General features: G+C 45.3%; 1 protein-coding gene across 1 annotated transcript; it reads left to right on the top strand.

Annotated features, from left to right (window-relative positions):
* The first annotated feature begins 42812 nt into the window (after positions 1 to 42812).
* Positions 42813 to 71739, top strand: LGALS12 (galectin 12). Its single transcript, XM_066582865.1, has 9 exons — positions 42813 to 42896; positions 49069 to 49157; positions 51777 to 51990; positions 53026 to 53145; positions 56299 to 56337; positions 58256 to 58282; positions 58490 to 58581; positions 59223 to 59385; positions 70468 to 71739. The coding sequence occupies exons 1-9, from the start codon at positions 42852 to 42854 to the stop codon at positions 70612 to 70614; spliced, it is 936 nt and encodes a 311-aa protein (XP_066438962.1). The 5' UTR covers positions 42813 to 42851; the 3' UTR covers positions 70615 to 71739.
* The last annotated feature ends 350 nt before the right edge of the window (positions 71740 to 72089 follow it).

Raw genomic sequence — 72089 nt, 5'->3', positions numbered from 1 at the left:
GGAGGCTGACTCCCACTGCGCCGCCCATGTTGGAGTTGGTATTCGACTATAGCTCTACGTTGTTCATAGAGCCTGGCCAACATGTGGAGCGTAGAGTTCCACCGTGTGGGCACGTCGCACAGCAGTCGGTGCACTGGCAGCTTAAAGTGATGTTGCAGGGTGCGCAGGGTGGCAGCGTCCGTGTGGGACTTGCGAAAATGTGCGCAGAGCCGGCGCGCCTTTACGAGCAGGTCTGACAAGCGTGGGTAGCTTTTCAGAAAGCGCTGAACCACCAAATTAAAGACGTGGGCCAGGCATGGCACGTGCGTGAGGCTGCCGAGCTGCAGAGCCGCCACCAGGTTACGGCCGTTGTCACACACGACCATGCCCAGTTGGAGGCTCAGCGGCGCAAGCCAGCGGTCGGTCTGCTGTGTCAGACCCTGCAGCAGTTCGTGGGCCGTGTGCCTCTTATCGCCTAAGCTGAGTAGTTTCAGCACGGCCTGCTGACGCTTGCCCACCGCTGTGCTGCCACACCGCGCAACACCGACTGCTGGCGACATGCTGCTGCTAACACATCTTGATTGCGAGACAGAGGAGGAGGAGGAGGAGGAGGAGGAGGAGGAGGAGGAGGAGGGTGCTTTAGTGGAGGAAGCATACACCTCCGCAGATACCACCACCGAGCTGGGGCCCGCAATTCTGGGGGTGGGTAGGACATGAGCGGTCCCAGGCTCTGACTCTGTCCCAGCCTCCACTAAATTCACCCAATGTGCCGTCAGGGAGATGTAGTGGCCCTGCCCGCCTGTGCTTGTCCACGTGTCCGTAGTTAAGTGGACCGTGGCAGTAACCGCGTTGGTGAGGGCGCGTACAATGTTGCGGGAGACGTGGTCGTGCAGGGCTGGGACGGCACATCGGGAAAAGTAGTGGCGACTGGGAACTGAGTAGCGCGGGGCCGCCGCCTCCATGATACTTTTGAAGGACTCCGTTTCCACAACCCTATACGGCAGCATCTCAAGGCTGATGAATTTTGCTATGCGGACGGTTGTTTGAGCGTGCGGGTGCGTGGCGGCGTACTTGCGCTTGCGCTCCAACAGTTGCGCAAGCGACGGCTGGACGGTGCGCTGAACTACACTGCTGGATGGGGCCGAGGACAGCGGAGGTGAGGGTGTGGGTGCAGGCCAGGAGACGGTAGTGCCTGTGTCCTGAGAGGGGGGTTGCATCTCAGTGGCAGGTTGGGGCACAGGGGGAGAGGCAGGGGTGCAAACCGGAGGCGCTGAACGGCCTTCGTCCCACCTTGCGGGGTGCTTGGCCATCATATGTCTGCGCATGGTGGTGGTGGTGAGGCTGTTGGTGTTGGCTCCCCGGCTGAGCTTTGCGCGACAAAGGTTGCACACCACTGTTCGTCGGTCGTCAGGCGTCTCTGTGAAAAACTGCCAGACCTTAGAGCACCTCGGCCTCTGCAGGGTGGCATGGCGCGAGGGGGCGCTTTGGGAAACACTTGGTGGATTATTCGGTCTGGCCCTGCCTCTACCCCTGGCCACCGCACTGCCTCTTGCAACCTGCCCTGCTGATGCCCTTGACTCCCCCTCTGAAGACCTGTCCTCCTGAGTAAGCGTTGCACACCAGGTGGGGTCAGTCACCTCATCGTCCTGCTGCTCTTCCTCCGAATCCTCTGTGCGCTGCTCCCTCGGACTTACTGCCCTTACTACTACCTCACTGCAAGACAACTGTGTCTGATCGTCATCGTCCTCCTCACCCACAGAAAGTTGTTGAGACAGTTGGCGGAAGTCCCCAGCCTCTTCCCCCGGACCCCGGGAACTTTCGAATGGTTGGGCATCAGTGACGATAAACTCCTCTGGTGGGAGAGGAACCGCTGCTGCCCAATCTAAGCAGGGGCCCGAGAACAGTTCCTGGGAGTGTTCCCGCTCCTGAGCAGGTGTCATTGTAGTGGAGTGAGGAGGCTGGGAGGAAGGAGGAGCAGCAGACAGAGGATTCGGATTTGCAGCAGTGGACGGCGCAGAACTGCGGGTAGACGATAGGTTGCTCGAAGCACTTTCTGCCATCCAGGACAGGACCTGCTCACACTGCTCATTTTCTAATAACCGTCTCCCGCGTGGACCCATTAATTGGGCGATGAATGTGGGGAAACCAGAAACGTGCCTCTCTCCTAATCGCGCAGCAGTCGGCTGCGACACACCTGGATCAGGAGCTCGGCCTGTGCCCACACCCTGACTTGGCCCTCCGCGTCCTCGGCCGCGTCCACGTCCTCTAGGCCTACCCCTACCCCTCAGCATGCTGTATTACCAGTGATTTGATTTCACAGGCAGCTAATAAATTGGCGCAAGACTGCAGGCCAAATATAATTTTTTCCCTTTTTTGAAAACGAAAGGCCCCACTGCCTCTAGTGAATGTATAATCTAAGTTTAATAACTGTGCTGTGTCCCTGCTAATGTGTCACAGAACGTGAGGGTAGCAGAGTTATTAACTGTGGCAGAGCAGGTATTTTTTTTCCCAATTAAGGAAAGCAAATGGCAAAGCCAGGAGTAAAACGTAGCTGGGTGCGTCTGATTTTTACAGGTTGCACACGCAGCCGACACGTGTCCACCGCCCTTAGGACGGACAGAGGCAGGACAAATAGAATTATTTTCCGTTTTTTTGCACCAAAAGGCAGCACTGCGTATATTCTATGAACATGAGAAGTTTAATAACTGTGCTGTTTTCCTGCTAATGTGTCACAGAACGTGAGGGTAGCAGAGTTATTAACTGTGGCAGAGCAGGTATTTTTTTTCCCAATTAAGGAAAGCAAATGGCAAAGCCAGGAGTAAAACGTAGCTGGGTGCGTCTGATTTTTACAGGTTGCACACGCAGCCGACACGTGTCCACCGCCCTTAGGACGAACAGAGGCAGGACAAATAGAATTATTTTCCGTTTTTTTGCACCAAAAGGCAGCACTGCGTATATTCTATGAACATGAGAAGTTTAATAATTGTGCTGTTTTCCTGCTAATGTGTCACAGAACGTGAGGGTAGCAGAGTTATTAACTGTGGCAGAGCAGGTATTTTTTTTCCCAATTAAGGAAAGCAAATGGCAAAGCCAGGAGTAAAACGTAGCTGGGTGCGTCTGATTTTTACAGGTTGCACACGCAGCCGACACGTGTCCACCGCCCTTAGGACGGACAGAGGCAGGACAAATAGAATTATTTTCCGGTTTTTTGCACCAAAAGGCAGCACTGCGTATATTCTATGAACATGAGAAGTTTAATAACTGTGCTGTTTTCCTGCTAATGTGTCACAGAACGTGAGGGTAGCAGAGTTATTAACTGTGGCAGAGCAGGTATTTTTTTTTCCCAATTAAGGAAAGCAAATGGCAAAGCCAGGAGTAAAACGTAGCTGGGTGCGTCTGATTTTTACAGGTTGCACACGCAGCCGACACGTGTCCACCGCCCTTAGGACGGACAGAGGCAGGACAAATAGAATTATTTTCCGTTTTTTTGCACCAAAAGGCAGCACTGCGTATATTCTATGAACATGAGAAGTTTAATAACTGTGCTGTTTTCCTGCTAATGTGTCACAGAACGTGAGGGTAGCAGAGTTATTAACTGTGGCAGAGCAGGTATTTTTTTTCCCAATTAAGGAAAGCAAATGGCAAAGCCAGGAGTAAAACGTAACTGGGTGCGTCTGATTTTTACAGGTTGCACACGCAGCCGACACGTGTCCACCGCCCTTAGGACGGACAGAGGCAGGACAAATAGAATTATTTTCCGTTTTTTTGCACCAAAAGGCAGCACTGCGTATATTCAATGAATAATAACTGTGTTGTGGCCCTGCCTATACAATTCTTTCCCTGCAGTATCAATGGAGGGTGCAATGCTCTGCAGAGGCGATTTTGAGAAGCAAAAAAAAATGCAGCACAGCTAACAGCAGCCTGGACAGTACTGCACACGGTTAAATATGGCCCTAGAAAGGACCGTTGAGGTTCTTGAAGGCTACACTCACTCCTAACACTCTCCCTGCCTATGCAGCACTTCTGTCCCTAATGCTGGGTGCAACGCTCTGCAGAGCCGATTTTGAGAAGAAAAAAAAATTGCCACTGCTAACAGCAGCCAACACACAGCTATCAGTGGCCCTAATAAGGACCTTTGGGGGGTCTTGAAGCCTACACTAACTACCAATTCTTTCCCTACAGCAGCTCCGGTAAAAAACAGCACTGTCCCTCATCTAACTCACACGGCATCTGAGGCGAACCGCGGGAGGGGCCGACTTTTATGTTCGGGTGACACCTGATCTTCCCAGCCACTCACAGCAGGGGGGTGGTATAGGGCTTGAACGTCACAGGGGGAAGTTGTAATGCCTTCCCTGTCTTTCAATTGGCCAGAAAAGCGCGCTAACGTCTCAGGGAAGGAAGTGAAAGTAACCAGAACACCGCATGGTGTTCGTTACGAATAACGAACATCCCGAACACCCTAATATTCGCACGAATATCAAGCTCGGAAGAACACGTTCGCTCATCTCTAAACAGGACACAATAATCAGTCAAAAGACTATTTGTATCCAGGCTTAAAGGTCTCTGCTACTCTGATACATTGTGGGTTGACAAGGCCTTCTATCTCTACAGAGGGAAATTGTTCTGGAAAGTTTATTGTTCTGAAGAGTTTAAAAAAGTTGTGAGCATGATGTCTGGCCTGATGTTGCTCCATGCTGAAAACCACTATCGGGCATATTACTCCAGTCATGGCCAGGACATTCTCCCATGCCCTGCGGCACTGGCTGCTCTAGTAGATCCCCCAGAAAACAACCTACCAGTAGCCCCTAACATCCTAGAGGGTCCCTACAGATGTGGAGGGTATTGTGATGTCCAACCCTGTCGAGTGTCAGTCTATGAAAGGCAGACAGCATATTATGGGATCTGGCAGAGTATAAATCCTGGTGGGGAAACGCTATGAGCAACAGTTAATCTACAGAGTTGAACACCAAAGAGGTCTGACTTAAGCTGAGCTGAGTGCCACCATATTGTAACCGCTGAAAGGTTGTGACACGGTTCAGGTTCGGAGACTCTTATTGCGACCAGTACGGGCAGGTAGAATAATCAATTGAAGCTAGAGGTTGGTACACAGGAATTGAGGCAGTAGATTTAGCAGAGGAGACAGGTGGTGGTGCTTGACTACAGGCAGAGAGCACAATAATCTCACAAGGAATGAGTGGAAGGGTCAGGCTTCATATAGGGAGTCGAATCATGGAATAGGATCAGGAGCAAGGAACAAGAAGCAAGGATTCAGAAAGGGAGCTTATCCAGAGAGCTGGATAGCTCAACAGGAAGAGCCGCCACCTGGAGCACAGGAGCCCCAGATTTCGAGACTTGAAAGTTTGTTATTGAATTTGGCACAGTTACAAAAATGAAAGCAGCTTTTGGAAAAAAATGGATTCTTGATTTTCCTATTTCCCATCCTTGATTGTCACACCTGAAGCTGGGCATATGCCTTCAGAGTCTCTGCTTCTCTCACACTGGAGCTGCTTCCTCTTACCCTCATCCCTCTCCATAGACTGCTATGGACAGCAGGTGTAATCTGATCCCTTAGTGCTCCCATAATTCCTTTCTTTTTAAAGGGGTTTTGCCAGTAAATTATGAGTGAGTGAATTATCAGTGCAGCAGATTGGGGAGGAAGCAGTGGCTCATAATTAGAGAAAGAGGCATTTTTCTCTAATAAAATACTGTATATAACAAAGTTTCTTATATCCGTTTCTACTATTGATTTATGCAAAGGTTGTTGAAAGTACAGGGCCTATTTAAGCTCAATACCCAGCAGAAGTCCAAGACTTCAACTGTGAAGCTATAATTTATTGACTAGCACGTAAATAAAATCAACTTCACCTTCTTTTGGCATCGATAAGATGCTTCCAGCTATGATAAAGTACAACCAACAAGCACAAAAGAAAAGGTGAGGGGGGTGTTCTAGTAATAAACTTCCGAGATCCTTTTCCACTTGCTGTAATCTTACATAATCTCCCAACTCCACCCTCTCTTCTGTCACCTCTACCTCTCAGCAGCAGCATCAATCAGTAATTATAATTACTGATCCTGTAGTGGCATTATCTTCCAGAGCACTAAACACAGACACATAAAAAGGTAAGGCCCTGCCCTATGTGGTAAAGGGGAAGAGGAGAGTTGCTAAAGTTAGAAGCTGCTTATACAGTTGTGTAGTAAAGACAGGATTTTTAAGGACAAACTTTTCTGAGGAGGTGGATTTTCAGCTTGCCTTTAAAAGTTTGAATGGTGGGAGAGAGTCTGGGTATTAGTGTATCTTGACGCCACCAGGAAGTCCTGGTGGAGTCTAGATTGACAGGGGGGTGATAGCCCCTGAACGTGATTGGCTGCTGATCTGTGTTGGCTGCAGGTCCTGGCAGGCCACCAACCAAATATTGCGACACCAATCCAGGCCAGCCTGCACTGGGGTAGGTTCGCGGACCCTGCTGCATGTGAAACCCCCTTTCCCGTCTGCCAGGCCAGAAGGCGGCACCATGCTGTGTGTAGAAGCGCACAGCGGGTTGGCCATGAGGGAGCGCACATTGCTGTTACTGCCCTATCCTCCAGGTGTGTATAAGATTGTGGTCAGCTGCAGGGAAGACACAGCGACGGCGTTCCACTCATGGCAAACGCCGACCTTTCACAGCAGCAGAAGAGCACCTTGACACAAGGGTCACCTGCACATAATGTTTGGACAGTAGGAAGGCACCATCGGCGGGGGAGTGAGAGTTACAGCCACCGGCCGCACAGAGCTGGGAGGCCAGGGGACAGGCGGAGCCCTGCTGTTACAGCGCTAGAGCACAGCGGCATCAGTGGGGGAACCGGGCGTAGACAGTATCACGAGGAGGACAGCTGGGAGGGCAGCGGAAAAGATGTTGACCTGCGGTAACAGAGCAACAGCAGAGCACCGGCTAACATACACGGACGGCTGGTCACTTACAACGCTGCTTCCCGCTGTACTCCAGTTTAGCTCCTTCCCGGACCTTGACGTCCTGACCCAATTGGGAGCTGAGGGTGTGAGAGGGGCGTTCCTCCTGTCAAACCCGTAGCTTCCGATGGCATCAAGATACACTAATACCGAGAGTCTGATACACCAGTGTACCACTAGCAGTCGCAAGGGTCGCAATTGTGACACAGCCCCTTATCGAATGGGGGCCCGCAGGCCCCCTGCATATACTGTCTCACTGCCGCAGCCTGCAGGCTGGCTGTAGGTGGCACTTAGGGAGGGGAAGGTTATTACCCTGCAGGCTGCAGACTCCCCCACTGCGCGATCCTCCCTTCCCCTGAGAGACTGCAGTTGTGATTGGTCACAACTGCAGTCTATCAGTGCACGGTCATCCGCATGATTGGTTTGGCTGACGGTGCACTGACAGTGTCCTGCAGCGGAGGAGGAGAGTGGAGTCAGCAGACCAGCTGTTTATACATAATTGTATACAGGGGATACTCAGGTTATATCAGCATGGTCCATATCACTATATACAGGAGATGTATATCCCCCTGTATACAGTGATATGAGCATGCTGGTGTAACTTAGATATCTTTAGTATGTAGTGACATATGTACAGCTGGAATAAGTTATACATCTCCTGTATAAAGTGATATCGACCATGCTGGTATAACCTGGCCTAGGTTATACCAGCAAGGTTGATATAACTATATACAGGATGTATAGATTATACTAGCTGTACATGTATCATTAGATACAGGAGCTGCCCAGGTTAGGGTGGTTTCACACCTGCATTGGGGATTCCACTCTCCTGCTCTGTTCGGGAAGCAGGAAAAGGGAATCCCCGCAGCCAAACAGCTCCTTCTTTGGATGAAACTGAACACCGTGGATGAACTCTGTTGACTATAATGGGATCTGTCCTCTTTCCGCCCAGCTGTGCGGCTTTTGGATGGAAGAGAAAGTGCTGCATGCAGCACTTTTTCTTCTGGTATTGTGAGCCAGATCTGTGACAGAATTTCCAACCAAGGGTATCAATGCAGATTTGAGAACAGACTTAGGTCTCATGTCCACGGGCAAAATATGATTTTAAATCCGCAGCGGATCCGCATCCCATAGGGATGCATTGACCACCCGCGGGTAGATAAATACCCGTGGATGGTTAATAAAAGTGAATTTTAAAAAAATGGAGCATGAAAAAAAATGGGACATGCTCGATTTTCGTGCGGGTCTCCCGCAGGCTTCTATTGAAGCCTATGGAAGCCGTCTGGATCCGCAGGAGACCTAAAATAAGAATAACTTACCGGGCAGGTCTTCTCTTCTTCACGGCCGGATCTTCTTGCTTCGGCCCGGCGGATGTGCCCGGCGCATGCACGCGGCACGCCACCGGCGTGCCGAGTACATCCGTCGGCCGAAGAAAGAAGATCCGGCCGTGAAGAAGAGAAGACCTGCCCGGTCCGCTGCAGGTAAGTTAATTCTTATTTATTCTTCTATTCAGCGCTCATGTCCGCGGGGCAGGAGGGACCCGCTACGGATTCTCAATGGAGAATCCATAGCAGGCCTGATTTTCCCCATGGACATGAGGCCTTATACCAGCATGGTCAATATCACTATATACAGGAGTTGTATATACATCTCCTATATATAGTGATATGGATCATGCTGGTGTAACCTGGATATCTCCTGTATATAATTATATATGTACCGCTGGTATAAGGTATACATCCGGTATATAGTGATATGGAACATGATGGTATAACCTGGGGATCTCCTGCATTTGATTACATATATACAGCTGGTATAAGTTATACATCCTTTATATAGTGAGATAGACCATGTTGATATAACCTGGGCATCTCCTGTATATGATTACACACTTTACACACAATTAAAAATTGCATGAAAAACCTACATGCAGTTTAGAAAAAAACACATGTATTATCTAAATTCACATGCTGTTTTTAATAATGTATGAAGTTTTTTTAATGTGATATTAATAGTATTTCAAAAATGCAACAAAAAATGAACACAGCCTAAGGGCTCTTTCCTACAAACGTATATTGCCCAGCCTTTTTTCACAGCCGGCCGATATATGCTGTAATCTGATGCATTGGATTCCAATGCGTTTGATCACATGGCCGTATTCCTGAGACATAAAAAAGCACCTGGCCAGCCAATATAGCGCTGGGCATTTTTACGTCGGGCCCAAAAGATAGTCCTGGAACCGGAATTTTGGGCCGAAATACGTCGGCCGCTGCATAGGCTCCTATGGAAGCCCATGGCAGCTGCTAGAGGTGGGAGGGAGTTTAGCAGCGTGGCTGCTAAACTCCCACCCTCTGCTCCCTTCCCCCCATGCAGGCTCACCTCTGCTCTCCTCCCAGCTCGTTCTTTGTAATAGGAGGAGGTGGGACGGGGGCAGAGCTAAGCACCGGCCTGGCCCGTTTCCTACCATTTCTGGCTGCGTCCTGCCCCCTCCTATTGCAAAAATGAGCGAGGAGGAGAGCAGAGGTGAGCCTGCGATGGGGAGGGAAGGAAAAGGGGGGATGGCATTGTGACCTCGGCGCATATGCGCCAGGGCTCATGCCGTGTTAATGGGCGCACAAATATTAGATTTGTGCACCCGTCCACGAGCTTCTATGCCCCAGATGATAGGGTATATCGGCCGGCCGTGAAAACGCCGGCTGATATACGCTCGTGGGAAGAGCCCTAAGGGGCTACAAACAAATCTTCACGTAGTCCAGGAAATGTTTAGAAAGCTTATACCAAAAGGCATGTAAATTAGTTTTGCAGCTGTATGCAGCACAGTTTAAGTATATTTATAGGAGTGGGTGGGGGTAGCTGAACTTCTGCACCCAGGCCCCTGAACCTTTAGTTACGCCCCTAGTCTGATATGTTGCCGTATTCAGCTCTAGAGTATGAGGAATGTACTGAAACTACTTTGGAAACAATGATGTGAATAGCAGATGTAAGGGGGGTTCCCTGTTGTTGTCCGGGGAACCTTTCTACTGGGGAATGAGGGTCTTACATCGAGGGGGAAGGGGTGCTTGTCGACTCCCAGGTTCTTTCTCTTTCTCCACAGCTGGCGGGCCCACTAGTTTACACAGAATCCCATACCCATGGGCCCAGACATACTGGCGGTTAAACACCTGGAGAAGGGCCGTCATAGGCTTCCGTCCATATGGATTAGACAGATAGGCCATAGTTCATTAAGTTATGTATGAAGTCCAATTTTATTTTGGACAGAACAAAACTTGAAAACAGTTCAATCAACTCTGAGAGATTAAAGGGGTTGTCTCGCGGCAGCAAGTGGGGTTATACACTTCTGTATGGCCATATTAATGCACTTTGTAATATACATCGTGCATTAAATATGAGCCATACAGAAGTTATTCACTTACCCACTCCGTTGCTGGCGTCCTCGTCTCCATGGTGCTGTCTAACGCTGTCTTCTCCTTCCATTAGACGCGCTTGCGCTGTGCGGTCTTCTGCTGTGTTCAATGGAGCCGCTCCCGCGTGCTCGCGCCGCACATGTCATCTGCGCATGCGCAGACCAGCTCTCTGGCGCGAGCACGCCGGAGCGGCTCCATTGAACACAGCAGAAGACCGCACAGCGCAAGCGCGTCTAAATGGAAGGAGAAGACAGTGTTAGACAGCACCATGGAGACGGGGACGCCAGCAACGGAGTGGGTAAGTGAATAACTTCTGTATGGCTCATATTTAATGCACGATGTATATTACAAAGTGCATTAATATGGCCATACAGAAGTGTATAACCCCACTTGCTGCCGCGAGACAACCCCTTTAATCAAGGAAAACGTCTCCGAATTTCAGTCTCTGTGTCCAAATAAGCGCAACAAGTTACCATGGAGATGCATTGTCCGCACAGGAGCTGTAGAAACAAAACTAAAGGAAATTGTTAAGTAAGACTTTCTGCAAACTCACTATATTTTAACATTAGAGGCATGCAGTGAATAAAAAAAATGTTTTTGTATAGGTGTACAAAGCCTTATACTCTCATGTGGAGAGAAATAGCAGACTATATCATGTATTGGATTGTATGGGTAAATGATTACTAGAGGTAAGGCCAAAAAGGTAGATGTCATCAAGGCAGGGAATAATAAGGGCACATGCAAGTATTTAGAGTCATTCTAGGTTCAGGAAAGAGCAGATATAGGCCGGGCTGCACATGAACGGATGTTTGCTGCAGAATCCGAGGTTGATGTCCGCACGGAGGATCCGAGCAAATACTGTCTAAAACATGCTATAGCAAATCGCTTTTTCCTTCACACTTATGGAAACTAATTGCAATTTCCGCGAGCGGAGGAAAAATTGCAGCATGTTCTATTTTGCTGCAGGCGCTGCGTGGACTGCTTTCTATTGCGGCATGGGAAAAACAAATAGTGAAAAAAAAATCTGACTGATGGCGAGTACCAGTGGTCATCCGCATTGCAGAAAAGACAAAGTCTGCAAGGTTGCCGGCTGGGTCAGAGCCGGATTCTGCTGTGGACTCCTGCATGCAGAATCCAGATCGCCCATGTGCAGCCGGCCTTAAGAAGGTGACAGGAAATACTAAAGACATAGATTTGTGGCCGGAAGTGCAGGGCTGAACTCCTTGCAAGAATGTAACCCTCTTAGTGATGGGGCCAATGACCAAGCAATTTTTCAGTTTTTTCATGCTCGCATTCCTAGAGCCATAAGTTTTAACATTTTCCATCAACATTGCCATATAATGGCTTGTTTTTTACAGGACAAGTTGCATTTTTAATGGCTTCATTTTGGGGCACAAATAATGTATTGTATAAGTTTTAGAATTTTTTTATTTTTTTTGGTGATGGGATTGGGGGGAAAAAAAATTCCGCCTTGTTTTTTGAATCTCGTTTTTAGCTCGCAGAATAAATAGCGTGATAACATTATTCTGTGTGCCAGCACGATTCTGGCGATACCAAGTTTGCACAGTAGTATGCTATACTATTTTTATACACCAAAAGACTTTTAAAAAGATTTGCTTTTGTGTTGCTGTATTCCAACAGCCATAAAGTTTTTACTTTTCCTTCGATGGAGCTCTATTTGGGACTGTATAAATTTTCATGACATTCACCATGAAGTATAAATAATATGCTAAGGTCGGTTTCACACAACAAAATTGTGCAATTTTTCTCGTGATGCGACAGTGCTACAAATCGCATGTATGTGAAGCCCATGCTTTCCAATGGGTTCTTTCACATGAGTGATGCTTTGTAGACTGCTACATTGCGAGAATACAAAATCGCGGCTTGCTCTATACAATTTGCCATATTTTGTAGCCCATGTTTCCCTATGGATTGCCTTTGTGTTGCATCGAATCACATGAAAGCACGGTTTTCGCGCGGTGTGATGCAGCTTTTACAGTAGGAATTCCTACAGTAAAAGCCCTAAAATAAGGCCTAGCTGCATAAAAATAAAACACAATACATCACCTATCAGGCGCTGTCAGGTCCGCCGCACGTCTCCTCTGCAGCTCCGGCAGACTTGCTTGTAGTTTTCAGCCAGTGCTTCCTGGTTTGGAGGTTCCAAATCCTCGTCTTTAGGAAGCGCTGGCTGTTATTGGCTGAGCCGTGGCGCTCGAAAACCAATCACTGCAGCGCTTGGTGAAAAGAGGCCTAAATATTTCTGTGCATGAGTATGATAAACTTGGTTCAAAATTTATATAGTTTTTCTTATATTTTGCTACTTTTTCACAATTTAAAAAAGATGTATTTTTTGTATTGCCACATTCAAAGACCCCTAACATATTTAGTTGTTCATCAATGGTGCTGTGTGAGGACGACCTATGCTTTTTAATGGTACCATTTGGTGATTCATATGACTTTTGCAGTGACCGAGGAGCGGGCCACAGCCTAGGAGACAGCGGGGTAGAGTTTGGGCCTTGTCACGGTGGCTCTACTGTCTCCCACCCAGAGGCTAACCAGTGACATGTCCCAGGGCAGGTTAATAAGGGGGAACCCGAGTGATGGATTACCGGTATTATTGTATCTTGCTGCTTGGTGTATACTCCTGCACAGAGTAGATAGAAAGTGGCAGACCTTTCTGATACATGTAGTGCACCATGCAAACAAGCAACCTATTAATGACGCCATAATAGTTTGGCGGGCTGCCCTGCACCTTAAAAAGTGAACCACATTGGTACTGTCACCCTGGGGTCCCCCGGCATTTAAAGCCCCACTGCATGTGAATAATACATAATAAATGACAGGTATTAGTTGGATTTTGGCCAGCAGCCCCCGGCCTCTATATAGGAGGCTGTGTGAGTGGCTGTCTCATTGGTGTCCTCCACAGGTGTAATTGGATCCTGCCTTCATGCTGAAGTTGGTGCATTTTTTATGTGGGTCATTGTAAATTTGTGATTATTTTTTACATCTTAAAGGTGGAAGGGCCGGTTTATGACTTTTAATTTAAATTTTCATTAGAGATGACAGGCAACTTAAGCAATTGTAATTTTAGCAATTCTATTTAACATTAATTGTCATTGAGGCAATTAACCTTTTAACCTTTTTCTACCAATACCCTCTAACTACTAGTATTCAGGGTACCATAGGTTTTGATCTCACTTCTTGAAGTAGTCTTTTACATCTGGGCTTACTACCCAAAAGGATACATATTCTGCTGGTTCAATCACCAAAACATTTCCAACTTAACGGTCTTACAGCGCGCCTTTTCCTCTTTCCCCATAGGCATTGCCAGTTCACATACACCAGCCTCTAAATCTCTTGGAATCTTAACTGTTCGCCAGCAGTAATTCACAGTTCTTCTTCACCTTTTTAATCGCCTCTTTTGCAATTAAAATATGCTGATCGGTGAAAAAAGTCAACGTAATAGCTTAGAATATCGATATTATGATAATATGACTAATAAGCCATATAATTACTGCATATCTTAATTGTCTTTTAATTGCCTTTTATGTTATTCTTATGTTTTATTCTGTCTTGCAATGAATGATATGTATAGTCTGCATAATGCAACAGGTGATTGAAATCACATTGTGCCATGATGCCACCTGCCACTTTACTCGCTGGTTTTAAATACTGGTCTGTCCAGTACTAATCTCCAACAAGATCAGATAAAATTTGCAATCTGAAACAGAAACGCATTGCCTACTGATGTTAATGATGAATTTCTACCCATCACGATGCTCTTCTGGTCTTGTGCACGCGCTGTGAATCCTTATATTCTTCATTACAAATACTTCTATGGAGGGAGTGAGGAGTGCTCCCTTTACTACAGAGTAGTAAGATCTTCCCATTCTTCACCAGGCAGCACTCAGGGATGGCAATTGGCATTTGGGTGAGGAGGCCGTTTTTATATATGCTTCCAGGTGTAAGTAGTGCCCGGTTATCATAGAAACTGTGCACTTAGGCCGATGGCATCATTGCTGCCCATCAGTTTTTATGGCAAGGTGGCGTACTCACTGATAGGACACAAAAGTGCAGTGCTGGAATGTCGGGTCATGCCTAACATAACCACTGTGTGGATAATTACCAGCTTCCCTAATGTAGTGTTTGTATTTTATTTAACCCCTTAATGACCACTAGTACGCCCTTTTTACCGCAATCACTAAAGGGCCTTATTGCGATGCATAGAATTTTTTCAGGCACATTGAAATAAGGTTAGCAAGAGTCTCCTGTGATGGTAGGAGCTGGGAAGGGGGGGAGGGGGACAGCTGTCTAACAGTTGGGAGTAGGGAAAGCTCAGATCCCCGCCATTTAACCCTTCACATGCAGTAGGCTTTGGCTTTACTCTGAGTTCTTCACTTCTCACCTCAGCTTGCATTATTGACTATTCTCCGGTCTACTGCCTGACCCGTCTGCTGGCCTGTTTGTACAGTGATACACCTCTGGAGTGTCTCTCGTGTTGAAATATACACTGCCTGTCTCAGACTTCTTTGACTATACCTCTGTTCACACACACAGGTACTGCACCTTAGTCTGTAGTTGTGTCAGCAGCCACAAAACTTGGGCCACTTCTAGTGCAATGGCCTAGGGACCCCACAGCAAGCCCCAAATCCAAACTGGTGGGGTAAAGATCGGTGTTCCTCAGGTGTCGCATCTATATGTTGTCCAAAGTCAAACTAGTTTGTCCATATCTGCTAATGGAAAGATGCAATAATGCCTCTACAGTGCCAACAAGGCTTGTCACAATTACTGGAAATTAGGAGCCACAGCCAGAGTCTTCTCCAGAAGGAAAAGATAACCACAAATAGTCATTGTTATAGGGCTTGTTAATAGGTCTGACATTGACTTGCAAGAATGCTGCCTTCCAACAGATGGCGCTGCAGAGGTATTGTTTCATCTTTCCATTTGCATATTTCCCAGAGGAGCATGGATGGCCTTATAAGTCTCCTCAAACCTTCCACACTTGCTGACACAGACCTTAAAAGTAACCCACCTCTACCTCTAGTCCTAGTCGAATTAACTCAATGCTGCTAGACTCATATATAGTAAGAATGTCATGTGATACAGGAACATGCATGTAATGGTCTACCCTTATGAATAGGGAAAAACTAACCTCCATCCTAACTGCAGTTCCATTTACTTTAGAAGGTATCTGAGACAGTACTGACTGCAAGTCATAGTCTGACTCTGGTATGTCTCCTACTTCAAAGGACTGCAAAATAAATAGAGAATTATATAGATCTATATAAGCAGATGTGGGTCCAGCTGTGGGGTTTGGTATTCCAAGTTCACCAGTCTCCCACAGTCCTGCCCTTTAGTCATCAAATATCACATTCCTAGTTGACAGTGGGAGCTGTCATTGCGAGACTGACCCATGATGCTGTCATATCGCGGAGTGGCTGAAATGAGGACAGGAGGGGGTAAGGTCTAGAAAAGAAAACTGAGGATGCGATGCGGCGTAAGACTGAACTAGTGGTTAAAGTGTTAAGTGTCATGTCAGCCGCAGCATGGCTGAGCTTTTTATTCATTAGAAGTATTCCATTTACGCAACAGATCTAACAAGGTAGCGCCCGACACATACAAAGTACATCCATCCCAGAGGCTATCTTCAGAATAATTACTTGGAGTATCACTCAGGGAAATGAATTATGTGTGACCTTTAAGAAACAAGAATATGGTCTTTGAGGAGCAAATCAATGAACTGCACCAGTGATTTTGCTAGGGATGATTATTAAGGGACGTTCGGAGATCACCGTTCATAGCATTGCTGACCCAATAGTTGTAAATACAATGATACACAGTGATATGAACAAGGAACCTCATATAACCCCACTTCCAGCTGGAAGTGTCAAGGGAGAGGAAATGGGATTATCTAGCCACTACCATGCAGCAGAACTGACTCTGTCAAACATAACAGAGTTTGGCACAACTCATCATGATATAATAATGTGCTATCTGTGGTTTTAGACCGAACTTCAAACAAACCTCAGCATGGCTATAACACAATGCATAAACAATGCAACCACCAAAGAGCTAAATGGCGAATATCCTATACATATTGTAAGACTGTTATCACAGTAGAAGTTCTCTTTACATTAGGTTGACATATATTTCACTGTATCTGGCCAACATAGAAACAGATCCTTCACCTATTTTACTAACCTGTAACACTCATCATCATTGGAATCCAAGATATGCAAGCTATAACTTGGGATACTTTGGAGAAGAATAGAATATAACAAAACTAAATGAAAATGTAATGCAAACCTATATATCATTTAGGCATCTGTTAATGCAGGGCTAGGTTAAGGGGATTTGATTCAGTTAAAAAACCACCTGAGGCCTTAGTCACACGGGCGTTTTTTCACGCGATTTGCGGATCGCATGACGGATGCGCATCCGCAAATCGCATGACCGGTGCGCGCAAGTCGCCCACAAATCGCCCGAAAATCTGCTCCTAGCCGCGTTTCATTAGAAACGGGCCGGAGCTGTCCAGCGCATTGCATTCAATGGAGACGGCAATAGAGCCAGCTCCATTTAAAGCAATGCGCTGCGGGCGAGCCCGGGATGAATTGTCGGGAAGGGCTAAAATATATAAGCCCTTCCCTGCAATTCATCCTAAAATGTGTAAAAATAAAAAATATATATATACTCACCTTCTCCCGGCAGCCGGAGCTCCGCGCGGCCGTCCTGCAGTGGGTGTGAAGGGGGTGTGAGTCAGACCTGCCCCCTGATTGGCTCAGCGCTGAGCCAATCAGAGGCATGTCTCACTCACACCCATTCATGAATTCATGAATGGATGTGAGTCAGACCTGCCCCTGATTGGCTCAGCGCTGAGAGGCAGCAGTCACTCACCCATTTATGAATTCATGAATGGGTGTGTGAGTGAAACCTGCCTCTGATTGGTCAGGGCTGTGACCAATCAGAGGCAGATCATTCAGCAGGCGGGGATTTTAAAGCCCCGCCGGCTGAATAGTGCCGAGAAGCAGTTCAGGAGAACTGACAGCGGCCGCGGCTGGACTCCGGCTGCAGCGGAAAGGTGAGTATACAATTTTTTTAAATTTTAACACATTTTAGGATGAATTGCAGGGAAGGGCTTATATATTTAAGCCCTTCCCGACAATTCACCCCGCGCACGCCGGCAGCCCATTGCTTTCAATGGAGCGGCTGTATTGCCGGCTCCATTGAATTCAATGGGCAAACATCGTTCTTCTCTGTCACAGCTGTTACAGCTGTGGCAGAGAAGAATGATTTGTCTTCTATATGTTCTAAATGGGGTCGGCGCTGCTGCCGCCGGCCCCATTGAGCGCATATAGAGAAGAGAACAGGAATCGCAGATAGGTGCGATCTGCGATTTCTGTTCTATAATTTATCGGACGAGCGCATAAAAAGCGCTCATGTGTCCGATACCATTGCAAAGCAATGGTTTTATAAAATCGCCGGACGCATGCGCATGCGCAAATCGCGGCAAAAAACGCCCGTCTGACTAAGGCCTTAGGCCACCTTCTCACGTGGTGGAATCACAACTAAATACCTGCAGCCATTCCATGGTGGTCAAATCCAGAAGGCTGCAGACTTTACTGCCAAAACACCTTTGGCTAGGAAAATAGCTATAGTGTGTGCAGAAGTAGCAGTCGCACCCGGCCCCAGGAGCCTGATGGTATCCAAAGGCCCCTTTGCCACAAAAAATGACACCAGTATTATAAATGACCCATGGTATATGGGAACCCTGTTACAGATTTTGCACTGGCACTCAGGTCAGACCCGAAAAAGAAATGTTATTGTGGTTAGCCGTTTACACATTCACGACCCTTGGCGACCCTAAAGGTGAGCTCCCTCCATACGTTTCACCAAAATGAATACAGCTCCTTATCTGACCCCATTATTAATACAGACCCCTTATTTAACCAACAAAAGAGTACACACTCTAGATAAAACCCCAAAACAAATACATACCCATTATCCATACAGACCACGGATCAGACATCATAATACAGATCCCTTATCCAATCGCATAATTAATAGAGGTCCCTTATTTGAAATCAGAATTAAGACAGACCCTTTATCCAACCCCAAAAATGATGCACACCTCAGATCAGACACTTAACTTAATACAAATCCCTTATCCGACCCCATAATATAGACCCCAATCAGATGCCATAATTAACACAGATCCTAGATTAGACCATGTAATTAATGTAGACGCCTTATTTAACTCCATAATTAATACAGAGCCTTTATCTGACCCCATAATTAGTAAATGACTCCAGATCAGACCCCATAATAAAGGCCCCAGATCAGACTCAGTAATTAATACAGGCCCCTTTTCTGACACCATAATTAATGGAGACCCTTTAATCTGTAATTAATACAGAACCTTTTTGCAACCCCATAATTAATACAGACTCCAAATTGATCCTGGACCCACACACACACACACTATGTGTTGGCATGGGTGACATTAGAGCTCAGCACACTACCAGCGTCCGAAGCAGAGGAGGACTAACCAAGAGGAAGGAGCGGTGAGCAATATAAAAGACGATCATTGCTCCCAAAAACTCCTGTAACAGTGAGTGCTTCCATCACTAACGGAAGCGCTCATTGTATAGAAAGTTAGGTTTTGCAATTAAAACAAAAATGGTATCAATAAAATCACACCCACCCATCTCCCCAATCATCTGTGGCTAGGTGGCACATTAGGCGGTCGCCTACACTCGCCTATGCCTTGTCCCAGCTCAGTATTTATGAAAGCTAATTTCCACATAAGGTCGAGGCTATGTAAAAGCGTTTCATTAAGCATGTCCTATGAGCAGTATTTGCTGCGGAATCCAGAGGCGTACGCTCACTCTGGATCCCGCAGTGCAAATACGCCCGTGTACACTGGGCCTAAAGCAGATACGAGGCAATAACATCCCCTGAAAAGGCTTGCATTATGTTTCAGCCATTGCTGTGCTATGTATATTGCAAATTGAAATTATGTGATACTAGAAGGCAACTAATCTAGAAACATCAACTAGATACTATGTATCAACTAAGGCAGATACACAAACAGACAGTAAAGGGCCCGTGTAACAGCAGTGGGAAGATTACTGTCTACAACTGGTGCCGCGGTGAAGCATTGTAAGATTACTATGGACAATTCTCTACTTTTCATTTACACTAGTTAATAAATCTCTCTCATAATGTTTGCTTTGCATCTGAGCTGCTCAGCCAAAAGCAACACAGTAATACAGAGCAACCCCTTCATGGCTCCCTAGTGGAGCAGTCACTTAGGATCTTCAAAATTTGCCAAAAAAACAGCTGTCATTTAACATTCAACCCATTCTGTATGATTGGGGACAGTTAATTTTTATCTAGTTACTGGCAGTAATACTCAATAAATATGAAGGTGCTTGTGGGCCCCCTACTTTCAACTGCACATGAAGCACGTTCACATTCAGGGGTCTTTCTACAATGTATGTTTTAAATGCATAACTAATGCAATAAGCCAATAGAAGATTTTGCCATGTACCTTAGATAGCTGTCATTCAAGTGTGCACATCTACCCAATAGGGAGAGGGGTGGCAGCTTATCTCTGGTGAGATAAGTATGTTGAAATCCAAGATGCCTGACCCTTCTTTTCCTCAACATCTGCCATTGGTGGAGTCAAAATACCCCCATTCCCCATTCTATCAACATTCGTCTAATGTCTAAGGCCACTTTTATTTTTGCCCTTTCATGCTTCTCAATGCCACTGAGTCCTATGATAGAAATATTTCCTACAAAATACAGTACTAACCTACTGCGCCACCTGCTGGCCCATTCAAGTAATGCAGCAACTCTGCAATATAGAATATGTACCGTAGCTCATCATCCTAAGAACTAGAGAGCAAGTAGAGAATCAGATCAGTGATTATTATTAATCAGACCTCTGAGTTTTCAGAAGTGTTTTGAGGCTGGATCATGAAGACTGTTGGGATTTAGATTCAAGGCTACATCTCATCACCTTGTTTTTGTATACACTTCTGTAGCTGTTATTGTGAGGTTTTCCCTTTTTGCCTACAGACACATTTTGGCAGCTATGTCCTTGCAATAAGGATTTGTTTTAACACTTGCAATATTCCTTAGGCTAAAAAACAGCCATTTAAATGTAGGTCTTTCTAAAAGCATTAAAGTGCTGCAGTCATTCCCACATATATTGCGCCTTCTTCATCCTTTGTAGACTACAAGAAGCATCTCTACTTCAGTCTGTATAGTTTGTGATGAATTTGTAACCATCCTTCTAAAGCAGAAGATTGCCGCTGGCATTATCCTGGGAAAAACAGTAGAATAATGAATATAGATTACGGTATGTGTGACATTTAATTCTATCAGAAATATCATGACTGGATATCTGATCATCTGTTTCTTCTCATAGGGTCATTTACAGTATGTAACAACCTACTTCACTTTCATTTCCCTACTTCTTGCATGAATGTTTCCTCTGCATATTGGATAATAAAATGTGTATATACACAACAGCAGCTAATTATCCAAGGCATAAAGACAGTTGAACAGCAAGTATGGTAGTTGTGATGCAAAATGTGATGACTTGATTAGGCTGCTTTCACATCAGTGCTGGGGATTCCGCTTTCCCACTCCACTCAAGGAGCAAGAAAGGGGAATCCCCTGGGCTGAATGGTTCCATCACTGGACTGAACCGAACATGTTTATTTGAGGGGACAGAAAGTGATAAAGAACTTAAGAAATCCTGCTAATGCATAGTGAAGTTATTCCTGCATGTGAAGTGGATGATGTGCGTATTAAACAGCTACTGACAGGTAGTAATGAGCATGCGTCCAGCAATAGTGTGAACTTACAAAAACATTTATAGGTTACCAAGAATGTGCGAACGGATACTATACACGCGTCTAAAAAAAACTGTACATTACTAATTAATGCAAACATGCAAGGTATGTTTATCATTAAGGTTAACTTCACACAAGCGAGCGTGATATCACGGCCCAATATCGCGCTCACAAACATGTGGATTCCCCGTGGATGAGAGGCTTTTTTATGTCAAAACCTCTGCACATCACTTCGAACAAAAAGCGATCCTCCGCTGTGGCTGGCAATATGCAAATCTCACACAATTTTCTTTTCTGTGTGAAGCTGACGTAAGTGTTCACAACTGGGAGAAATACGGTATCTTTCAAGTGTTGCACAAAAATGAGTGCCAAATTCTTTTCACTTTGCTGGCCCATAGAGAACAATGGGATACTTCAAGAATATGTTTATTTAACCAAATGATGGTAAAACCACGTTGTGTAAAGACCTGATTTAGTTCCATACGTATTTGCATAGTTTACATAGAGTCAAAATACAGCCACGTTGTAAGAGTAAACAGCGGAGTTAATAACCATATTATGACAAGTAATGACAGATGGAAATTCTGTCAGGTTCAGTTGACACAGCTGCAAAATGTATCCTATACACGGTACAAGGGAGTGATACACGTGCCGTACTTTTTGAGGCTACATGTATACTAGTTTTTTTCTATCTGATTTTCGGACAAGAATAGCCCATCTGATTGTATGGTTTCCCGTACATTTGACAGCACATGGACGGGATGTCCATGTGCTACTTGATACGAGTTGTGCCAAGAACCTCAGGTTCAACTTTTTAATGACCTTGTGTATGTACCTTAAGAGTGTATTTAGAAAAGGAACCTTTGTGTTCTTTTCCATTGATTTGTGCTTGTAAAACTTCAGCACTTTTACTGCATTTATGAAGATTTTAGCAAAAACCAACTCGATACGCCCTATCAACACAGATAACAGTATGGAATGTTTTGGGGTTTTTTTCAAAATAACTCATGTCAATATGAAGTATAAAGCTATGAATTTTTTAATAACATTTATTTTTTGAAGGGAAACATCAGGAGCAGACTTAGTGGCCTCATAGCAAGAATTCTCTTCTGCTTGTTAATCTTACCGACAGCATAAAACTAGAAGGGATAGCTAACACAAGGGAAGAGAGAAAGAGGAATCAAAAAGATCTAGAAAAGCTTGAACAGTGGGCAACGACTAATAGAATGGTATTTAATGAGGAGAAATGCAAGGTACTACATCTGGGCAAGAAAAATGAAAATAGCACATACAGAATGGGAGGGATCGAGCTAAGCAGCACCATATGTGAGAAAGACTTGGGTATACTAATAGATCACAGACTGAACATGAGTCAACAATGTGATGCAGCAGCCAAAAAGGCAAACACTATTCTGGGATGTATTAAGAGAAGCAGAGTCTAGATCACGTGAGGTAATTATCCCCCTCTACTCTTCCTTAGTCAGACCTCATCTGCAATTCTATGTCCAGTTCTGGGCACCCCGATTTAAAAAAATACATAGAGAAACTGGTGAAAATTCAGAGAAGAGCTACCAGAATGGTGAGTAGTCTGCAAAACATGTAGTATGAGGAACGGTTAAAGGATCTGGGAATGTCTAGCTTACAGAAGAGAAGGCTGAGAGGAGACTTAAAGGGGTTGTCCCGCGAAACAAAGTTGGGGTATACACTTCTGTATGGCCATATTAATGCACTTTGTAATGTACATTGTGCATTAATTATGAGCCATACAGAAGTTATTCACTTACCTGTTCCGTTGCTAGCGTCGTCGTCTCCATGGTGCCGTCTAATTTTCAGTGTCTAATCGCCCGATTAGACGCGCTTGCGCAGTCCGGTCTTCTCCCTTCTGAATGGGGCCGCTCGTGCCAGAGAGCTGCTCCTCGTAGCTCCGCCCCGTCACGTGTGCCGATTCCAGCCAATCAGGAGGCTGGAATCGGCAATGGACCGCACAGAAGACCTGCGGTCCACCGAGGGTGAAGATCCCGGCGGCCATCTTCGCAAGGTAAGTAAGAAGTCACCGGAGCGCGGGGATTCGGGTAAGTACTATCCGTTTGTTGTTTTTTTTTAAACCCCTGCATCGGGTTTGTCTCGCGCCGAACGGGGGAACTATTGAAAAAAAAAAAAAAAAAAACCCGTTTCGGCGCGGGACAACCCCTTTAATAGCAGTCTACAAATATCTGAAGGGTTGTCACAGTACAGAGGGATCAGCCCTATTCTCATTTGCACAAGGAAAGACTAGATGCAATAGGATGAAACTGAAAGGGAGGAGACACAGATTAAATATTATGAAAAACTCTTTGACAGTGAGGGTGATTAATGAGTGGAACAGATTACCATGGGAGGTGGTAGGTCCTTCTTCAATGGAAGAATTTGAACAGAGGCTGGACAGACATCCCTATGGAATGATTTAGTGAATCCCGCACTGAGCAGGGGGTTGGACTAGATGACCCTGGAGCTCCCTTCCAACGCAGGCAGCACAGATTGAGGAGCTATTTGCGCACATGGATGATCTAGAGAATCGGCATAGGAGGAATAACTTGCGTATAAGAGGCTTAAGCAAAAAAGTGGAAAATGCGCAACTGGAGGCATGAGCCCAGAAATTCTTTAATGACATTTTGCAGAGACCGGTGGATAAGTTTATCGAAATAGATAGGATCCACCGCACACAAGGTCCGAGATCCCCGGACCCGGCGAGATCACGCAACGTTCTATGTAGGATCCATTTCTACCAGGAAAAGGAACTGATCATGCATAAAGCCAAGGAGGCAGGGGAGCTGACCTTTCAAGGCACCCCTATCCTCCTCCTCCAGGACTTGTCGCGTCAGACATTGCAACTCAGAAGAGCATTGAAACCGCTGTTACTAGCCCTGAGGGAGAATGATATCCAATACCAGTGGGGGTACCCATTCCAATTGCTGGCGCGGAAAGTAAATAAAAGGGCCTGCTTCAGATCATTGGGGGACTTGCTGGGATTTTTAGGTGCCCTCGGACTTCCAATGATAGCGCTCCCGGACTGGCCTCGCCAGGAAGAGGGGCTCTAGCTCCTGCCTTACGCTCCCCATGGCAGAAAGTCGGAGATAAAGAAAAGCGCTGATTCTAAATGCTTTACTATAATCCAATGTAATGTTTTCCTGTCTGCTAGGGTTCTTGTCTGCTTTTTGTTACAGGTCCCACCTTGGCAAGAATCCCTTGTTAAAAGTTCCTTGTTCCATGCCGGTAATGCTTTAACTATATACAACTTCTTTGCCATTTGGCCAGAGCCCCTAGAGAGAGCGGCTCCACTGTTGGTTTCCCCGCGCCCTCATAGGGGCAATAGCCTGTGCGCTATATTGAAATGCTATTTTGCATCCTATGTTCGTTTAGTTTGAGAGGTACTAAGCCTCATGTTTTGTTGGTCTTCCCCCTTCCCGCCCCCCCTCTCCCCCCCCCCCCCTCTCTACCCCCCTGCGGTGTGGGTCCCGGGATATAACAAGCTCTTGAACGATCCCTCCACAGATGGCTAATGTGTCCATGTACACCTATAATGTAAAGGGGCTTAACACTCCAGAAAAGCGGAATCAAATACTCTATCATTTACACAAGAAGGGGATCATGGTCGCCATGTTGCAGGAACCCCATTTTAAGGTAGACGGTGTTCCGCGCCTCTCCTCTAGATATTATACCACATGGTTTCATAGCCCTCACCCCACAAAGAAGGCAGGCGGGGTCTCAGTGGCACTTCACAAGTCTCTCCAACACATTGTCTTAGACCACGAGACAGATTCGATGGGCAGTTATGTATTTGTAAAGCTGGAGGTTATGGGGGTAACGCTATCTTTTGCTAACGTCTATTTCCTCAACCAGGGACAAGTTTCTTTTAGGATAACCACCTTGAGAAAATTGGATGCCTTCGCCGCCGGATCCAGAGTGATACTGGGAGGCAACCTCAACATGGTGATGGACCCGGAGGTGGACACATCGGTGGGTAAGTCCCCCATCTAACACATGGCACGGAGGGCTCTAAAAAGGGAACTGGACAGGATGCACTTGGTAGACATGTGGAGGATTTTACATCCGGGTTTCAGGAATTACAGTTTCCACTCGGTGGCCCATAACAGCTGTAGTCGCATCGACCATTTTTTAATCTCACACAGTCTCCTCGATCATAAACCGGCGTGCTCAATGGGACATATCCTCTGGTCGGATCACGCCCCAATTTACGGGGAACTAACAGACATGGGTAGGCAACCGCGCTCGAGCCAGTGGAGACTCAATGAGAACCTCCTTAACGACTCCCTTTGCGTAGATGAAATTAAGAAAGCAATAGCAGATTTCAAGGCGACCCACAGAAATGACACCACAGGCCCCCCAGTTAAGTGGGAAGCCCTTAAGTGCGTCCATAGAGGGGTATTCATCTCGCACGGAGCTCGCCTCAAGAAAGCTAGATCGGCCAAGATGCAGAAACTCATGGGAGAGCTGGCCATAAAGGAAGCCCTCAACTAGGGACATCCTTCGGACGCAACAAAGGCGGAAATTTCCGTGATCCGCCACCAAATTTTGCAAATTCTAGATCAGAGATCCTTAGGAGCCAGAGATAGACTGCGCAGAAGTGTCTTCGAATATGGAGACAAGTGTGGGAGGTGGCTATCTAGGACATTGCACCCAAGAGCTCCCATGAACCACATTCCCAAAATACAGGCGTTAGGAGGAGTAGTCCACGCTACCTCCGAGATTTTGGAGGTATTCCTCACATACTATAACGACCTATACAATCTGAAACAGGACATTGAGATTGCAAACGACGCAGGGGAAGAGGATACACGAGACTACCTTAATAGCTTTGCCCCGAAACTAGCGGACTCAGCTGTGCTTGGGGACTTAGAGGAGGATTTCTCGCTTCCAGAACTATCTGGCCTAATAAAAGAGCTTAAAATGGGCAAGAGCCCAGGCCCTGATGGGTTCACCTCTAAATTCTACAAAATTTTTAAAGACAAAATCTCTCCGTTGATGTTGGGGTCTTTCAACTCGGTAAATAGGGGATGCTCCTTCCCATCCCAGGCCCTGCAGGCCCACATAGTGGTCCTACCCAAACCGGGAAAGGACTCGACAGTATGTAGCAATAATAGGCCCATCTCACTCATAAACATTGACATTTAGTTATACGCCAAACTAATTGCGACCCGCCTGCAACCCTTTATCCCGAAGTTAATTCACAGGGACCAGGTGGGGTTCGTCCCGGGGAGGGAGAGCAGGGACAACGTAATGAAATCTACGTCCCTAATATCGAGGGCCCGGGGTGCGGGGACCCCACTCTGTCTCATGGCCGTCGATGCCGAAAAGGCCTTTGACAGAGTAAGATGGAGCTTCCTAGAGGCACTCTGCGGAATGTGGGTCTGGGGCCCCGAATGAGGGAGAGGATAATGTCCTTGTATAAGGATCCTACGGCCAGGGTAAGGGTCAACGGGGTGCTGTCAGATACCTTCCCCATCCATAACGGAACCAGACAGGGGTGCCCGCTGTCTCCCTCCCTTTATATTCTAATGATGGAGTCGCTGGCTAACGCCATCAGAGGGAATGACTCCATTAGGGGAGTCAAGGTTGGACACGCGGAGTACAAGCTATCCCTGTTTGCTGATGACCTCCTGATTTATATTTCCTGCCCAAGTGTTGGTATCCCGGTCCTCTTACGGGAGTTTAACAGGTTCAGCAAAATAAGTAACTTTAAAATTAACCTCCAGAAGACAGAGTTATTGAATGTATCTGTTCCCCAGGCCGAGGAGCATAGGCTGAAAAGGCAGTTCTCATTTAAATGGCAAAGCAAAGCCATAAAATACCTGGGCATTCAACTCCCAGTTGACCCCTCGCACACATTCAATTTAAATTATAAACCATTCCTAGAGAACTTAGAAAAGGACCTGAATAATTGGAACCCCCTGTTCTTGCCTTGGAGTGGAAGAATTAATACGGTCAAGATGGTGTCGCTCCCAAGGTTTCTTTATCTGTGTCAGGCCCTCCCCACCTGGCTACATAGACAATTTCTAATGCACATATGCTCCCTAATCACCAAATTTGTCTGGCGAGGGCGTAGGCCCCAACTAAAACATAGCACGCTGGTTAGAGCCAAGGACAGGGGAGGTTTAAGTCTTCTGGATTTCGCCCTGTACTACAAGGCCAATATAGCCAAATGTGTCCTCGACCTCCTCAGGCACAGCGAGTCCAAACTTTGGGTCGAAATGGAACTAGATTCGGAGCCAGGCCTGACCCAGGGGATGTTTTGGATCCCGGGGGGCCTGCTCAGAGACTCTCCCAGAGTGTCCCCTCTGCTGAGGCTTCTGGGGGAGGCATAGTCGAGCTTTGCTAAAAAAGACGGGTTAGTCTCAATTCCGGGCCCCCTCACTCCAATCCTGGCTAACCCCCAATTCAAGGCTTTTGAGACGAACAGAACCTTGCTGCTAACACCTGCGATACGGGTACCATGCCTGAGAGACGTGACATGCCAATTGGGGATTAAACCTTTAGCGGAGTTCTTTGCGGAGACACGGGCTCTGCCGGGAGCGTGGATGGTATATCTTCAACTGAGGGGCTCGCTGGACTCTCTGACACTCGGTCTGAATCTATCCAAAGCCCTCACTCCCTTTGAGGAACTATGCATGTCTCCCGACTCACCTGGGCACCTTATCTCATTACTATACAGGTTAATGCCGGACCGTGAGATGGGGGACGAACCTCCGAGGTTCACGGGAGTATGAGAGGATGAGTTGGGGAAAAGCTTTCTTGCGGCTCACTGGCAGAGGGCCTTCATTCTAACGCACAAGGTTACAGTCCATTCCAAGTTGCATGAGCTAAACTATAAGATCCTGTCTCATTGGTATACCACCCCAGACAGATTACACAAAATGTTCCCCCAATCCTCCTCCCAGTGCTGGAGGTGCTCGAGTGGAAGGAGAAATATGGTACACATCTGGTGGGAATGCCCTTCGGTGGCGGCACTGAAGAGGGATGTGGAGGAGTTATACAATAACGTGTCAGGGGCGGGAGTGGTGTTCTCGCCAGAGATGGCCCTATTGTCCATGTTCCAGGGGTCTATTGCCCAGGTGAGAAAAGGCCTACTGAGATTCTTTATACTGGCGGTAAGGCTGATTATTCCAAGGTTCTGGCGAGCCACCTCAGGCCCCACCAGGGCACATTGGGTTGAGGCAGTGAACGCGCTGGCCAGATTCGAGGAGATGAGGGCAGAGGACGACGCTACGGTGGGGAAGTTCTTTGCAACTTGGCGGCCATGGCTGGACTTTAGATTGTTCCCCAGACTAGGGGAGTGGATTTCCGGCAGACAAACGCGACATAGGTATGCAGCACCCTGACATCGCCTCGCGAGCCAATCGGGAAGCATTGTTCCCCTTCTGGCGCTGAGGAGGGCAGATATGCTCATATCGGAACCCCACCCCTGGGGGACCCAAAATAGGCCGCAAGGCATACGCAATCAGGTTTTCAATGTGCTGGCACAACCTCCATCCCAAATTACCCACACACTATCCCCATCCCCACCCCCTTCTAACTTCCCTTCGAGCTCCTCGGAGCTCTAACCTTGGTTAATCCTTCTTTTGCTTCTTTCCTTGTTCTTCTTTCTACCATCTCATGGACTCCTACCTTGAGGTGGGATAGAACTTTGTTAGTAAAAAGAAAAGATTGGGCGGAGGCGGTCCAGCTACAGACTTCACGGTGACGAGGTAGTGGAGTGGGAAAGTGGGCGCAACATACAGTATGTATACGTTACAATTGTATTAATGTTTGAGATGCACCCTTTGTTTGATCTTTTTCATGCCTCCCAGCCTCAATAAAAACTTATTGAACTGAAAGTTATTACCAGCCGGGGTGGCACAGCTCACTGGCTGGTAATCAGCATGTGGTGCCGTGCCGGATGCACACACTGACAGCAGTGTGTGCATCTATAATCTTCCTCCCCTTACCTCTCCTTATTGGTCCTGCAGGAAGAGAGAAGAATGGTGGAGGTGCTGCTGCAGGTGCACACACTTCCGCCCGCATCAGCACTGAGAAAAGGAGCACTCTGAAGATGGGGAGAAGGTAAGCATATGGATTTCAGGTGGGCTCTATTACTACTGAGGCTACTGTTGGGGTTACTATTACTAGAGGGGCAAATATAGAGGACACTATTACTACTGAGGCCACTGTGGGAGTCACTATTACTAATCGGGCTGATATAGGGGACACTATTGCTACTGAGGCCACTCTGCATGTGGCAGCATACCTCAAGCTGATTTAGGGTATGTTTACACATGGCAGAAATGCTGTGGAATGTCCGAAGCAGAAATTTTACATCCACAAACCAGTCAATATCCGCACTATTGGTGCGAATTTTGACTGGAAATCAGCGGCGCATGTGCAGCTAATTTCATACTATGTGGCGCCCCCCCTCACCTCCTCCGTAGGCATCACAATGTCAGTGCCCTATGATTTACCTTCCTAGGGGCCTGGTCGGTGCAGCACCGCTGGTCAAGTGAGGCCACAACAGGCCGCTGGGAACCGGAAGCTGGGGAGTGCTGAAAGTGGGAAGTCTTCAGAGGATGAAATCAGCTACAGATACGCAGCTAATTTCCAGTCAAAATCGGCAGCAATGGTACGGATTTTGACTATTTTTTGGATGCAAAAAAGCTTCAGAATTTGCTCCCTGTCTATTTTGAAACGCCCCTGTAGTTTTATGGAGGTAAAATCATACATTGTGATAAGCCCCGCCCCTGACCACACATCCCTGTCCTGCTTTGACTTTGGAAAAATCTGATCACCTTAGATTAGCTGTAACAAAATGTGCAGTAAATTTCTAGTTTGTGTTTTCACAAGTTCCCTGCCTCTGCCTCGTTTGTCCTGCACTGAACGCCACAATCACCGTCATCAGCTAGTTCATCTTTCCCTTTGTAGATAGTGGATGGAAATCAAAATATTTGGCCACCATGAACCTAAGCTGAGATCCAAAATTCTACTGGCTACATAATCAGGTGAACAAACCATCCCTAGCTTGTGTTAAAAATAAAAATATATATATACTCACCTCTCCACCAATGTCAGGGTCCAGTGAGTCATGCCGCTTGGCTCCTCGACTACCCCGGTATCTGCACCAAAAAAATCAACCCTTCTGAACAAATGCATTGGAATAGTTGCGATTTTCAGCTGGAGTTTTATTGCGCCAAAAGATAAATGCTCATGTAAAGTCAGCCTTAGATTTCACATTTGCCATGTTTTATAGGCTGCTACATTGCGACCAAAAAAATTTGCGGTATGCTCTATACAGCCGCGATTTACTATATATACACATTACCTAACAGACGCAGTTCCAGTCCTCCTGCTCGTCTCCGGCGCTCTGGCACACATGCTGGTGGTCCTCTCTTGCCGACACTAGCTCGCCTACTGGTTACAGGTTTCATAAATCCTGCCTCCAGGAAGTGAGGGCTTTGATTGGATCTTGATCGTGGCTCAGCTAATTAGTGCAGTGCTCAATGAACCACTCACAGCTCTCTCAATGAGAAAATCGTGCAAGGAAATCATGGTGTCCCCCCAAAAACGCAGAGAAATCGCACAAAAATCATGGGAACACAGTTGCAATATCAGCACGATTTTCTCATGGCGGTATTGCTGTCGCCCATGTGAAGGAGGCCTTACCTCTCTGTTTCTGCTCTCCAGAGGACACTTTGCCTGTACGACAATTACTGCATTTCTGCAGTATTAAACAGATGAAACTCCCTTCTGTCTCTATCTGCAGTATAGCCACTCTGCAATTACACTTCCAGACAACTCTTGCTCAGAGTTCCATTTCACTGTAGTGGCCCAGACCTATAGGCCACTTCAGAATGTCTTTTATGTTTGTCTTGTGCATTGTATTGTTAGCAACTTCTGTGTGCATGAAGTATGTATGGTGCACCTTTTCAGCACTGAAAGAGTTAATGTCTGCATGAGCTGTCTCTGTCTGGAAATGTATCTTTTGTGTTGTAATCACGGGTGTTTGTAACGGGCTCTTTTCGCACGTCAAAAAATTCGCACTAGATAGAACCAATGCTTTTGAATAACAGCGGTCACATGTGTGAATTTTACATGCGAAAAACCGCCTGTGGCGAAAATTATAGGACACCGGTTCGTAGAACGCATGTAACTGCCTATTGTGGCAAACCGGTGTTCTGTGTATGTGAAACCCCTGGATGCTGTCTCATCAAGGGGTTTCACCTTGCGTTTAATGGGGCCGACGGCAGCAGCGCCGACCCCATTGAGAACATATACTGAAGATCAAGATCCTCTGCCACAGCTGTCACAGCTGTAGCAGAGGAGAGCAATGTTCTCCCATTGAATTCAATGGAGCCGGCAATATAGCTGGCTCCATTAAAAGCAATGGGTTGCCAGCAAGCGCTTCATTGATTTTCAGGGAAGGGCTTCAAATATAAGCCCTTCCCTGAAAATCAATCCAAAAATGTGTAAATAATAAAAAAAAATGTATACTCACCTCTCTGCATCTGCCGGGGCTCAGTCGCGCCCAGGCGGCTCTTCTCCTGCACTGCTCTGAGCATTTTTCAGCAGGCAAGGATTTAAAATCCCCACCTGCTGAAAGGGCTGCCTCTGATTGGCTGAGCACTTTGACCAATCAGAAGCAGCTCTCAGCTATTGAATGACAGCTGAGAGCTGTCTCTGATTGGTCCCTGCGCTCAGCCAATGAGAGGCAGCACTCACCCATTCATAAATACTACTCAGAGCAGTGCAGGACAAAAGCCGGCTGTACGCGGCTGAGCCCCAGCAGCTGCAGATAGGGGAGTATACATTTTTTTTATTTTTTACACATTTTTGGATTGATTTTCAGGGAAGGGTTTATATTTGAAGCCCTTCCCTGAAAATCACTGCAGCGCTTGCCGGCAGCCCATTGCTTTTAATGGAGCCAGCTGTATTGCCAGCTCCATTGAATTCAATGCTGTCACAATGTCCAGTGACAATGGGACTCCCTACGGAGATGAAGAAATCCTCTGCCACAGCTGTAGCAGAGGAGAGCAATGTTCTTTGTATGTCAATAGGGCCGCCGCAGCTGCCGCCAGCCCCATTGACCACAGATTAAACCCTTAGGTGTGACAGCATTCAGGGGTTTCACATCCAAGGAATCCCCTACTGTAAGCCCCTATGAGTAAGAGGATTTTACCATGCAGCATTGAGAAGCATCTGACAAGTGAGTGTTGACAGGTTGAGAGTCTGTAGAGGAAAGAGTGTGTGATTTTCTAGGAGCGGAGCTGCACAGATAACTAGGACTGTGGACCCCATATTCATCCTGTGTTCTGCCTCCCTGTCTAGCAACAAGTAAAGCAACATTGCCGACCGTTCCCAACTTTGTTTTCAACTACTCTGTGTGTGGCTCTTTCTATAACCCATCCTCTTCCAAGAAAAACAAAAAAAGCTGCGCTCGTATAATAGTCCTTGTATCCACAAAAACAGGGGAAAAGCCAAGGTTCAATCCCAAGTGGTTTTATTTTCCAAGTCAATAAAAAAAAAATTCTTTAAAGGGATCCAAATTCAATCCATCATATAATAGCAAGGAAAACAATTCCGCCACAAATATGAATGCAGTGCAACGCGTTTGGGCGTGTACAATACACCTTTATTAAGTATCATATAACCCAGCCTCACTGCAGAGGAAAAAACGGTGACATCACCCGTGACAATCCAGCAGAAGAAACCAGCCTGCCCGAGGCCCTGTTGGATGGGCCCCTGGCTACCCTCCGAGTGGAAGACAATAGAGCCACCGTGACAAGGCCTACAACTAATCCCGCGCTGTCTCATAGGCTAGGGCCCGCTCCTTGGACGCTGCATCTCCACTCTCACCCTTTCTAAAAGTAGCAGTGCATTCACACAGAGCAACATGGTTTTTAACAGTAAACAACACCATATCGAATGGATAACAATGGTAGTCTGTGCCTCCCTTACAATAGTACCCATGGAGAAAAAGGATAGGGAAACACAATTTGGGTCTCCTTCCTTAATGGGTCCCATAGCTGTCACCTTTGCTGTCTCTATGGTATAAACACCAAGACTTGGATATGCTACAAATATCACATCTGGGACCCTCTATCAGGAGAATGAGGACCACTGACACCTATTCACCAGTTCTCAGGTACTGCATTCGTCATACACTTTAGAGGAGACGAGACTACATACAAGTGCAACCACATTTTTATTTAAGTGCATAGAGACTGGGATTAGCAGTTAGGGTCAGTGGGCCCTCTGTTCTCTTCTAGGTTTGGGCTTCAGAGTTGAGACCGGCACCTATCGGGCATAAATAGTGTATCCTGTAAGCAGGTAATATTTATATGCAGCAGTACATTGAGCCCCCAGAATCAATATTACTGGTGGGGACCCATTCTGGCACTATGTACACCCTTTATCAAAATGTTGCAGAAGAAAAATGTTCAAGCAGAATAAAGCTGCAGCAATAATCTGGATGGAAATACTTTTGGTGGGAGTGGGCGACAATCTGTCCATGGTTTAATTACTCAAAGTTAGGCCCTGGGAGTAGTGGACTGAATTGCCAGGGCAGCCATCAGACACTGTTTTTGACACTTTTTTGGTATATACTGTAAATGTATAGAGGTGGTTTGGACTTTGGCTCCCAGTAGTAGGTCATGTCATGACATTATGAGGCCAGGGAAGCCATGAAAAGAAGTTGAAAATGTGCTGCAATTGGTGGTGTGGGACACATCCTTGTGGGTGATGTGATGTGGGATATGTGGCGCTGTCCTCCGCTCATCACATGTGACATCATCCCATCCACTATGCCTCAGCGTGGCATATAATGTTTAATTAGTGTGTATACATATTAAGCAGTTCACATCCACTCTTCCCCTTTTTGTGCTGCACAACTGCTGGCAAAGTCAACCCATTAATGGGGTTTTTCACTGAAATGCTATTGATCACCCATAATCAGGATAGGTCATCAATAGTTGATCGGCTGGGGTCTGCCACTTGGGACTCCAGACGATTAGCTCTGCGGGTGCATGCTGTCAGCGCCGCAATAACAGAGGTTGGAGTGGAGGCCTCCACGCCGAGCTCTGTGTACTGGCCGGCGCTTGTAACTGAAGACACGGCTCTCATTGAAATCAATGGGATACAAGCACTGGCCACTACATGGGAGGTTGGCGCAGAGACTTCTGCTCCAAATATACAGAAGTCGGGAAGGAAGCCTCTGCGCCGACCTCCCACGTAGTGGCCGGCACTTGTAACTTGGCCGTGCCTGCAGTTACAAGCGATGGCCACTACACTGATGTATGCGTGGAGGTATTCTACTCTGACCTCTGTGTTATTTCGGCGTCGACGGCATGTGCCAACACAGCTGATTGGCCGGGGTCCTGATCGGTGGACCCTGGCCGATCAACTATTGATGACCTATCCTGATGATAGGTCATCAATAGTATTTCAGTGGAAAACCTCTTTAAATAAATTCAGCAAGTCATTAAATTCTAATTTTATTAATAATTTTAAAGTAATTTTTAGAATAGTCCAAGAAATTAATTTATTAAAATGTATTATATTATATATACTATCGATTTATGCACTACAAACAGCTTTTATTATACACCATGTCTCCTTGAGGGTGGCTTCACATGAGCATGTTTATGTGCGTACAGTTGTGCGCACAAAAACACACGCCTATTAGAACCATTGGTTCCCTATGGTGTGTTCACATGTCCATGTTTTACAGGCATGCAAACACAAGTACCTGCAAAACATAGGACATGCATGCACCATAGGTCCGTGGTGCATTTCAATATATTTCCCAGTGGGGAGACACCTTGTCACTCAACACTGTGACAGCACTGTCACAGTGATCAGAGCCAAGAGGACTCCTTGTGGGGAATAAAAAAGCCCCTGCCACAGCTATCACAGCTGTGGCAGAGGATCGCGATGTTCTCCCATTGCTTTCAATGGGACCAGAATTTCTGCAGAGATTTTCAAGGAAGGGCTTTAAATATAAGCCCTTCCCTGAAAATAGCTCCTAAAATGTGTTTAAAAAAAAATTATACTCACTTCTCCTCAGCTGTCGGGGCTCAGGCGCGTGTAGCCTGTCTTCTCCCTGCACTGCTCTGAAGCTCTTTCAGCAGGTGGGGATTTAAAATCGCTGCCTGCTGAAAAGGCTGCATCTGATTGGCTGATCGCTCAGCCAATCACAGGCAGCTGTCAGCTGTTCATTGAAGGACAGCTGAGTGCTGCCTGTGATTAGTCACAGCACTCAGCCAATCACAGGCAGCACCTGACCATTCATAGAATTCAATGAATTGAAAATGTGAAATCGCTGGCGATATTCCATCATGGCCGTGGACAGGGGGCCTTAGGAGGATTAAGCCTTACTTTTTTACAAGCCTGCAAGTGGTCTTTGGAGGAGACATTAATAATGTCACAAGGCTCTGTGATAGAGGAGGTTTCAATGACTGGCTTGACTTTGATAGCGCTACATTAAATAGCATAGTTAGTTAGGCATGCCTTTTGAATATCTACGTTCGACACACCCCAGGGCACACAGGGTTCACTTACATTCAAAGTATTGGTGGAGGTAGAGTTCTCCGATCACTGATTCTTTTTTCTCTGAATGTTATAGAGGCCCCTCAGATGGGCAAAAGTTAAAATTGAATTCGTCATAACTGGAAGAGGCTGGAATAAGACAATCCTTTAAGGATTTTCTTCAGGGCCAGGAACCACTACAGGGCCTATTCAGCAGTAAGGTCTCATGTCCACGAGCAGGTCGGATTTCATGGGCAGGAGCCCGCAGTGGAATCCCACCCTGTCCGTGGCCAAAGACATTATTTTACCTATTCCGAGTCTGTGTCCCAGCTGGATCTTCTTTTTTCTGCACGACGGATGTGTTCTGGTGTGCAAGTGCACATGCACAGTAGGAGGTCTTTTTTTTCAAACTCCTGTTTTCCCGCGGTATCCGCGGCACTTCTGCAGTGTCAGCTGTGGGTGTGCCACAGATCGGACAGCTTCTATTGACCTCAATGGAAGCCGTCAGTGCGGGATCCGCAAAAAAATGGAGCATGCTGCGATTTGTTTTCCAAACCAAAAGGTCCACAAAACAAATCTGCATGCTTAAATTATTTTGTGGGCGCCCATGATTCCCTATGGGTGGTTTGATTTGCAGATCTCCTGTGCAGGTTCTGCAAATCAAACCAGCCCGTGGACCTGAGGCCTAAGTCCGAGTGGTGGGAGATGTTCAAACATTGGGTAAGAAGGTTCTTCCAACTGCTTTCCAACCTCAGAAGCCCAAACAGAAAGCATATATATCAGTGCCTGAAGAGAAAACTTCAGCATTTGGTCTTGACTAGAGATAGTAGTGAGGACATGTATCTTTGGATTTTGCGAAGTATTAATCCTTGGCTGAGGACCCTAAAGAAAAGGCAGAAGCAGTTTTCATTCGTAAGCAAAAAAAAATTACAGATTAAAAAAGAGAAATCTAATAACCTTTGCCTTTTTACGTCCTGGTTTACGAGGGCTTTAATCCTCAGGGACATAAAAACATGCATCCTCTGAGGATTAAAGCCCTATGGGCTGAGGACGTGACAGCTCCATGTTGCTGGCTGCTGGAGGTAACTGACAACCAGGAGTTGTCATGGGGGACTGCAGGAAGCCCCTCTCCTGGTCATACGACTGTCACTGTCCAATGGATAGCGCCGATTGCATTAAAGTAAACAAAAAGTTATACTTTCAGCTCTCCTAACAGATCGCATCCATGAGGGCTGCTGAAACTACTCACCGTGATCCTCCACTATGTCTCACGATGATCTAGTCCGAAAAGGACCTTTGCCGTCTTCTGCGCATGCGCGCCAAAAGACAAATAGCGATGCATATGCAGAAGACTGGATCGTTGCGGGACATTTGAAATCTCCTGCTTCCCGGCTGCTGAAGGTAGACGGGAGCAGGAGATGTCACCAGGGACTGCGGTGACCAGTCCCCGGGCCCGTGATCACCGCTATCCAATGGATAACAGCGATCGCGCAAAAGTTAAAAAAAGTAAAATAAAGTTCACCTCCCCTCATGGATCGGATCCATGAAAGGAGGTGAAAATACTCACCCCTATCCTCTGTGATGTCCTGTGGCGATATGGTCCTTCCAAGACCTTAAGTCACCTTCTGTGCATGTGCGCCCGACGTTTTCGTTGGGCACGTGCACAGAATGGCTCATGCCCCAGGAGATTTAAAATCCCTCTGCTCCCAGCCAGCATGTGTAGCCTGGAGTAGAGAGATATCACCGGGGACCGCTGTATGCGATTCCCGATAACATAATGTAAAGTAAAAAAAAGTGTAAAAAGAATGTTTAAAAAGTTTAAGTTTCATCTTCCCTCACAGATCCTCGAGATTTTTTCGTTCTGCTTTGCTTAGATTTATTCAAAAACTGTGGGGTCACAATACACAGTACATCCCTATATGAATTCATTAAGGGGTCTAGTTTTCAAAATGGGGTAATTTGTGGGGGTTCTTCATCATTTTGGCAGCTCAAGAGCTCTACAAGTGGGCAATGGGGCATAAAAGGCCTTCAAGCAAAATTTCTATTCTTAAAGCCACCGACTACTCCTTTCATTTTGGGCCCTGTTGTGCATCCAGACATATGATTAGGGCCACTAAGGGTATGTTTCTGAAAACAAAAGAAACAGGGGTATCCAGTTTGGGGTCCAAATCTTCATTCATATGTGTGCTGTACAGAAAAAACAGTTTTTAAAATGACAGAATTGCCAAAAAAACGAAAATCACAATTATTTCCTTTTTCTTTGCTGGAATTCATTCAAAAACTGTGGGATCAAAATACGCAGTACACCCCTAGATAAATTCGATAAGGGGTCTAGTTTTCAAAATGGGGTCATTGTGGGGGTTTTCTATGGTTTTGGTCGCGCAAGAACTCTACAAGTGGGCAATGGGGCCTAAAAGGACTTCAAGCAAAATCTATGTTCTGAAAGACACTGACTACTCCTTGTCATTTTGGGCCCTTTTGTGCATCCAGATATAAGATTAGGGCCAAAATGGGTATATTTATGAACACAGGACAAACAGGGGAATCCATTTTGGGGTGTCAATCCTCAATTTCATGTGCACTTTAGAAAAAAATATGTCTTTAAAATGACATATTTGCAAAAATATCAAATATTATTTTTCTCCTCTAAATTGCATTAATTCCTGAAAAAAAGCTGTGGGGTCAAAATACTCCTGACCCACCTCAGTGAATACACTAGGGGGGGTAGTTTTTAAAATGGGGTCATTTGTGGGGGTATCTATCATTCTGACACCTATGAGTCTTTGTAATCTTGGCTTGGTGTAGGTCACATGTGTCAAACACAAGGCCCGTGGGCCGAATCCGGCCTGCTGCCTCATGTTATGTGGCCCGCGGCATGCCGATGGCCGCTCACCACTTTAGTGATTACCAGTTGGGGTGCCGCAGCTCCCCACTGGTAATCACACTGACAGCGCTGATCCTGGCGCACACTCTGACATCAGTGTGCAGCCGGAATCCTTCTCCCCTGAGTCCCCTGCTCTTCAGTTCGGCAGGAGAGGACTCAGGGAGGAAGCGTTCCGTGCTAGTGTGCAGCCCGTGCGCATATGAACTTTTTCCACAAGACTTCTGCACTATTCAGCAATTCCAGCAACGTGATTGGTTGTCTGGGTTGGCTGATTCACAGTGATTGGTTGTTTGGGTTCGCTGATTCACCAAAGAACCAATCAGGTTGCTGGAATTGCTCAATAGTGCAGAAGACTTGTTGAAAAAGTTAATATGCCGCCCAGACTCAGGACGATCCGAGGAGGAGCGACGCTAACAGCAAGGAGGAGGTAAGCATATGGCTGGGGAAGGGGGAAGTTAATATTGCTGGTGTGTTGGGGGGGGGTGAGGGGGTTAATATTGCTGCTGGGAGGGGTTAATATTGTTGCTGGCAGGGGGTTAATATTGCTGCTGGGAGGGGGTTAATATTGCTGCGGGGGTGGGGTGCTAATATTACTGGTGGTGTTGGGGGTTCATATTGATGGTGGGTGGGGGTTAATACTGTTGCTGGGAGGGGATTATTATTGCTGCGGGGGTAGGGGTTAATATTGCTGGAGGGGGGTTAATATTGTTGCTGGGTGGGGGGGGTTAATATTGCTGCTGGGAGGGGGTTAATATTGTTGCTGGCAGGGGGTTAATATTGCTACCGGGTTGGGAAGGGGAGGGGGGGTTAATATTGCTGTGGGGGTGGGGTGGGGTGGGGTGGTAATATTGCTGGTGGGGGTAGGGGTTAATATTGCTGCTGGGTGGGTGGGGGTTAATGCTGTTGCTGGGAGGGGGTTACTATTGCTGATGGGGGTTAATATTGCTGCTCGGAGGGGGTAATATTGCTGCTGGGAGGGGGTTAATATTACTGTGGGGGTCGCTATTACTACTGGGGCTACTGTGTGGTATCCTGTTACTACTGGGGCCACTGTGGGGTACCCTGTTACTACTGGGGCCATTGTGGGGATCGCTATTACTAATTGGCCCACTGTGGGGGTCAATATTTTTACTGGGGCCACTATGAGAGTCAATTTTATTACTGCGACCACTACAGGAGTCACTATGACTACTGCGACCACTACAGGAGTCACTATGACTACTGCGATCACTACAGGAGTCACTATGACTACTGCGATCACTACAGGAGTCACTATGACTACTGCGACCACTATAGGGGTCACTATTATTACTGCAACCACTATAGGGGTCACTATTACTACTGTGACCACTATAGGGGTCACTATTGTTACTGGGGCCACTATCAGAGTCACTATGACTACTGCAACCATTATAGGGGTCACTATTATGGTTAGTTCACACGGGCATAATTGCATTTCGGTCGCACAAATACGCTACGTATTTGTGCAATCGAAAATCGCTTATGCCTGCATATTTGGGCACGCAGAAAAGAACGCAGATGGGCTCACTGAGATGGTGCGCAAATATGCATTGAATACACAGGTTTCCTGTGTATTCACCACGCATTTGCGTGGCCCATTCACTTCAATGGCCTATCGGGGTGCATAGTACGCAACAAAATAGGTCATGCTGTGTGAAAATATACATCATGTGAATGAACTCATTGACATCAATGGCTTCTATTCACTGCATATTATGTACGCAAATACACTTGTGCGAACTAGCCCTTACTATACTGTCTTACAATCGGCCCTTTGAAGTTCACCAAAAACCTGATGTGGCCCTTAGTGAAAATGAGTTTGACACCCCTGGTGTAGGTAAAAAAAAGTGTTCTTCAAAATGCTGAAAAGTAATGTTACATTTGCACGTCTCCTAAATGGTTAAAAAAGAACATGAAAGTGTTTCAAATGTGCATTCAGAATAAAGTGAACACATGGAAATATATATCTTAGCAACAATTTGTACAGTATGTTTGCACATATTTGAGATATTACAGTTGAAAATGTGAAAAAAAATGACAATTTTTTCAAGATGTTCCCAATATTAGTACTTTTAATAAATATACACAAATTCTATGGGTCTATTTTCACCACCTAAATGAAGTACAACATGTGGCGAAAAAACAAGGTCAGAATCACTGGGATATGCAAAACCTTTACGGAGTTATGATATGTTAAGTGACATGTCAGATTTCCAAAATTTGGCTCCATCACTAAGGCGCAAACAGGCTCCGTCACTAAGGGGTTAACACTACAGGATGTACATTTACATCCTGCAGGCTCAGGGTATGTATGGGGGAGACTAGTGGTTCGATCACGCTCCTTACAATGCAGGAGACACTGTTTCTTAGTGCGCATTCAGACAACCGTATATCGGCTGGCGTGAATACCCGGCAGTCGTCTGAATGTGCCCTTACAGCTGACACCCGTCTGCTCGTGGGTGCTGTTAACCCTTTAAATGCCGCTGTCAATTCCGACAGTGGCATTTCAATGCCCCGACCGATGTTCAATGGTTCTGCTCTGCCCCCCCCCCCCCTTGTTCCTGGTGATAAGATCATGGGTTGCCGTATGGTAGTCTCAAAAATAGTTTTAAAAAGTTCTATCAATTATTTAAAAAAAATAAAAAGTAATAAAAGTAAAAAAAAAATCCCTTTTGCCATATTTATAATAAAATAATGTAAATAATAAAAAAGAAAACATATTTTGTATTGCTGCTTCTGTAAAAGTCTGATCTATCAATGTAATGCATTATTTACCCTGCATGGTGAACGTCGTCAGAAAAAACAATGCCAGAATTGCGCTTTTTTTTGTCACTCTGTCCGCAAGAAAAAGTGTAATAAAAAGCGATCAAAAGGTTATACTTACTTTAAGATGGTACTAGTAGAAACTACAGGATGTCACGCAAAAAATAAGCTCTCGCACAACTATGTTGTCAGACAAATAAAAAAGCTAGGGCTGTCAGAAGTTGGGGACAGAAAATAACTTTAAAAAATTAAATATTTTTTGAAAAAAAAGTAGTACAGCAAAAAAAAACTATATAAATTTGGTATCGTAGTAATTGTACTGATCCATAGAATAAAGTTATCATCTCATTTTTTTTGCAGTCTGTACACCGTAGAAAAAAGACGCACCCAGAATTTCATTTTTTTCCCATTTCATTCCACTTAGGGCTCATGTCCACGGGGAAAATAGGATTTAGGATCCGCAGCGGATTTCCTGCATGCGGATCCGCACCCCATAGGGATGCATTGACCACCCGCGGGTACATAAATACCCGCGGATCGTCAATAAAAGTGATTTAAAAAAAAATGGAGCATGAAAAAATCTGGACCATGCTCCATTTTCATGCGGGTCTCCCGCGGGGACGGCTCCCGCAGGCTTCTATTGAAGCCTATGGAAGCCGTCCGGATCCGCGGGACACAAAAATAATATTTTACTCACCCGCTCCGGTTCTTCTCTTCTCCGCGGCGCCATCTTCTCTCAGCCGCGGCCGGATCATTTTGCTTCGGCCCGGCGCATGCGCGGGGCACGTCACCGACGTCATCGTGCACATCCGCCGGGCCGAAGAATGAAGATCCGGCCGCGACGAGAGAAGATGACGCCGCCGCGAAGAGCAGAAACGGAGCGGATCGGAGGTAAGTTTATTCTCATTTATTCTCCTTTTCGGCGCTCATGTCCGCGGGGCAGGAGGGACCCGCTGCAGATTCTCCATGGAGAATCCGTAGCGGGCCCGATTTTCCCCGTGGACATGAGGCCTTAGAGTTTTTCTTAAAAGTTTTTCTGTTCATTATATGGTACATTTTATAGTAGCACTGAAAAATGCAACTCGCCCCGCTACAAAAAAAGGCCTCATACATCTACTTCGATGGTTAAATAAAAGAGTTATGATTTTTTAAAAGGGGGAGGGAAAACCGAAAATGGAAAAAAAGGCCATGATGTCCTTAAGGGGTTAAGAAAGAAGTCTGACTTTTAAAAGTGGAGAATAACAACTGGATACATTTATCAGGAAGTGTGCTACTTTTAATAAATAAGTCTCAAACAACTTGTCTCTGCAACACTTCTTTAAATGTTTGTTACAATGAGAGTTCCTCAAGTGTCCAGGAGGGGAAGGGTTAAGTTAAAAACAAGGAGTGGTTTGAGAGTACTTCCCTGGTGTGTGACTCACTGCTGCTTGATACTTACAGATATGGATCCCCTGTCCCTGCTGTTGCAGCCGCCTGTCTTCTACCCGGTGTGTACAGGATCGTTCTGCTCCTTACCTGCACTGATATACAAAGTGGCATATACAGCTAGAGGAGTGCAGCCGGCAGCTGCTGGGAAAGGCTGATAGTCTCATGTCAGATACGGACAGCTGAGGGGGGTACAAAGGCCTGATTACATACAGGGCTTGTAGATACTATGTCTCTAGTGGGGTATGGCAAGAATTCCATCTCTTTCACATGACTAACATCCTATCATGAGTTCAGCTCTGTTAAGTAGAATTGTAGTTAATGCAGCCGTAATACAGACCCTGTATCCTGGTCGTCTGAAACAAGCCTTACATATGTGCATTGAGGAAACGCGGATAAGCTTTGTGGCTGCTATGTCTTATTTGTGCCAACATTCTGGGGAGGATGGGCACTTACACAATCTAGTGTGCCAGCTCAGATCCTAGAGTCCGGGCTCACTTACACATATTTGCTGCATATCTTAAATCCCCATAGCCTATACTATGCACCAAAATAGGACATGCTGTGTTTTTTTTGTGAGTGGCACAATAGAAATCAATGATCTTATAGCATCACGTATTACCTGGGCTGCATACGCCTGTGTGAGTAAACCCTAAAGCCCAATGTCTACGGGCGGATTTGATTTGCGGAACCTACACGGAAGAGGCGCAATTCAAAGTCCCCGTAGAGAAGCATTGCAATCCGCAACTGAATTTAAGCATGCGAACGTGATATCACCGCAAGAAAATTGTGACAGAATCGTGTCTTTGTTCCCACGATTTGTGAGCGTCAGCGCTGCTTTTTCTTGCAAAAACATCACTGTCGCTTGTGATTTTCTTACGCAAAAGTCAATAGGATTTTCTTGTGTTAAAAATGCAGCGCATAAAAATTGCAAGTTTGTGCGATACGATAAAAAGGAGGCTTTATAGGGAAATATGGGAGATAAATCGCAAAACGCAGAAAGATAGGACATGCGATAAATAAAAAATTGCAGCAACATTGCATGAGTGAAAACATCGCAAATGTGAAGGAAACCATTGGTTTTATAATTCTGCATTTTTACTCACGTATCGCGCAATTTTTATCGGCTGTGTGAAACCACCCTTGCATTTAAGACTTAGTAAACATACTTCAAAAAAAACCCTGTCTCCATTTTTTGCATTCTTCTCTGAGAGTACCATAAGGTAGTGGTCGGCAACTGGTTAGTGATATGTCGGTTGGGTTCCTCTGTGCAGTAGTTTGGGAGAAACTTTAGATTTATCAGTGAACGCACATGTGTAGAGGACTACTTAAAGTCCTGGATACTCATGAGCTGCCAGCTAGCTACACCCAGCTTGCCCTAGCCACTGATTGACTACTGGCTGCCTATTATTGTGCATAGAGAGCTGCCAATCATTGGCTGGAGAGCAGGGTAGGTGTGGCTTGCTGCAGCCTTTGGGTGCAAATAAAAGTTTCTCCAAAACTACTGCACAGATAAATACAGCAGACCTATTGCTGTAATCATTACCTTATGGTGCTGTCAGTGAGGGCTGCAAAGACATAGTGACCGTTTCCCTTTATGTCATTGCGCAACCAGTGATGTTGAACTTTCCATAGTGTATAGCCTGGAGTTTGGTTGGGATCCTCCCAGCATGCAGTAGCCGGCAACCTTTCACCCGCTTCACAGCTGCAAAAGTAATTGGAGTAATTAGGTTACATTCACATATTGTAGCATTTTTACGTTTTCCACTCAAGTGAACAAGATTTTTTTTCTGACTTTGAGGAAGTTCAAGTTGGGTAACTTCTAACAACCTTCGTCTTCCAGTTGTCATTGTTTCTCATCCGTTGACTTGAAAGGAAAAAAAACTAAATCATCAAAGAAATTATTGTTCCAGATTTTAGTGCAGATGACATAAGGAAATGCAGCGTGTAGAAAACTCGCGTCCGAATTTGCATATGAACCGCATGGATTTCATATGAATGACATATAGATTTAGATTGGTGTTTACAAAGCACACTTCCTTGCACTATTACCAGTCTTGTAGTTCTTCAGACAGGTAGGATTCACACCCTTGGGCCATTTGTGTGTCCAATGGACCTCACATGGATCCGTATTTAGGCTATCACATATGCGTTTTTCGTATGGACTGTTGGTGTATGTAAAAAATATCCCAGCATGCACCATTCTGATCTGGCTTCATGGGGAAGGGCATATTCAGACGGGCGTAGTCTTGTCCCCTTATACGATCATGATAATCACAGCCGTATAACGGGACAAAACGGAATCGCTGATCCCTGTGGGATTCCAGTGGTTTTGTTTTCACTACGTCTTCTCCTGGCTGTGATTTGTACCTCACGGCAGGTCCTATCTTTTCCTGATCTTCCCCACACATAGATAAACCACATGCAGGATAGATCGGGCGGCGCCTGTCTTCCCGTATCTTTTTTTTCAAACTTGTGTGCTCTGGTGCGGAGTTTGAACTACCGGCGAAGGGGAAGGGATTCCCCTCGTTCAGGCGCCACTATGCTCCGTGCTGCCAAGCATAGTTGCGCCTATGGCGGTGTGAATAAGTCCTAAGAGTAACCCATTCAATAGGAAGAGATTCAGAATACTAGTCAGTGCGCTTTCCAATGCTTTCTGCAGACAGGACATGGGCTACCCGTGTGAATAAGCCCTAAGGCCACTCTCGCACGAGTGTTTTTTTTACAGTGTGTGAAACTCCCGCTATAAATGCTGTAGAATGCCTCCATTGATTTCAATGGGACTTCTCAGACGAGCGTTTGAGCGTGGCATTTCTAACTATTTTAGTGGATCTCGACGGTTTTTAATGCACCTCATCACCCGTTGCAATACTTGGGCGTGTTAAAACGGCTGTGGAACACTCTTGAAAAAGCGGTAAAATGCAGCATTTATAACACCGCGTTTTACAAACTCCTGTGTGAGAGTGGCCTAAGGCCAATCCCGCGTTGTGAAAGCACATGAAGATACAGAATTATGAAACCCATTCTTTGCAAGGGCTTCTTTCACATTTGCAATGTTTTCACTCAAGCAATGTCGCGTGAAAAAAAAATCATGGCCTGTCCCTATCTATGGCGATCGTCTGTGTGAAACTACTCCAAGCATATCATCATATGTGGCAGGTTTGTTGCAGCTTTCTGCAACTGTCCCATTCATCTGACTTCGGATCCCACAATTTTTGGGCGTTGGAATTGCTTTTTTTTGTTTTTTTAGAATAATCCCACAGCGCATCGCTGCCGCCCAGGATAAAATCGCGCAATTTTTTTCCGTAAAAGTCAATGGGACTTTCTAATGCTAAAATCGCATTGCAAGGCAAGTTTGTTGTGATGCGATAAAAAGGAGGCTCCATAGGGAAACGTGGGAGATAAAAAATGGCACATCGCAGAAAGATAGAGCAGCCGCGATTTGTTTTGTTCTCTCAACATCACATCAGTGAAAACATCGCTAACGGGAAGGAAACCTTTGTAAATCATTGGTTTCATAATCAGCTATTTTACTGACTCTTGCATCAGGCGAAAATCGCGCAATTTTCTCTCCCGTATGAAACTGCCCAACAGTGACATTGAATTTATCACTACCATCCCTCTTGCATACCGAACAAGTCTCCCACAATGTCCAGGAGACTCCTGGAAGGAGGACATATCTCATAGAAGAGCAGGCAGATCTCCCAAGAACTGCATCTATTAAAATAATCCCCCATCGCTATTGACTACTAGGTGCTGCCACAGATTTTAGGAGGTTTGTCTCTAGTTTAGGGTCTGTTCGAGGTCCATGTAAGAGGGGTCTGGTCTGAGGCCTGGACTAACAGGAGTTTCTGCATTTCTTTAGAGTGAGGGTAGTGGCCTGGGATTAGTTTAAGGGGTCTGTACTCCTTTTGATGCTTGATGAAAGGGCCATATTTACTATTTGTAATTCAAATTCCATGGGTTGGGGGGGGGGGGGGGGCGGGTTGGGGGCCACAAGCAAAAAACTGCATACTGCTTTTTACACACCACTTTTTTAGAAGCTCTCTGATATTCTTTCTCAAAAGCTGGAACCTGTGTCCTACCAGGTCGCTGAAATTGACCTTGATGAGGGAAAAGCAGGCTATTTCACGGTGGGCTAGCCACATAGGGGGATCCCCTGGTTAGCTCGGCTTCTGACATAAAATATCCCTGCCACACTAGTGTCCATGGCGGCCCATGCAAATACAAATGCTATTTACATGTAGTGCGAGAAGAAAGCAGCTAGTAGACACCACTGACTTATCCCGCAAGCTGAAATGTAAAGACCTGATCCTTATCTCATGACCTGTCGCTGGAATGCTACCATATATTGGATGATTAGTCATGTTGATATATCTGTGTATGGCCGCCCTAACAGAAGGTCCTGCTTTCTCCGGCAGAATGATCAGTAGGTGCTGAGATTTATTACTACTAGGATAAGAGTTGTGTGCAAACAAGGCGGCTGCTTTTATTGCATTGCAATCAGTTTGATGCTGCCAGAACTGCACTTTGCCATTAGTTTTAATTGGCGTTTCTTGCCTACACAAGCCTTGTGGACATGAAGTGGAAAAGAAATATATGTTGTTTGCAGGTAGACACAAATGTCCTCCTTTATAGCTGGTGTATACATAAGACTAGGGCAGTAGCTGGTATAAAACTTGTTGTATTTAACAGAACTCTTTAAAATGGTGCAAGTGGTTCATAAATACAGTCCACATACAGTAACTTTTGATGCTCTAGCATTTTTCTGGTACATTTCCTATAATAAATGTAACCCTTTGGCTGTGACTTATTGGGCACATTCTTGTTTTCATCCAGAAATAAAGAATAACATTTCTGACAACTGACAGTTTATTATGCTTGTATAGTTTATGCAAATATGTGCGTGTGTGAGCTAGATGCATCGACTGTACAAAGTTATCTTCTTTCCTGATAGTTTGCTACAATGTATCAGCATCAGAGCAGTATGCATAGTAAGGGCTCCTGTCCATGGGCGATCTTGCATTGCGTTACTCGCAGCAATAATCCGTCCACGAGTAACGCAGTGCACACTTTCCATAGCATTGCTATGGAAAGCACAGCCCCCTGTTTACGAGCGGAAAATCATAGCGATTCTCCGCTTGCGGGACTCAATCGCAGCATGCTGCGATTTTCCGCGATTCTCAGACAAGCTCACCGCAGAGAACTGACAGTTCTCTCCCTTGCTCCTGAGCGGCGGAATATTGCTAGTGATATTCCACCTCGTCCGTGGACAGGGGGTCTTAGGGTGCCTGTCCACGGGCAATGATCCGCTGGTGATAAATCACCCATTGATCACACTCTGTAAAGCTTTCCACAGGGTTGTTATGGAAAGCCCAGCCCCGCTGTCCATGAGCGGAGAATCATAGCGATTCTCTGCTCACAGGATTTAAATTGCAGCATGTTGCGATTGCCGCGATGCTCCGTGGTGAACCTATCTATTAGATAAGCTCATCTCGGAGACCTGTCAGTGCTCCACCCCCCTCCTCCCCCATGGCAGAATATCGCGGGGTAGGAGGGTGGAGCACTGACAGGTCTCCGCTAATTGAGCTATGTACCCGGGAAAGGAGAAGGCAGAAGTGGTTAAAAACTGCTTCTCCCTCCTCCTTCGGGTTGTCAGCTGTGACTAACAGCTGACAACATGAACAGCTTCTGCTTGATTGCAGAGGCTTTAATGACCCGCCATATTTTTACTATCGGCTGGGATTAAAGCCCGGGACCAAGAGCTGTAAATTTACAGTGCTTGGTCCTTAATGAGTTAAATAGATATGTCACCTATAATAGTTATGGCATATTGCTGGAATATGCCAGAACATCATGAACAGCAGAGGTCCGACCATTGAAGATTGAAGGTAAGGCCTAGTTGGCACTTTCTCTGCATATTACCGCGCTCAGTCCAGTGCTGTGTAGTGGACTGTAATACAGTTCTGGTTATGTGAAGTATATAGGCCATGTGGAAGGAAAAATCCAAAGTAGCTGCTGTGTCTTACTAGAGCCGTAATGATCATGGCAGTCCTGATGTTTGGAACCTCATTCCGGATACTGTGGACCATTCTAGATATTCAGTACCAATTCTATTTGTAGAGTTCCTTTCAACATTTTATTATTTTAAATAAGTTTGTAGAGAAGTTCTGTTTTCTTGTAGATCAAACACTTTCTGTCCATTTGTGTAACTCGTGTTATCCATGCATCTAGGTTATTCCTTATGTTTGTACAATATTTGGCGGTCTACAGCATGGACGTATGATCCTTATACAAGGAAGCGTCGGCGTTGATGCTATGAGGTATGTGGCTTAGCATGTGATGCAGTTTCTTTTAGAGACCATATAGGAAATAGTAAGGCATTCCCTGTGAGGAATTGCCCAAAAATAGGGGACGCAGTGACTTTCAGTCTCTCAGAATCGCTGCAAGCAAAAAAATCACCCATGTGAATAAACACATTGAAATTAATGTTTTATTAACACGTGCCAGTTTAGTTCATATTGCTATCAGATGGAACTTATGCGTGAATCTCGCCCGTTTGAATACACTCTAAGGCCTAATGTCCACGGCCGAGACGGGTTCCGCAAGCGGAATACCACAGTGGAGTCCGTCACTGCATCCCCCCCACCCCTCCACCCAAAGACCCCATACTCCCCTCCGGATCCGCTGCGTAGCTCCCGTGTGACATTGCCGGCGTGCATGTGAGGATCACATAACATTGGAATTTCTGGTACTTGTGGGTTACTGGTCACCACTAATTAAATTAATTTCACAAATGTTTCACCAATACATAAGCGTTACAACAAAAAAACAAACACTTTATTTCTTAAACTCTTTTTATTTCTGCAAAACATAAATATTTATATTATTATTCAGGTAGTGTAATCACTGCAGTAACCTGCAAGATAATGTCAAATGGTACATATTAAAAAAGTGGTAACAGATAACCCACAAGTACCGAATTTCCCTTAGGGCTTATTCAGACGACCGTATATCGGCTGCGTATTCATGCCGGCCGATTTACAGCGTCTCTCTCTGCAGGAGGAGGAGGCTGAAAGAGCCGGGAGCAGTGCTCTGAGCTCCTGCCCCCTCACCGCCAACTCTCCACCCCTCTGCACTATTTGCAATGTGGGGAGGCGGGACGAGGGTGGCGTTAATTCCTAGAACTTAGCCCTGCCCCTGTCCCGCCTCCTCATTGCAAATAGTGCAGAGGGGCGGAGAGGGGGCGGAAGCTCAGTGCATTGCTTCTGGCTCTTCTAGCCTCCTCCCCCTGCAGAGAGGGACACCGTATATCGGCTGACGTGAATACCCAGCCGATATACAGTCGTCTGAATGCGCGCTTAACCTGTGATTCATTTCTGCAAATTTTAAATTAGTTTTGTGGTCAAGAAGTCAAAAAAAGACAAGAAATAGTTAATTAGAGCTTTCAAAGACATGACACCTGTGTTTTCCAAAATGGCTTGGTAGACCTACATCATCATTTTACATAAATCTGTGAAAACTTCAGATATGTCTTTTGGGACATACCGCCATGTAGGGTTAATTAGTGAAATGTATATTGTTAGTGCAGAAATCAAAAAATGGGGAGTATATGAATATTACTAAAGGCACCTGTCTTTTCACTTGCTTATTAAAATTATGTTATCTGAAAAAATACCATTCTTGCAGTTTGTCAGCTGTATTCTTATCTATGGCTGGGATTTTTACCAAAAATAGACCACGTGAGTCCAACAAAGCATCCAAGCAGGTGCTCATTAGCAACTTCTGGGAATTCCATTAACCATCAAGATCACTTGATTCTACAGCAGTAGTCTTAAAATACGATATTATCAGAATGACACACTGTTACAGAATACAAGTATTGACAGAATTAGAAGGAAAATATATGTCTAAAGCCACACTATTTTAACACCACTTTATTCCTATACTGGTAGTAGGAAGGAAACTCCCAATCAGTGACGGGGGAACTACAGTTGATGAATATAGCAGACTACTAAGCGTGAGCACAGCACTGAGTGGACTACCTGCTGAGTTCACGCTGCCACACAGAAACGGGAAAATGGGAAGTGACTGGACATTGCAATCATGGTCTCTGTCACTAGTCCAGATGGGACAGCATACTCCTGATGAGATTCCCTCTAATGCAATTAACAATATATGCTTATTTAAAGACCAGATACAAAGATGCCATAGAACCTCAAAAAAATTCAGTTTAGACCTTATGCATAAGGCCATTATAAATCCTGTGTTGCACTGATCAGTAATACAGCGGCCATAGGCTGCTATAGGCTCACACTGTAGCCGTGTACACCTCCCATTACATATTACTCTAGCTAATAAGGATCTGCTATAGCTGCATTTTCTACATTAGGAGTATATACTTAAAAAGACATTTCCAAAGCTGTAAATACATGTTTGTGATGTCCTCCACTAACATCTATTGGTAATGCCATCATTGCTATATAAGCCCATTGTGGTGGCAAGTACTAGAGTTTTAACCCTTTCCAATCCACTGTCTAACCTCTGAAGACATTATGATTTAAGGCTGTACAGCTCCGATGTTGGAAGACATCCGTCGGGGTTCTCTTACTGTATATTGCCAGCCTCTCTGCTGTCGGAGCCTATCCAACGTGTCACCTCATGCAGTACTGGCTTTAGCCAGCATATAGCGCCGTTGTATAATGATAGAAAAAGAGTGAGCCCCCTAGGAAAACCAGGATACAAATTGGATTGGAAAGGGTTAATGCCTGTACTAGTCTGTCAGGAGAATTTAATTATGATGATGATTTCCAATCCTTTGCAATCTCCTTAAGCCATTGATGGACCCTTTTGCTTAGTACTTACACCCTCACCATTTCTGATCAGTTTCATATACTTAGTATGGCTGTGACACTTCAGTAATATCTGCTCATGATTCACAGGTTCCAAATTGACTTTCAGTGCGGTTGCAGCACTCGTCCTCGCTCTGATGTAGCCTTTCATTTCAACCCACGCTTTTCTTCTTCGGATGCACAAGTAATCTGCAATACCATGCGCAAGGACCAGTGGCTAGATGAGCAGAAGTTCTCAAGTTTCCCACTTCGAAAAGGGGAGTCTTTTGTGCTCCTTTTCCTGTTTCTCTCTGATAAAGTAAAGGTAAGAGGCATATGGGACCTGATCCACTAAAGTTTTAGCATTCCAGAAAAGAAAAAATGTATTTCGTACTGGATGACCAAAAAAAAGTGGGAAAAAATATAGATTTATATGAATTTTCCACTTTTTTGTTCTACTTTCTTCAAATCTGTTTAAATTGGTGCTATTGTTTTCAGTGAACATGGCTTGGGTATATGTACAGTAGATCTGGGGGATGCTGAGGAAACAGTCCCAATATTAGTGGTGCCATAGTTGGGGAGAGATGTGGAGTGTCTTGGATAACTCCAAGTGACATTAATGTTAATTAAGGCTCACAAATGAAATATATTTATTTGCATATTATACTGTATATGGATCAGATACAATGTGGTGTATATCTCATCCTCTGTTTTTGGATAATCTGGAAACATCAAAGGTGGTTAGGTGGGGGAGGGACACAGGTAATCTTGCATCAAATGCATTGAGAGGATCAACAAAGGGTTGGGGTCTGGCGAGTATGATCACATCTACTTAGTAAATTTAGACTCTGAGGGCTAATCTGCTGCTGTTTGTCTACAAGTGACCATATGCACTGCTGGGCCCTCTCTATCCCTTGTACTGTATCTTGTTAGTAGAGATGTGTATATGGCCAAATGCACACGGGCGGAACTTCCGCCCGTGCACTCTGCCATAGGATTGCATTAGATAATACAATCCTATGCAGACGACTGCAATTTGACCGCGTGAAAACTCGCGCAGTAAACAAATCGTGGTATGTCCTATTTCTGTGCAAGCTTCGCAGAGGCCCGCACAGAAACATCACTGGTGATGCGTCTGCTCTGGTCTGCGCATGTGCGGCTGTGCGACAGCCAGTGCAGAGCAGAGCGAAACATCGGGAGGAGGTGAACGCTGAATTACTGCAGGGGCATGGCTCACATCCCGCTGCGAGAATTCTCACAGCGGGATCCGACCGGGCCGTATGCAGGAGGCATATATAGGTGGGTGTTGAGGGACAAATAATATAAAATAAACCAAGCCGCATTTTCTTCTTCCATATAGGTCAGCGTTGGTGGTCAGCATTTCCTGGACTTTTCTTATCGTCTTCCACTTCCTGATGTGGACACATTAGGGATTTATGGAGATGTCACTGTTAAAGAGATCTCCTTCCTGAGCAGTAATGCAAGTTGGAATTTTGAAGCATTTCCTCTTTATTTTTTCCCTTGCCTTTTTCATTTCTTTTACTTTATTTTGTGCTTTGTATTTCTACAATGCTTTCACCCGTATTGTTGTTGTCATATTCACTTATATTTAATACACTCCTTGTCAAAGAAAATCAACCCCAGCCCCACCCCACACGTAAAAGGAGTTGTCAGAATGGAATAAAACTTTTTCTGTGTGATTGTAACTAGAGATGAGCGAGCGTACTCGCTAAGGTAAACTACTCGAGCGAGTAGTGCCTTATGCGAGTACCTGCCTGCTCATCTCTAAAGATTCAGCTGCCAGCGGGGGAGAGCGGTGAGTTGAAGGAGTGAGCAGGGGAGAGCAGGGGGGGAGTGAGAGAGAGAGATCCCCGCCAGCACCCGAATCTTCAGAGACGAGCGGGCAGGTATTCGCATAAGGCACTACTTGCTCGAGTAGTTTGCCTTAGCAAGTACGCTCGCTCATATCTGATTGCAACATTGATATAAGCAAAAGGTGCATTTACACTGCAAAGGTGATCACTCAAAAGATGGCTTTTGAGCAATCATTTTGCATAAACTACTACTTGGTACTAATGCCTATTAGTACCAATTAGTAGTGTGTGAGCCGCCAGGAGCTGTAGTCAGGGTACAGACCACTGGCTGTTCCTTAATTACATTCCTTTTGATCTGCCAGCAGGGATGACAGCTGAGAACAGCTGATACAATGCAATCGGCTGTAATCAGCTCTCCACAGGCAGAACACAGCGTGCGGTCCTACTTATCAGCTGTTCTGCGGAATGATGGTCTTCAAGCAAAACTAAAAACCGTAGTTCGGCATAATACTCAAAGATGGGCACATTTACACCCAACGATTATTGCTCAAAAGATGTACATGTAATGGGCGCTGTAAGACCAAATGTTTTTCAGCCAAGTGCCTGGAAATGGTTCCGACTAGAGATGAGCGAGCACCAAAATGCTCGGGTGCTCGTTACTCGGGACGAAATTTTCGCAATGCTCGAGGGTTCGTTTCGAGTAACGAACTCCATTGAAGTCAATGGGCGACCCGAGCATTTTTGTATATCGCCGATGCTCGCTAAGGTTTTCGTTTGTGAAAATCTGGGCAATTCAAGAAAGTGATGGGAACGACACAGCAACGGATAGGGCAGGCGAGGGGCTACATGGTGGGCTGCATCTCAAGTTCCCAGGTCCCACTATTAAGCCACAATAGCGGCAAGAGTGCCCCCCCCCCCCCCGCACTGTCAGCGTAAAGATCGTTCTCCTCTGCCATAGCTGTAACAGCTGTGGCAGAGAAGAACGATGTTTGCCCATTGAATTCAATGGAGCCGGCAATACAGCAGGTTCCACTGAAAGCAATGGGCTGCCGGCGATCGCAGGATGAATTGTCGGGAAGGGGTTAAATATATAAGCCGTTCCCTGCAATTCATCCAGAAATGTGTTACAATAAAAATATATACCGGCGTATAAGGCGACGGGGCGTATAAGACGACCCCCCCAACTGTCACCTTATACGCCGGCAATACAGTGGAGCAAAGAATAAAAATCATTACTTACTTCTTCTGACGTTCTGCGGCGCTCCTGCAGGCTGTTGCTCCCTCCTGGTCCACGGCAGAGTATTGCTTTCTGGACGCAGGGCTTGAAATCCCCGCCTCCAGAAACACAGCCAATCACAGCCATTCAATGACATCATTGTCATTGGCTGTGATTGGCTGAAGGCACGTGTGTTTCTGGAGGCGGGGATTTAAAGCTCTTCGTAGAGAAATCAATGCTCTGCCGGGAACCAGGAGGGAGCGACAGCCTGCAGGAGCGCCGCAGAACGTCAGAAGAAGTGAGTAATGATTTTTATTCTTTGCTCCACTGTATTGCCGGCGTATAAGGTGACAGTTGGGGGGTTATCTTATACGCCCCGTTGCCTTATACGCCGGTATATATTTTTATTGTAACACATTTCTGGATGACTTGCAGGGAAAGGCTTACATATTTAACCCCTTCCCGACAATTCATCCCCGCGCACGCCGGCAGCCCATTGCTTTCAGTGGAACCTGCTGTATTGCTGGCTCCATTGAATTCAATGGGCAAACATCGTTCTTCTCTGCCACAGCTGTTACAGCTGTGGCAGAGAAGAAGGATTTGTCTTCTATATGTTCTCAATGGGGTCGGCGCTGCTGCCGCCGGCCCCATTAAGCGCATATAGAGAAGATTTATGGCCTTAAGAAGGACCGTTGGGGTTCTTGAAACCTAAAATACTCTCCCTATAGCAGCTCCAACACAATACCACTTTCCCTGAACTAATGTCAGAATGCATCTGTGGCGAGCCGCGGGAGGGGCAGATTTCAATACTCGGGTGACACCTAATCTCGCCAGCCACTCACTGCAGGGGGGTGGTATAGGACTTGAACATTGCAGGGGGAAGTTGTAATGCCTTCCCTGTCTTTCTATTGGCCAGAAAAGCGCGCAAATTTCTTAGGGAAGAAAGTGAAAGTAACTCGAACACCGCGTGGTACTCGTTACGAGTAACGAGCATCTCGAACACCCTAATACTCGAACGAGTATCAAGCTCGGACGAGTATGCTCGCTCATCTCTAGTTCCGACAGACACAGGGGTCTGTAACAATGGCACAGATTGTCTGTGGACTGCGGACAATGAAACAGTTGGAGCTACTATTAGACGTCCCTTTCTACTGGTGGACTGTTGACAGCGTCCTGAGCCCAGTCGCCTTGTGTGTCCTCATGCATCCACTGGTCTCAACACCTAACAGTCAGGCCAAAATGGCCCAGGTGGCGGCAATTCATCAATACGACCATCCAGCTTCTCGCATTCAAATCATGCGCCCCTCTCAAACTTTAACTGGGCAAAACCTATTTGATTCCATTGTAGAGGCGTCCGAGAGCCTTTTTATGGGCAACAGTGGAACCAGTTTTGGGGCCTCATGTGGAAAAACCGTTCAACTAATCACATCACAACTAATCCTTTGGATATCTGCCAGAGATGTAACTGAATGCTGATTTTTGCAGCAAAAGCGACAACTCCTTCTAGGTGTTGGATTCTTTTTTTTTTCTTACAAAGAGTGTATTAGGAAATGACATCTTTATATATGAAAAGCTATAACAACTCTTTTTTTCATTACAATAGCCTTATCACAATTCAATGACAGAATACCCGCTGTGCCAGGTAATGTATACAACTCTGCAACAAATACTGCATTTGTATTACAATGGCAGTTTTTGGTTTCTACACTAGGTGGAGCCTCAGTGTGATAATATGATGATCCCAGCTTTCATAGTTTGAAATCTAGTTCCAACTTTGTAGTCACTTTCTAAAAAGCTGAGGAAAATAGTTAAGATTTGCTTTCTGCTGCATTCTTGCTGCCATTCCATTGTAAGGTTTTCTTTTGTTTGTTTTTCGGGTGTTAGCTGCATAGCAATTGTGAAATGTATAATGCAATATAGTTTTTGGGGTGGTTTCCATTATTCTTGGGCTAGGCGCACGGTAGCGTGTTTCCAGGCCACATGTTATGTATGGAATTCCATAGACCGCACATGGACCCATTTTAACTTATGAGGCTATACACATGGACACAAAAAACTCATACCCTGTCCTATTTCTGTCCATTTCATGGATAAAATAATAGGACATGCCCATAGCCGTGAATGTTCTGTGCCTGTGTATATTGGGCAGCATGGGCACTAATGAACTTATGCTGACCAATACAAGTTGCACCAGAGTTTCTCACAGTTATGCTAGTGTCCACCTAGCCTGTGTGAATTGTTTGGGTCATCTGTATTTATCAAAACTTGCAGATGTAATAAATGTTGTCTTGACACTGGGACACTAACTTTTTAGACAATTTATGCTCATCTAATAGCTTGTACGTATCTCATCAATCTTGTAATATATTTTTCATTAAAAATGTTTTTGTTTTACCATTGTAAATTTGAAGTAGCTGCCAATAGAAGTCTCTTTTACAAGCTCCTCTGCAATCCACTGCCTGTTGCTAGGTATAGAGCTTCTGTAGTTGCTAGGATGTTTTCTTAGCTCTGTGGGAGGGCCATCTTTACAGTCTGAGCCCAGCTCTCACAGGCTAACACATGTTTACACAGTATCTGTAATCTTCATAATCTTTGGCTCTCCTGCTGTTACAGCACCTATAACATTGGCCAGAATGTCTCTGAATGCCCAACTCCTAGTTGTCTGGGAAAAGCAGAGGGACAGGCATTCAGACTCTGCCTCTCTGATGATTGGGCCAGAGAGAGAGAGAGCAATACAGCATTGGAAGTGAAGGAAAGGAAGTATAGGACAGTGAACTACTGGTAGAATGGTAGGCTTGTGACATGCACCCTACCTGCAAGTGGATTGCAAACAGCAGGGCAGCAGAAAAATGCAGCAGACTACCTGAAAATCAGAACTTTAAAAGCATGAAACAGGGTGAAAACAGCAGCAAATGAGTGAATAAGGAGAGCTTGTTATATTTTAGAAAACGTGTTGAAAACTCAGGTACACTTTACATAAAACTTGATTTACAGCATTGTGGTATACTGTACTTATCACAGTGCCTCAGTCATGTTAATGGTTGCTATTCCTGTAGGTGTGTCTGTCTTTTTTTGCTTATAATGTGTATTCCCGTAGACTTCTCTATAGGACTTAAAAAGTGAATGATAATGTCTTAGTAAAAAAGTCTATGAAAAATGCTTGAAAAAGAAGCTCAAAAAAGCCACAAAAAGTGTGTAAACACAGATGTCCTACGCTTGTTCCTAAAATATTTTTAGTACCCTTTGCTGTCTATGTTCATCCCTACACACTTACATAACTATAGAGGATGCAGGGGATGTGGTTGCACCCGGGCCCAGGAGCCTTAGGGGGTCTATAAGGCCTTTCTTCTCCATATAGGGAGCCCAGTACTATGAATAAAGCATAATAGTTGGGGGCCCTGTTACAGACTTTGCATTGGGGCCCAGGAGCTTCAAGTTACGTCTCTGTCCCTGCATATAATAAAAATGGGTCAATTGCTGTATCTTTTTGTGATCTTGGCAAAACATAATATCAACCATTTAAATTAATATATTTTATCTGTTCTTGCATTCTCTTCAAGCCTTTAAAACCTGGAAATGCTGATCTGGTGAGTACTTAAATATATACACTCACCCTATAAAGTGAAAGTACAGCCTGCCATTGTATGTATGTTTCTGCCCATACATGGAGTCATATGAAATTGGCTTTTGATCTGGACCTCTTCTCCACATATTCAAAGATTCTGGATCATATATAGATTTCATGTTCTAGGATATAATTCTTAGAAGTTCTCTTTTTTTTTTTTTTTTTACAGCAAACTACTCCGTGGTCTAAGCCCTTACCCATGGGCTTGCCAGAAGGTCAGATGATCTTGGTTCGCGGTTTGGTCACTGGTAATGCGGACGAGTCAGTTGACTATGATTTATTATTTTATCCATTATGTCCTATGGATTTCTATAATATAGAGTCATCTTTATTAATATTGCCTTAAATAAAGTTCCACTGAAGATGCATCAATGTTATCACTGAGGCGCATGCTGTCTGCTGCATGTTATTTTTTATGACACCTATGGCTTTAGAACAGTATTTTGTGCCAAAAACTGGCGAACGCCATTACAAATGTCGTTTTTTTGTTTTTTCCCCGACATTTCTTTGTAAAGTATCTACCAAAGTGCAAAGAAGTTTCTGAAAAAGATAAATGTGGCATGTGTTATGTTAAGTTTGGTACAATACTTTTTTGCATCCAAGTAGTGGGGGCATAGAGACCAGCATGATTAGTTTACTTTGTCAGAATACATACAGCTATTTCATACCATGTATCAGATTTAGTGTCTATTAACTTCATGTACAGCATAGGCACAAGCAAGCGTCTTCTGTGTATGGTTGGCCTTACTGGTCAATTAGGAGAGGATGACTCTTGAATGGATAGTATGGTACTAGGAAGGAATATTGGGATATAGGATAAACAAGGCTTTTTTTTTTACTATCTATGTATTGGAAGACCTGGAGTTTTCCACCAGTATCTGACATGTTGTATTTTGTTATAGGATATCTCTCTTGTTGAAATCTAAAAACCTCATCCCTTTTAAGCTGACTGCAAACTTCAAGGATGAATCTTTGTATTACAACTACTCCATGGGACAGTCATGGGGAGAGGCACAAAAAATCAAGACTCCTTTCTTTGTGTTTCATGCAGAGAGATATTTTGAGGTAAGATCTCTGTGATGCTTACAGTAGGCAGCATGATCTGATATATCAGTATTGGGACGGGTTCTGTTGCTATAAAACACTAAGTGGCATAATGCCTGGCACATTGTTTTATTGTTGCACAGCTTATAATAAGGAGCTCATATACTAAAGACTGTTGGAAAACAGACACGCTGCACAACACTTCTCACCTGTTGTACATGCAATGCTGTGCAAAAGTTTAGGCAAGTGTGGAAAAAATGCTGCAAAGTAAGAATGTTCGCTCATGACCTGAAGGTTGCAAGTTCAAACCCCGCAAGGTTCAGGTAGCCAGCTCAAGGTTGACTCAGCATTCCATCCTTCCGAGGTCGGTAAAATGAGTACCCAGCTTGGTGGGGGGTAATAAATAAAAATTACCTGAAAGCATTGCGGAATAAGTTGGTGCTATACAAATAACAAGATTTATTTTATTTATATTTAAAAATAGCATGTTTAGGGGGTTTTTTTTTGTTTGCCATTAACAGTATGCAAAGTGAATGAACTAAAAAGAAATCGAGGTCATATCAATATTTTGGTGTGACCCCCCCCCCCCCCCCCCCCCCCCTTTTGCCTTCATCTGCTGCCATTTTCTGCATCCCAGTTCCTATGTTTTCATGCATAGTTTAGCCACTTGGCATTGTTTTTGCATTAAAGATGTGGCTTTTTGGCCAAAATTCTTCCATGAAGACTACTTGTGGCCAAACTTCTCTAAACAGTAGGTGGGTGCGCATGGGTCCCACTAGTTTCTGCCAGTATTGAGCTGATGGCGCTGTTGGACATCTTTCCAATTTCATAGGGAAGTACGCGTGATGGGTCTTTCATCTGCTGCACTAAGTTATCTTGGCCGACCACTGTGTCTACAGTACTCAACGTTGCCCGTTTCTTTGTGCTTCTTTTAAATCAAGGAATTTTTATTGGCATTTGATTCATACAGCAAAACAAGAATTAAGTGTTAAATTCACCATCAACATTTTACAATGTAGCATAATACGGCTTTATTCCTGAGGGGGGAAGAGGGAGAGTTGCGGGGAAACAGCAGGGGAGGAGGAGGGGAAAATAGGGAGTAAACTTAATCTTAACTTTAAGGTACTTTAGATCTCTAGCACTGTGAGTATACTTGCTGTTCTTGTGAAATCCCTGTTCTCGCCGACTCAGCGGAAATGTAGGATCTCTAGGAGGGGATAAGACGGTTCCCAACACCCCCAACCCTTTGGTATGTTTGCTATGTAGAATGTCTTTGGTGGGGAGGGGGGGGGGGGGTGGGAAGGGAGGGTACCGGACTAGTCATAACCCACAGGCATTTTCACTGCTTGCGTCCATAAAAACCAATTTTTGCGAAACTGGGGTAGAGTATCTCTCTGATAGGCTATCATTCTCTCGTTTACACAGTTTAGTGACACCGTTTCTTGCATTTCTTCGATAGATGGGATATGTTTGGATCTCCAGTTTTTCGCTATAAGACCCCGCCATGAATGTAGTATGTGAGCAATTATTACTCTGTGGTTTCTATGCATGTTACCCATGCCTACTAAAAGCAAGGCAAGTTCAGGTTCTAGTTTGTTTGGTATGTGTAGGAGGTTGGAGATGAATTGTGACACTCCAACCCAGTATTGGCGTATACGGGGGCAGGACCAGAATATGTGGAGTAGCGACCCGTTTCCTCCACATCCTCTCCAGCAAAGAGGTGATATGTCCTTTCTCATCTGTGCCAATCTTAGTGGAGTGCAGTACCATCTGGTTATAAGCTTTTGATATTGTTCCCAGTGAGAGGCACAAGCGGAAGATTTGTGGGCCCATTTGAGGGCGTCGCACCACTCATTTTGAGAGAATTTCTTGTTTAAATCTTTTTCCCAGTTGAGGAAATTAACTGTTTTCTTAAAAAATTGGGTGCCTGTGAGACAAGTGTAGATAGTTTTAGTTAGTTTTTTATGTGTTGGTATTTTAGCGTTGAGCAGGTCGTTGAGAGGGTCAGGGAGAGTTATGGAGGTAGTTTTATGAGCTTTTAAATAGTTGCAGATACGGAGGTATGTGTACCGTTCTGAGGGAGGAACTGCAAATTTTTCCTGTATCTGTCGAAAGTCAAGTAAGTTATTACCCTGGAAGAGGTCTGAAATAGTCATGGAAGCTCTATGTGGCCAGTTGTGCAAGGAGAGATCAGGGACCAGGTGGCGTAAAGTGCAAAGTGGGAGAGAAATTTTTGTTGAGCCTAGTTCTGAGTTTCTAACATCGCTTATTGAATGCCATGCGTGTAAGGAGGCCTTCACTGGTGGCAGGAGTTGAGGGTCGCTTTGTGGTTGCATTGAGTTGGCCAGGAGAAAGGCCTTCCAGTTGGGAGCTCCTGTTGTGGTTGATTCAATCGTCGCCCATTTTTTGTCTGTCTCCAAATTACACCAATGTCTGGTCTGGTCGATCAAAAAGGTTTTATGGTAATCACGGAGGTTGGGAATACCCAGTCCTCCGAATTTCAGAGGCCTGTTTAGGATAGAGAATGCCACTCTGGGTCTTGCCCCCCTCCATATGAATTTGCACATTTGCTGGTGAAATAGGGCGAGTATGGAGTCCGGGATGGGCACCACAATAGTCCTAAAGTAGTATAGAATTCGAGGAAGTATTATCATTTTATACAGAATCACTCTGCCCATCCAGCTAGGCTCAAATGCGGAGAGGCGATCTAATTCTTTTTGGATTGAGGTCTTCAAAGAAGGGAAGTTTGCTGTTGGTAGGTCGTCAGTTAAAGGGGTTAGGGCGATTCCCAAGTAGGGGAGAGAGTTAGGGCACCACTGAAATGGGAAGGAAGATTTTAGGAAGTTTTCTTCTCGCTTGGTTAGGTTGATGCCCATCATCTGTGATTTGGTGGGGTTCACCTTGTAGAGGGAAACAGAGCCAAATAATTGCAGGGTGGACATGACCCGGGGGAGTGAGGTTTTTGGGTTTGTCACGGTTAGGCCTCATGTCCACGGGGAAAATCAGATCCGCTGCAGATTCTACATGGAGAATCTGCAGCGGGTCCCTCCTGCCCCGCGGACATGAGCGCTGAAAATAGAAATTTAAAAGCATTTACCTTTCCGTAGCGGGCGGCGAAGGTCAGCTGTTCCTCACGGCCGGATCTTCATTTTCGGCCGGCGGATGAATTCCTGACGTCGTCGACGTGCCGCGCGCATGCGCCGGGCACATCCGCCGAGCCGAAGCAAGGGAGATGCGGCCGTGAGGAAGAGCAGAGCTTCGCGGTCCGCTGCGGGTGAGTAAATGCTTTTAATTCCTATTTTAGGTCTCCCGCGGATCCGGACGGCTTCCATAGGCTTCAATGGAAGCCCGCGGGAGCCGTCCCCGCGGGAGACCCGCATGAAAATGGAGCATGGTCCAGATTTTTTCATGCTCCATTTTTTTTAAAATGCCTTTTATTGACGATCCGCGGGTATTTATCTACCCGCGGGTGGTCAATGCATCCCTATGGGGTGCGGATCCGCGCGCGGGAGATCCGCTGCGGATTTTAAATCACATTTTGCCCGTGGACATGAGCCCTTAGGATCACATCGTCGGCAAAAAGGTTAATTTTATGAGAACTTGTTCCTATGGGGATGCCTTCTATTTGTGGGTTTATCCGAATTGCCTCCGCCAAAGGTTCCATCAGCATTGAGAAAACCAGGGGGGAAAGAGGGCACCCTTGACGTGTGCCATTTGTTATCTGAAATGGCTCAGATAGGACCCCATTCGATAGTACGGAGGCTGAGGGAGCGGAATAGAGAGCCAACACGGCCGACAAAATCGGCCCTGAGAGGCCAAATTTCTCTAGCGTGCGGCGCATAAAACCCCAGTGCACCCTGTCGAATGCCTTCTCCGCATCCAGAGCAAGGAGCAGAGAAGGCATTCGCGTTTGGCCAATTCTGGCGATCAGGTCAATCAGTCGTCTTGTTCCATCTGGAGCCTGGCGTCCCCTCGTAAATCCTACTTGGTCATTTTTGATAAGTTGGGGTAGAATGGGAAGAAGCCTATTAGCGAGGATTTTTGCATATAGTTTAATATCTGTGTTGAGGAGAGAGATGGGGCGGAAGTTGCTCGGGTTCTCAGGGGGTTTCCCTTCCTTGGGAATAGTAACTATTGTTGCCCTTAAATTCTCTGGGGGGATTAAACCTGATATCATTATGTTGTTAAAGAAATTGCGTATATATGGGAGTAGGGTCGGTTTAAATATTTTAAGATATTCATTGGAATAGCCGTCCGGCCCTGGAGATTTGCCCTTTTTAAGGGAGCAAATAGTTTGGTCAATTTCCTGTGTTGTAATAGGGAGATTTAGTTGTTGAGTTTGGTTTTGTGAGAGGGATGGAAGAGAGAGTGTAGAAAGAAATGAGTTGATTGTCTCCTCATTGGGCTGGGGGACGTCGTTGTCTTTGTTTAGGTTGTATAGCGTTTTGTAATAGTTGCTAAACTCGTCGGCAATTTCCTGTGGGCTATAGACTTTGCTTTTAGTTGTCTGGGAAATTAGGAAGGGGATTCTTGCGTTTGCATTCATTGCTTTGACCTTATTGGCCATTAATTTGCTTGCCTTGTTGTGCATGTAGTAATGTTGCATTTTGAGTCTCTTTATGTGCTTCTCGTAGTTTATTGCAAGATGGGCTTGTAATTCTGATCTTGTTTTTTTTAGTGAGAGTAAATTTGTTAAGGAAGGGTCCGATTTGTGGATTTCGGCTAGACTCGATACCTTATCTAGTAGGTCGTTTGTCGTAGCGTTACGCTGTTTATTATAATGGGCCGTTTGCTGAATGAGAAGGCCTCTTATATATGCCTTGTGTGTATTCCATAGAGTGGCTGGGTTGGTGTCTGGCTGGGCGTTTAAGGCAAAAAATTCAGAAAGCATTTTTTCAGTTGTTGAGATGTTGTCTTTTAGAGACATTACGTGAATGTTATTTCTCCAAATGAAAGTATTTTTGGTTGGGGGGGACAAACGAAGAGTCATGGTAATTGGGGCATGGTCAGACCAGGAAATAACTCCTATCTCGCACCTTTCACCCAAAGGCAAAAGCCATTTGGTTGTTAAGAACATGTCGATGCGGGAGTAGGTGTTATGTCTGTGAGAGAAGAACGTGAAGTCCCTCTCAGACGCATGTTTGCATCGCCATACATCATACAGGTCCTCCTTGCGGAGCCACTGTGAGAGATAAGCGGGAGACCTGTCGCTTTTTGACGTGGAATCTAAGTCTGGGGTATGGATGATGTTGAAATCACCACACAACACAAGTTTGCCTTTCGCTATTCGAGAGATCCGTTTAAGGACAGAATTCAAGAAAGCCACCTGTGCGGTGTTGGGCGCGTACACGCTCACTATAGTAAATGTCGCGTTGTTAATCTTGCACACCAAGGCGACAAATCTACCTCTCTCATCTGGAATCTCCTGGACAAGCTGAAATGCAACGGTTTTTTTTAATTGCCACGAGGACTCCTGCTTTTTTTGGGGGTCCGTTAGCATAGAAAATGTGGGGAAAGTCCCTGTTGTTTAATCTATTGGGGTCAGATTTTTGAAAATGGGTTTCCTGGATGCAGACCACCTCTGCTTTTGATTTTTTTAATTTCCTTCCACAAGAGGGATCTTTTGAAGGGGCTGTTCAAACCCCTTGCGTTAAGAGACAAAATTTTTAACGCCATTTAAATTATCAGGGGTCTGCATCGAGGGAGCCATAACCCAGCATCGCGTATCTCGAGAACAGCGGGGTGTATTCATTTTTGTCAGTGGACTACAATACACAAGACAGTAAAATTTAAGTACCTTATAGGGAATAAGAAACATTAAAACATTTGTAAATAAAAACAAAAGCATAAACGTGCAGTAGGTTGAAACTGCGCAGACTCGGGGAATATCTGCAGTAAATGTGGCAAAACCTGTACTCGGGGTCTAGTATTCAGCAGGTTGAGGCTTCTAGGTTGCATCTCTCCACTCCTGCACAATCCTGGGAGAGCAGTTGTTGTTCTTGGAATGGCCTTGGTTCGGCCGTGGTGAGCAAGGAATGTTCCACTCTTTCAGAAGATCCATGCCTTTATCCAGGGTAGAAATAACATGGGTTTTCCCATTTTTTACAATAATGATCTTGGTTGGAAAGCCCCATTTATATCTTATATTGTGATTTCTTAAGGCTGAGGTTATGGGGTTGAGTTTCTTCCTTGCTAGTAGTGTAGTTTGAGAGAGGTCTGCATACAGTGAAATGTCCTGGAAAGGAGCTGGAAGCTTGGTTAGTTGCCTTGAAGCTTTCATGAGTTGTTCTTTAATATGAAAAAAGTGTATCCGAGCAATCGTGTCTCGGGGAAGAGAGGACGGGATAGATTGGGCTCTAGAAAGTCTATGGGCCCTGTCAATAGTGAGGTCAACTGGGGAGCACTGTGGGATGACCGCTCGGATTAAGCTTTGAAGAAAGGAAATGAGCTCGGAGGGGGGAGTCGATTCTGGAATACCTCTGAATTTGATATTATTCCGGCGATTTCTATCTTCAATATCTGCTAGTTTGTTGCGTAAGGATTCCACCTCTTCTTCCAGAGTGTTATGTGAGTCCACCAGAGTGTTATGGGCCGAGGCGAAGTCGCCCATTTTACGCTCTGTATGATCCACACGAGATCCCAGCTCCTCAACCAACGCATTTATGCCTGCAAGGCTTATAGCAATGTCTCTTTTCATAGAGGACTGCAGAGCTAGCATTGCTTCTTTCATGAATCTTTCTGAAGCTGCATAGTTGTGAGCCGGAATGTCTTCTAGTGACACCGCAGAGACAGGCTCTGAATCGTTAGAGTAGCGTAAGCGTTGCTTTTGCGGACTGGCGTCGTTTGATTTATTGTTATGTAACACTTCTGCAATTGGTGAGAGCTTCTGTAGGGCTCTTTTGTTGTTTATAGGCCCCGCGGCCGCCAGAGAGGGGTCAGGGGAGTCTGTATGGGACCAGCTCAGGAGGCCCAGGACCGCCCCATTGGTGTTACATAGCGTAGAGCTTTGTGTAGGGGGGGAGGGGGGGAAGAGCTTGTATCCGGGGGGCTAGCTGTCCCATCTCCACAGCTCCCCTGGAGTGACTGCAGGTTGGTGGCATTCCCAGCATTATGGTGAGGGACAGAGTTTGTACTGTGTAGGGGCTCTTCCTCCCCTCTATTTGGGTTGGTTGGTGAGGAATCCTGGAGGTCTCCCAGGAGAGCAGTCTGCAGTAGCTTGCAGCTTGGAGCTCCGTTGGGAGAGTGGGCTGTGTGGGGCGAGGGGGCCTGTCCCTTTAAGATTGTGGCTGCTGCCGCTCTACGAAGATTGCTCTCATTTGGAGCTAGCCCCGGGGGACCCCGTTCACCCACCTGCATGCTCTGGAAGCGGTCCTGATTCCCACCGGCAGGACCGGGAAGCCGTGTAGGAGATGAGCGTGTTGGCGCCTCAGACAGGTAGGGAGAAGCGCAGCGAGCACCGCTGTCACTCACAGCCCCCGCTCCGTCCCGACGAGCCTTCAGCGTCTCCGCGGCCACTTCTGAAGCAGCGGCAGACGCTCCGAGTCGCGCTCCCAGGCGGATCGCGCCGTCAGCGGCAGGGGAATCCTCCGGCAAGCGATGGGACACGCCGGGAAGCAGGTGCCGCGGTTCGCTGGTTGAGCGGTCCGGCGGGGACCCTTCTTTGTTAAATCCCGGAGGGACCGTGTTTGGTACAGCAGCGGAAGGCTTCCTTCTGACAGCTGGGATAGCGGGCGAGATTTCGCCTCCGCTGTTCTCCTCTAGCAGCGCCGGCCTGGGGGAAGAGCAGTTCTTGTGTGTTGCCGAGCGCGGGAGTCTGACGACGCCATCTTGGGGGTCTTCTTCCCGGCCTCTCGTGGCGTAGAAGTCAGTCAGCTTCTTTGGTGACAGCTTTTTTGATCTCTTCGGCATGTTTTCCGATGCCCGACGTCCTCAGGAGAGATTTTGAAAGTTTTGGGCTGAAAAAGTGTCCGGGTTTGCAGTCGCTAGACAGGTTTGGACGGGAGCTAAGTTAGGGTGCGACCAGCCAGCTCTCCATCCAGGCCACGCCCCCCCTTTGTGCTTCTTTAAAAGAACTCGAACAGAACATTTCCTGGGAGAGACCTTACTGATGCAGAATTACTACCTTGTGTCTTGTTCTTGTGCTCAGTCTTGCCCTGGTGTGTGACCTGGGACATGAAACTGTCTTTCACAACATCACCTTTGTAGCAGAGCTTGCCTGTTCCTCACCCAGTTTTAAGACTCCTACATGGCTGTTTCAGTTAAAGGGGTTGTGTGAGAAAAAGGAAAAGAATTAACAGCTCGGCAGGTCCTTCAGCACCTTGAGACTCAGCTAACTGGCTCCCACTGCCCGGTACCCACTCTTCACTGCAGACAGCTGCCGAAAGTCAGGTGACTCCTGCGACCAATCAGAGGCTGCAGCGTCACCATCCTGGCATCAGTGCTCACATCCTAGGTGCCGTTATACCAGGAGCTCGTGACAGTGACCGTGTGGCCTCAGGCTGTAGCAATCGCCAGACTTCTGGCAGTGGGAATCGGTCAGCAGCGTATGCAGTCTTTTATTTTATTTTCTGCCTAGCCATTAATTTTAATTTTTTAATTTTTCTCACGGAACCCCTTTAATGACTGTTTCAATCTACATATGAAACTGATCATTATCACCTGTTTGGTATAATTAATCATACACCTGCCTATAATCTTACAAAATCCCTAACTTCATACAAGTGTGCCTAGAAGATTTGATGCTGTTTTGAAGGCAAAGTGTGGTCACACTGAATATTGATTTGATTTACATTTCTCTTTAGTTCATTAACTTTGCATTTTGTTAATTGACAAAAAATAACTATTAACACTTCGTTTTTGAAGCCATTCTTACGTTGCAGCACTTTTTCCACGGTTGCCAAAAAAGTTTTGCACAGTGCTGCGTGTACAACAGGTGAGAAGTGGGGTACAGCATGTGTCTGTTTTCCAACAGTCTTTAGTATATGAGCTCTTTGTTTATTGTTGCACAGCTCTTAATAATGTATTCTTTAGGCCTCCTTCATACGAGTGATGCGTTTTCAAACTAGCTGCATTGCAGCTGGAAAACGTGTGAAAAGAGAAAAGTTGCGATCAAGTCCCATTCAAAATTAACATATTCTTGTCCATTACCACGGGCGGCTGCGAAGTATTAGTGAAAATATATATGCCACAGACCGCAAATTCCTCCATTGGCATAACTCCTCGAAATGACTTGTAAGGGTTAATTAGAGCCAGCTGTAATCTTTTCACAGTGTTGGATGCTGCTAAACTCCCTCCCCCTCTTTTTTTTTTTTACTTCAGCTCACATAGAAGCCTATGGAAGCCTCCAGTGTATCTAGGCCAAAAGATAGGGCAAGACCTATCTTTTCTGTCTGCGTATAAAATAGGTAGCTGAAGTCCTATTATTCCCAGCACAATGTTTTTATGTGGCCTAAAATCGGTCATCTGAATGAATACATTGGAATACAATGCTTCAGATGATCACGATTTTTTAGCGTGCCTCAGTTGGCTGCATAAAACCGCTTATGTGAATAAGGCCTTAGACAATATATTGGGTCATGGGAACTACAAGTCACTCCCTGCCAGTACCTATTGCCCCTCATCTTTTAAGATTTATAAAAAAATATATACATTACTGTTAAAGGGGTATTCAGGGCTCTTTTTAACTGATAACCTATCCTATAGAACCCACCACTTGGGACCCCTGTCCATCAGCAGATCATTCAGCCTGCTGTCGTCAGCAGACAGGGGAGAAGTTGGAAAAGTGGCTTTGTTCACAATTTAATTGATGGGAGCCCAGCACTGCTATTTCACTTCCTGTTACTGACTTCCTGTCCTGGGCTGGATGTAGAATAGCAAAGTGACACTCCCACTCCTTCCCTGTCCACTGATGATGATGTCCAGCCTGCTGCACTGGACAGCAGGCCAGACGATCAGCTGATGGAGCCCTGTCCATCAACTGATGGCCTATCCCAGAATGCCCCTTTTAGTCTTTTAAGGAAGTATTAAACCATGAAAAATGTGGTGAATTGGGTGTAAAAGCCTATTTGTTGTTTTTGAAAAATCATTCCCTGTAATCCAGTACTTCATAGATTCTGATAGATATTTCATAGAAATCATTGGGGGGAAATTTTCGTACACTCCTCAGGTAGCAGAGGTTCTCTGAGAAGCGATAATAATAATTATCTAGTATACATGGAACAAAGCCCATTTACATGACCCTGCTATGTACAGAGGAGCATTAATAGGACAGCCATTGAGATGTATGATATGACGTCTTCTTGAACCTTGACTTTGATTCTATAGGGGAGCATGCAGTTGCTAAAACCTGACATAAAGAAATGTAGCAGGTACCATTAGATGCCATTTTTTTAAATGGAGCATATGCAACTTTTAAAGAGAATAAGTCCAGCTCGCCTTTTAAACTGGGAACATGGAACTGCTAGAAGCAGGAGCACAAAAAGAAATGCTAAAGGAATCTAGTATCTGGTAAAATCCAAGTCTTGAAGAAACTCCTGAAACCCTTACAGGAACCCATACAACATTGGTTCGTGTGTGTCAAACTAATGATAGCCCTTAGTCTTAGCATGACTAAGGACTATCGTTGGCCTGACAATGCATAAACGGCTACTGTATGGGTTTTAGGAGTTTCTTGATGGATTGCTCTTGCATTTTCTTATATGTAGCTTCCAGGAGAGAATATCTCCATATGTATAGTACGCAGTGGTCCTTTCCACAATTTTTCCCTGTTGGATTCATATGGAATTCAAGAGTATAAGCCCTCTGTTATGTTCATAAGACCCTACAGTTGTAACATTTTAATAGATCTACCCATCCTGTTTTCTTGATCCGTAATAAATAATTTGGGTGCAACAAGGATGATATAAAGCTACTATGCTTGAAGAGTATCTTATTTCGTGTAGATTCTGTTAGTGCAGGCCGTGACCACAGCATGAATTCAGGAAGTGGCGGTGGTGATACCTATGTATTGTTAGATAACATTTTTTTTTAAGTTATTGATATTGGATACTTCTAAAACAGTTAACCTAGTGTTCTGATTTCTCTCTTTTTTTAATCTAAATTCAGATTCTAGTCCTTCCTGAAGCTGGCAAGTTGAGGCTTGCCATCAATGGGACCCCACTTGGTGACTTCTGTCCTCCTGGACTGGACTCGAAATGCATTGATGAGCTCCAGATAAATGGTAGCATCCTGATATATTCTGTAAAATGCTGACTGGAGGGATCTGTAGAATCCGTCACCTGAATATGGCTTGGCCAATGAAAACGGATGTATGTAATCTGCCTAGACAGTCCCTGGTCTGCAGCTTTCACCAGCTTTAAAAACAGATGGAAACATCTGGATTGCTCTCTTGTAGCTCACACTGTGCAATATTCACTAAAGAAAGTATCATGTACAAAGTTACTGGCGATCATTTCATTCACAATCCATGTAACTCTACAAACCTGTGCTACACAGTATGCCACTGAATATAGTGTATGAAGGACTTGGTAAAGATATTGGGGCACAATCTCATGATATGCCTTTCTCAATTATGCATTCATTATCTTCAATTTGTTTTTGGAAGCAAGCTACTTGCCATTTATAAGATGTGTCACACACCATGTAACTGCTGTCTGTACACCATGAAGTGCCTAGGACTTAATTAAATCCTACAATGCAAGTGGCTGCCTCAATTCCTCCATTTTTCCTGAGGACTATTGTGGTCTATTTGTGACAAAGACTTTATCCAAAGATGCCGATAGCGACCACTCAGCATATTCAGTGGAAAATGACATCTGAAGTCAATGGCCACAAGCTCTAATTGTGATAAATAAGGCTCGGTATTCACTTCATGATTTACTTCAAGTATTATATTTTTTCAATATTCCTTGACAGTCTAGCATGCAGTGGCCATAGGCAATAAATCCTAGATGTTGTGGATAGATTTTCACTTGTGTAACAGCTAAGAAGCGGTTAAGTAATTTTTCTGCTTTGTCAAACTGTCCCCAATTCCTAGTTAATCATCTTTAATCGGCTCAGTACTTCTCACAAGACAGAGCGTGCTGCTTAACCCTTACATGATGGGTTACTTCAATGATGCTATGCTCTGCTATATTGTATTTCTCCACACCAGTCTTGACATACATAGCCATATTTTAGGTTATTGTCCACTTCCCATGATGCCAACCTACCTGATTGTGTTATAAGCTCCATGAAACATTGTATTGCTGTCCTTTACCTGTCTTTACATGGATCATTAGATGAATTTTATACTTAGATATGGAATTTGTACTCTGATGAAAAGGCGATTGGAGTTCGGTAATGAATGAGTAAAAATAAATGTCTCATTGGATTATAGCTGTGTTTTTAATCTTTAACTGTTAACAGAACAGTCTATTCTCATGAATACATCTCGAGACGTTTCATTCTATTTCATTCTCCATCTTCACGTGAGCCATATGGGATGTTTCCAGTTATATCTAAACTTATCGTTCTCTGCTATCTCTGCCAGTTATAGAGTCGGTAGATCATATATACCTTAGCAGGGCCCATAATGCACACAAGAGGTGGTTTCTAATGCTTCCTTACATACAACAGTTGAACCATGTTCATGCTACATTAGAACTCTCAAAATGATTAGCATTATGCAAGTTTTTGTATTTACTGTAGCTGTAATGTATACTGGGAAGGAATGGGAATAAATCAAT

Source organism: Eleutherodactylus coqui, chromosome 11 (genome assembly GCF_035609145.1).
Source record: "Eleutherodactylus coqui strain aEleCoq1 chromosome 11, aEleCoq1.hap1, whole genome shotgun sequence".
Lineage (NCBI taxonomy): Eukaryota > Metazoa > Chordata > Amphibia > Anura > Eleutherodactylidae > Eleutherodactylus > Eleutherodactylus coqui.
The sequence above is the reverse complement of the archived record's forward strand: the minus strand, read 5'-3'. Positions and strand labels throughout refer to the sequence as shown.

What these genes read in the sequence shown, in the direction of transcription:
- LGALS12 (XM_066582865.1), top strand. Translation starts at nt 42,852, where the DNA reads ATGGATCCCCTGTCCCTGCTGTTGCAGCCGCCTGTCTTCTACCCG. An exon ending in AGCCGCCTGTCTTCTACCCG is followed by an intron (nt 42,897 to 49,068) that starts GTGTGTACAGGA and finishes CCATGCATCTAG; the next exon opens with GTTATTCCTTATGTTTGTAC. An exon ending in CAGAATACCCGCTGTGCCAG is followed by an intron (nt 56,338 to 58,255) that starts GTAATGTATACA and finishes ATTCTCTTCAAG; the next exon opens with CCTTTAAAACCTGGAAATGC.